The sequence below is a fragment of the Aythya ferina genome (assembly GCF_964211825.1).
Source record: "Aythya ferina genome assembly, chromosome: 3".
NCBI classification, from domain to species: Eukaryota; Metazoa; Chordata; class Aves; order Anseriformes; family Anatidae; genus Aythya; species Aythya ferina.
In genome coordinates this window covers 90,860,734-90,932,822 of record NC_140298.1, presented here as the reverse complement: position 1 = coordinate 90,932,822, position 72,089 = coordinate 90,860,734, and the positions used below count along the sequence as shown (strand labels likewise).

Below are 72,089 nucleotides of genomic sequence, written 5' to 3'. Positions count from 1 at the left end.
ATACAGCAGCTTTTGTAGCAGCTTCTGGGCTCTACTTTGAGATTTTCTTGCTCATCAGAGGATTCCTAGGAACTCTGAGGAGCTTCAGGATGCCTGCTGCTACTGGGGAAAAAAAGTTACAGAAGCGTTTTGCTGTTAGCAAGCTCTAACATCTTCTCAGGAGCTCTGTCAACACTTCCTAAATAAATGGGTGCTTTAAGCTTTTTGTTTCCAGCTGATTCCTGATTAGGGAGGGTCAAGCACTTATTCAGCAAGTGCTAAGAATAGGTCCATATAACTGAGCGGCTGACAACTGAGACTGAGGTGCTTCATTTGTTATTAGTAAGGCTAACTGTTCTCAGGATAGCTAGACCTCTGAGATGGAAGATGGTGACAAGGAGTGATATGAAGATTCTATAGTCCAGTGGTAAGCTGTAAGCAATCTATTACATCATTTGAACTTTCATAAATCTATGGGGCTAGATGGGATATGTCCAAGGGTACTGAGTGAGCTGGTGGAAGTGCTCATTAAGCCACTTTTAAAAATTTACCATCAGTTCTGGCTAACTGGGTAGATTTGCGAAGGTGACTCCAATTTACAAGAAGGACCAGAAGGAGGATCTAGGGATTTACATGCCTGTCAGTCTGATGTTGGTAGTAGGGAAGATTATGGAATATATTATCTTGAATGTCATTACATAGCACATAAGGAACAATGGAGTGATCAGAAGCATCCAGCATGAGTTTATGAAGGACAAATCCTGCCTGACTAACACAATCTTTTTCTGTGACAAAATGATGCACCCTAAGGCTGTGGATGTTCAGCTGGATTTTAGTAAAGTGTTTCATACTGCTTCCAACAGTATTCTCCTGGAGAAACTGGCTGCTCATGTAAAAAGAGCTTAAACATAAAAAGAAAGCATACAGAGGGTGGAAGTAGGGACATTTAACCTGTGAGGAATACAGAGACATGAAGATAAGCAGCTAGGAATGCCAAAGCCCAACCTGAATTTCATCTGACAAGGGATGTCAAAGGCAATAACAACAGCTTCTCTAAGTACAAATGTGGAAAAAGAAGACTAGGGAAAATGTGAGTGAACTACTTTATGAGGCAGGGCACATGGTGACACAGAACCCGGTGAAGGCCGAGGTACTTAATTCCTTCTTTGCCTCGGTCTTTACCAGCAAGACCAGCCTTCAGGAATCACAGGACTCAGGGACCAGGGGGGAAGGCCGGAGCAAGGAAGCTGTAACCTTGGTGGAAAAGAATCAGGTCAGGGAATATTTAAGCAAACTGGACATACAGAAGTCCATGGGCCCTGGTGGGATGTACCCATGAGTGCTGAGGAAGCTGGCAGATGTGACTGCAAGGCCAGTCATCTTTGATTACGTTGATTGGAAGGGTGCCTGAGGACTGGAGGAAAACAAGTATCATGCCTATCTTCAAGAAGGTCGGGAAGGAAGACCTCAGGAACTACAGGTTTGTCAGCTTCACTTTGATGCCTGGGAAGGTGTTGGAGCAGCTAATTCTGAAAAAAAAAAAAAAAATCTGTACTCACGAAGGGCAAGAAAATCATCAGGAAAATAATCAGAAGTAATAAACATGGATTTACCAAGGGGAAATCATGCTTGACCAACCTGAAAAGCTTGATGAAGTGACTGGCTTTATCACTGTGCAGAGTAGTGGATATTGTCTTTCTGGACTTCACTAAGGCCTTTGTCATAAGATTCGCATAGAGAAACAATTGAAGTATGGGCTGGATGACCAGGCAGTGAGGTGGATTGAAAATGAGATGAATGGCCCAGAGGGTGATGAACAGTGGTGCAAGGTCTAGTTGTAGTCCAGTAACTAGTGGAGAGCCACTGTAGTCACTACTGGTTTCAGTGCTGTTCAAAGCCACATCCCCATTAAGGATGACAATTAATTATGATTAACTGTCAGAAGTTCCTGACATTTGGAAGAAACCAAACACACACCACTACTCTCTTCAAGGAGGATTCAAAGAACCACAGGCTAATCAGCCTCCCCTTAGTCCCTGAGGAAATTCTCCTGTAAACCATTTCCAAACATATGACTCCTTTCAGTCATTGTCTTGTCACTCAATGTGGGTTTATAATGGGTAATTGTGCTTAACTATACCAATATCCCTCTGTGATGTGATGACTGACTTTCTGAATGAGGGGAGAACAGTGAATATTTTTTATCTTGACTTTAGCAAGGCTTTTGATACAGTGTCCTGTAACATGTCATATTAAAAGCAGACTAGAAAAGTGAACAGCTATGTGGATTGAAATCGTCTGAACTTCTCGACTTAAAATTGTGATCGTTATAGTCCAGCTTCTCACTTTTTTTTTTTTTTTTTTTTTTCCCTCTTCTATACTGCTTCAACCCTGAATGAAAAAGAAGCACGAGGAGTACTCTAAAACTGGTCTTGTTCTGTTTGTCATATCCTGAAAGGTACCGAAAGGGTATCCAATTATCTGGTTTTGCTGCATGCAGTCATATTAATGCTTTTGTAGTCTGAGGTTTTTCATCTAGCAAAACTCATTAAAGAATGTAAATGACTCCTTAAAACCAACATAATTTTGATTTTAATCCCTTATAGTTGATACATCTGACTTTACTGATACCCTCAGCTTATCTAATGGACAATCAGATATAGTTTGTCTTGTACTGGCAATGTCACTAGCTTATATGCATCAATTAAGTATTAGAGAAGGATGCAACACACGGTTTGTTCTTTGAGTGCTACAGTAACACTTTATTTCTAGTTGTAACTTTTATTAAGATGGAGTGTTTTCAATATTAATGGAAAATATTTTAATACATGAAAAGCAGCAATCACTATTTTTTTGACAGACTGCTAAACTGTACAAATATTTTCATAACATTTTCTAACAATAAGACCAGTCAAAGTGCAGCTGAGTAGCTTAATATAAGCTATTGATAGGTGCGCCTCAGAATTGCTAGGGAAAGTGAAAAAGCTTTAAAATTCAAGCTGATTCACTTTTTACAAGTGAGGTATCTCACTGAAGTAATGTGTGGAGTTATGTTGATGGCAATTCTTTGTGAGAATGCACGAACTGAGTTGATGACCTCTTAATATAACTGCTCTTATGAAAATATATTAATGTTCATGCTACCACTTGAATGATTTTGCTAGAAACAGAACTTCTAGATAGGAATACATACTAAAACATTTTAAAAATTCCTGGGAATGAAATTATCAGTCCATAGTGTTTATAGTTCACATCTGAATAAAGAGAATAAGTGAGTGTAATAAGCTACCAAAATTAGATTTTTCATATTCCTTTTCCAAAATGATAAAGTAAACAATAAAGTTTGGATGCAAAGTAAACATTTTAATATTTTAGCTCTGTTTCTAATGAATTATAAATGGATGAATCTAAATCTGAACTCAAGCTTTCAAGAATTTTAGTTTTATTTATTTATTTATTTATTTATTTATTCCTAGGGAATAACCTAGGAAGAAAAACCGATCCCTTTTTTTTTTTTTTTTTTCTTTTTTTTTTCTTTTAGGGACATCACTGCTTTTTGATAATACTTTGGCTACAGAACCAATTGGCTCAGGCTATTGTTCTATTTTTTTAACTCTCTAGTGGAAACCATTTATAGCTTTCACCCTTTTCCCTCTCCAGCCATTTATTCACATGTTCCTGTTGCAGTTTAATGCTTTCGTTGCAACTTGCTAGGAGACTTGTATAGGACTAGGGCTTTATTCCAGATTAGTGAAATGATTAAAAAAAAAAAAAGTGTCCAAATAAATTTCTCTTACAGAGGTCACCTGCCTCTCCACGCCCCCTCGCGAGGAAGTTGTAGACTGTGATGAGATCCCCCTTCAGCCTCCTCTTCTCCAGGCTGAACAGGCCCAGTGACCTCAGCCACTCCTCATACGTCTTCCCCTCCAGGACCTTCACCATCTTCTTCACCCTCTTCTGGACACTCTCCAACAGTTTAATGTCCTTTTTGTACCATGGTGCCCAAAACTGCACACAGTACTCGAGGTGAGGCTGCACTAGTGCAGAGTAGAGCAGGACAATCACCTCCCTTGACTGACCAGTAATGCTGTGCTTGATGCACCCCAGGATATGTTTGTCCCTGCTGGCTGCCAGGGCACACTGCTGCCTCATATTCAACTTGCTGTCAATCACAACCCCAAGATCCCTCTGTGCAGGGCTGCTCTCCAGCGTCTCGTTACCCAGTCTGTACGTTCAGCCAGGGTTGCCCCGTCCCAGGTGCAGGACCCGGCACTTTCTTTTGTTAAAATTCATGTGGTTGGTGATGTCAGAGCATTTGGCTACAGTACCAGAGAATGGTCCTAGTCTATTATCATTTCTGCAGGGACAAGCCAAAGAATCTCATAAATTCAAACAGCCAATTGTCTAATGGTGTAGGCACTCCCAAGCAACATTAGTTAGTCAATTCCAGAGAGGATGTTTCTGCCTTTTGGAGTAGAAATTCAAAACCTGGGATTGAGCTCCTTTGGCCTGGATGTTCACTGTTCTGATACACTATTTCATAGTAAATATGAGACAGGTAAGAGAGAAATGTGGTTCCATCAGCCAAGTCTCACTAAACAAACAATTTTTTGTTTTGCAAACAGGGTTTCACATAAACGCAATTGTATTGCCTCTGAGGACAATCAAGTATAGTTGCTCAGTGAGCATGACTTCACACTGACTCAACTGGGACATCTTCACAGAGTGGTTGTGCCTGGATTAAAGAAGTCTTTCCTTCAAAACAGTTTGCGAGTATCAAATTATTTCCATTAAGGAAAAAATGTTTGTGTGGAGTTTGCTTTTTTTGATGAAAAAAATTTCATTGCTATACTCATGATGAGCACTGTTGAACACTTCCTTCAGAAAGGAAGGAAATGGGTTGGCTGGTGAAATGGACACCTACTTAAAGAAAAAGAAATCTTGCCATTAGAATCAAATGGAGAGGAATCATAAAACAAAAACATGGAAACTTTCTGAGATGTGGATGAGATAGTTATAGATTCAGGGTTACATGATCAAATAACTCCAACAATAATAAATCACAGAAATTAGACTTGTTTTTACTCAGTTATGCTTTCCTGTTCCTCAAAATAATATTAATTCCCCATTGATTTAATTAGAATTGACCTCTATTTTGAAGATGAAGAAATTCAAATGAAGACTAAACATACTTGTTAAAATAGTTTTCCTAAGCTTCTCATACAGTACTGAAGGAATATTTAAATGGAGAATGAAGCTGTATTGCTAATGGTATTTTTGGATTAGAGTTGGAAAGTTTAAAGCCAAAACATCTTAAAAAAATATATAGTTAACTATACAAACTCAGAGAACAAGACTTATGCACATTGGCTGAAGATATTTTCTGAAGAAATCATACATCCTAAAATACTGATTACTTGCAAATACATGGTAAAATCAGTGTTCCTACAAAGAGGTTATTATTATTTCTTATTATTGAAAATGAGAATCGGAATACATGTAAAATGTATTAGAATTTATGCATGGGCTATTACCGCATCAAAGCAATTGGAATGGATTTGTAAAGTGAAAGAGTTGGTGCTTAGGATCAAGAATCTATGCTATACACTTTTCAGAAGTCCCTTTGGACCAGTTCTAGGTTGATTCATGGGCTGAATATTCAGTAGTAGAGCTCATAAGCTGCACTCCTGGAGGGTTTCTTACAGTTTTTTTTTTTTTTTAAATGCATTCCAAAAGCACTCTAGAATATGGACAAGAGTTGGAGATACAAGTAATTGGACATGATTAAGAGTAGTTTCAAAAGCACACTCAGATTTGATCCAAAATGCTAATATAGAAGTATCCATATAGAGCATGGAGCACAAGCAAAAGCTTAAAGTAGAATAATTTAGCCTCCAACTATCAGAGGCCAGAAGTAGAGGCCAAAACCTTAAGAGAAGCATTCTTCTGATGGAAAGTGTTAATGCTTATTTCATGGAAATTTCTTCCTGTCTTAGCATACATACTTTGAAGATTTGCTCTTTGCTTCTTATTAAATTCCATTTCAGTGACTTGTTGTAAGGAATATGTGCAACTGTTTGCAGGAACATCCTGCCGCACTTTCTCAAAACTCTCACAACTGTCTGTGTCAGCTGCATGAAGACGGTACAGCAATTTCCATTTCAATCACAGACTTTGGTTTTCTCTCTTTGGAAGCTAATGTATTAAAATTTGTTAGTATGTTCCCAAACTAGAGAAGTGCTGGACAGTCAGTGCTCTAAATGCATTGCTGTGGATTGACCGGGTTTGGTCTGTGGGGGTCGTCTCAGAACCCATGGCATGGACCTTATTGCTCTTTACAACTACCTAAAAGGAAGTCGTGGAGAGCTGGGGGTTGGCCTCTTCTCTCAAATAACCACTGATAGGACTAGAGAGAATGGTCTCAAGTTGTGCCAGGGGAGGTTTAAGTTAGAAATTAAGAGAAATTTCTTCTCAGAAAGAGCAGTCAGGCATTAGAATGGGTTGCCCAGGGAAGTGGTGGAGTCACTGTCCCTAGGTTGTTTAAGGAAAGGTTGGACATGGTCTCAGGGACATGGTCTAGTGGATGATAGTGGGATGGTTGGACCAGATGATCTTGTAGGTATTTTCAAGCCTTAATGATTCTATGGAGGGCAGCAGTACTGTTAAACTATTACTTTGGTTGTCTGCATTTCAGAGTAGTGAACTTTCTGTTGAGTTTAGGTGTATAAGTCAATAACTAAAATCCGTAAGGCTGGGGAAAGCATATGGTACATCTTTTTCAGCATCTTACTTTAGGAAGTTCAAATTTTGTATCCCTTTATTGTTTTGTTTTTCAGTAACTCTTTTAAACTGTTTTCCTTCCTTTTTTTTTTTTTTTGTTTTTTGTTTTTTGTTTTTTTGTTTTTTGTTTTCTTTTATTTTTGGAAGATTTTCTCATTGACCCTGAAGATTTCTTTATTGTTTTAAATACTCTCTAGTCTTTGGCATTTACTTTCACTTTATTTTTATGATTGTTAGGATAAGCTTTTACTTACAGCTTCTTTTATTCTTGATCAGTTTTTCTTCAGAGGAATAAATTCAGCAAATCAACATCTCACCTACCTTCTCTTAAAGGTTGTAAATTCACTGGTTAATTGTTGCTATAAACAATTATAGAATTAGCCTTGAAAATAGGGTAAGAATAGTATCATGCCTCACATTATTAATAATGATAAAACATTTTACATCTTCAAAGCATTCTGCAAGTAATTGCCAATTAATCCTCACAAGAATTCTGTGAATTCTTTTTACATTATTAATACATGTTTTTTAGCTAACACCCTGAGGACTAGAATCATAATAGGGATTTAGGCACTAAGAATCATTTCAGATACCAAAATGAGTCAATACCTCTATTCACAAAAGTCCCATCTAGCCTGGCAGTACATGAAGTCTCTAGCTGTCTATTATCTGTGTTGGTAATGTTTCCAGTTGTTGGCTTACCTTTGGCAGCAGAAGTAGTAGCAAGCAGTTGTTTGTTCCACTGCTCTGCTTGTTACCAAATTGAATGGATCATAGAATCACAGAATTTGAAGGGGTCATCAAGGATCATCAAGTCCAACTCCTGGGTCCACATAGGACCATCCAAAAATCAGACCATATGTCTGAGAGCACCGTCTAAACCCTGTGACCTTTTCCATGGGGAGCCTGTTCCAGTTCCTGACCACTCTCTGAGGGAAGAACTTTCTCCTAACATCCAGCTTTAACCTCCCCTGTTGCAGCTCCCTGCCATTCCCTCGGGTCCTGCCACTGGTCACCAGAGAGAAGAGATCAGTGCCTGTCCCTGTACTCCTCCTCATGTTTGCTTTCTTCACCCCTTGAAGTTTAAAAATTGATCTTAACTATCAACACCTTCAGTTTTAACTACTGTTCATTCTGGGTTGTAACTTAAAGGAATAACCACATGTTCTATTAATACAAATTTAATCAGTCACAGCAAAGAGTTCTTCATGAAGTTTTAGTAATGTACATGGTACAACTGCCTAAATCCTGGAGACAGTAAAATTTCTATATGTTTTGCTAATAGGAGTTAGCTACAATCTTTTACTTCAACAAACAGAATACAGCAGCTATTAAGGTCTTAGATTGAAACTGTTTACTTTCTGTGACACAATTAAAGAACAAATTAATGAAAAGCAAGAACACTGATCTCCTTCAATGCCCTAACTAGTGAAGGAGATAATTATTTTCACAATCAACACATTGCTCCATCTACTACTTACTACTTTCAAGAGTGACTTGGTGTATACTATTATGTTTTCTTAAGGCTTCTGAAAATTTGGTGTAACAAATGACCTTTGCAAAAACTAAGGCCTTCTCTGAGTATAGCTAAATGTAGAAAAATGATTACTTACCTCCTGAAATGAATTTACTTAATGTAAACATTTCTGGTATGTATCTGTGTGGTTCTGAGAAGAGAAAATTTGAATGACATATATTCAAATGTGGAGGACTGTATCAGAAGTCACTGATAAGCAGTGTTCCAGTGACTCCAAGAAAAACATTGGAAGATTTTTGGTGGTAATATTTAAAAATGTATTAGCTCATTTGGACATTGTGGTTACAAAATTTAGACTCCAGGTCACATGCTGTGATGTTCCTTTCAGCATTTATGGTCCTTTTTTCCTGACACCAGTTATCAATCACTCAGAAACAAGGTACACTGGTCACTGCATCACTGCAACGTGTATTATTGAATTCAGGCTACTGTAATATCACTATCTTTTTAAAAACATAATTTAATTCAGTTTTAAAACTTGAAAGAATAGTTTTTTTATTATCTCTTCAATACTTATTTGCTAATTTCTATAAATCTAGTAATTGCTGCTTTCTAAACTAAGTATATGAAAAATCACTGCATGCAATTCTTATGTACCATTTTATAAAAGCCAGGGAATTAGATCATGTTATATCAATTATATTAAATATTTTTTCTTTTTATATTAATTATATTTGTTATATTAGAGATAATGATATTGTTTCTCTCAATCTGTCAATTAATGGTAAATCAGTCAGTGTCTGTTCCTAATCTGTCAATGTAACATTTATGATCTATGTTTTTCTCCTTCCCCATAGAACAAGATAGGCGATTCATACTGTTACTGGGTTATGTAGCCCAATGTAAAATTAAGAGTTGGATCTATTTTTTATGATTATTATTATTAATAATATTAATATTAATAATGATAATATTTTTTAAAAAAAGATAGCCCAAAGTAGCCATTGCTTTTTAATTTATCATTTACTTTATCATTTTAACATTTTAAGTCAAGTAACAGATGTAAAGTAGTCCAGTAAATAATGGGCATTTAGTATGGACCTTTCAGAAGAAATACATTTTACAGTAGAAATCAAATAATTCTTAGGGCACTTATTACTTTGATTTTCCTTTTCAAAACTTTGTTCACAGGAAAGAAAGAAAAAAAAAAAAAAAAAAAACAAACCAATTTAAAATAAATCAGTAGTGAGATAAGTTTATTCATAGTGTCTTTCAATAAACTATATTAAAAAAATCTGTATTTAATAAATGTTTGTTATCTCTTTGGTAAATGTGTGTAAATAATTATGTTTACACTTTTAATCAATTCACAATATTAATGTCACACATTAGTACATTATCTAAGATGAAACTGGCAGTCATATATAATATACTATCTGCACACAATCTCACACCTTTTCCCAGCTATTTCCTTTAATTGCTTATGATTTATGTCAACTGTACTCAATGTATATCACATATTCATCAATAGCTGTGTTGGTCCATGTGTTGGTCTCTGTTGTGTTTGTTTTTTTTCCTCCCAAATATTGAACAAATCGCCGTGGTAATCTTATTTATTGACTCATCTCTTTGTGAAACAGGTGTAGGACAGTACAGCTTCATCTTTGTTTTCATTAGCAACCTCTTACTAGGCTTATTTTTAATGTAAAAGTAAATGCTTCTGCAGTATTTCTGATCTTGTTTCACCCCACTAGACCTGTTTCATTGCTCTCCTTAAGTTACCACATAGAAACCTATATTTTGGAGAGGATCTGTTGCTCTTTGATATATTTTTGGGTAAATTCTCAGAGACTCAGCATATTTTGTAAATAAACACTATGCTTTTTTAATTTTTTTTTTTCATGATTTATTTTTATAACGACTCAACTATTTGAGACATAGTGCACGCTGAAAGTGGGAGCAATTCTGGATTAAAATATATCACTGTGATCATGGAACTCTAGTATTACTTCGTCCAAAAAATCTTACTTCCCTTTTAGAATAGAAAACTCATTTTCTTTAATGTTTATGTGGATAGAAACCCAAGAGTATGAGTTTCTGATCCAGAGAAGATGCTTAACAGTTGAATAACTAACTTGTCAGTATCTGTTATCTTGAAGCACTTGTAATACAGAATTCATTTTATTGGTATATTTGGAACATGCAAGGACAAGAAAAGATATAAGAGCAGACTGACATGCTGAATAATAAATAGTCAAAATTACTTTAAAAGGAATGAATACAGAAGCATAGCACAGCACTTTACATTATGCTTGTGCACCTTCCTCATTCTTTTATGGAACACAAAGTGAAAGATAAAGTGTTATTCTCATATCTAATTGTTTAAGCAGTTCAATTAGTAAGAGTTCCACACACACTTTAGTGTGTGTGGAGTATAAATAATATGTTTGTGGTATAAATAATCTTATAAGTATAAATAAAGTCCAACTCCTCTACTCAAGCAGGACACCTAGATCAGGTTGCCCAAGACCATGTCCTGATGACTTTTGAAGTCATCGTCTCCAAGGGGGAAGACTTCACAGCCTTTCTGAGTCACCTATGATAGTGATTTATCACCCGCACAATAAACAAGTGCAGATGTTTTGATGTTCTCACATAAACTCTTGTATTCCAGTCTGTGCCTGCTGTCTTTTGTCCTGGCACTGGACACCCCTGAAAAGAACCTGGCTACATCTTCTTTGCTTCCTTCTTCACTTTTGTAGCACCTGTCTTCTTGCTTTTATTGTGCATTGCATGTATTGCACGTGATTTTAGCTCAGGTCTATAGTTTTCACTCCAATGGCTTTAAAAGAGAGGTTCTATATTATAACCCTTTGTAAACTTTATACAGCACTTTTCTAAATCCATCTCACAGTCTCTTCTGACACCATCTCCTAGAGAATAATTATTACATATTTTCATAATGCTGTTGTGTAATTTATGTTAAATAGTATATAAATAGTACGTAAAATTCTCAGTAGGAAATCCATACAATGTGGATTTAACTACTGCAATATCTGTATAATTGCATAATCTATACCAATATCTTAATACTAGAGTACAAAGCTTTCTGAAGGTTTTGGACAATAATATGGCTTATTTCAATATCCAAGAAATCTTGGAGACATTTTCATATTATAACCAGGAAAAAAAGAAAACTGAAAAACAAATACTCCAACAGTGCAAAACAAATTTAAAACTGTAGTGGGTTTACGTGGCAAGGTTTTGGTAGTAGGGGGCCATAGGGGTGGTTTCTCTGAGAAGGATCTAGAAGCTGCCCCATGTTTGGTAAGGGCCCCACTGTTTTCCAGAGCTGAGCCAATAAGCGATGTTGTTTTGTGCCTCTGTGAGAGCATATTTAAGACAGGGAAAAAAACGCTGCGCCACACAGCAGCTGGGAGAGTGAGAGGAGTGAGGAACAGCCTTGCAGGCGCCAAGGTCAGTGAAGAAGGAGGGGGAGAGGTGCTCCAGGCACTGGAGCAGAAGTCCCCTGCGGCCTGTGGTGAGGACCATGGTGAAGCAGGCTGTCCCCCTGCAGCCCATGGAGTACCACAGTGGAGCAGGGTTCCATGCTGCAGCCCGTGGAGGAGACCACGGTGGAGCAGGTGGCCCTGCACCAACGGAGGCTGCCACCTGTGGAAGACCCCTGCCAGAGCAGATTCCGGGCTGGACCTGTAGCCCGTGGAGAGGAGACCACACAGGAGCAGGTGACCTGGCAGGAGCTGCTGCCCATGGGGGAGCCAGGTTGGAGCAGTTGAGGGATGGACCCCGTGGTACGGACCCATATCTGGAGCAGTTCTGGAAGAGCTGCTGCCTGTGGGAAGCCCACGCTGGATCAGTTCATCAAGGACTGCATCCCGTGGGTGGGACCCCACAGCACAGGGGACGAGAGTGACCAAGAAGGAGCGGCAGAGAAGAAGCGCTGTAGACTAACCATAACCCCCATTCCCCCATTCCCCTGCGCCGCTCGGGGGGGAGGAGGTGGGAGAGGGTGGATGGGGGGGAAGGTGCTTTTGGTTTCTTTCCTTTGTTTCTCACTTCTCTAGCTTGTTAGTAATGAGCAATAAATCTTACTGTCTCCCTATGCCGAGTCTGTTTCGCCTGTTACAATAATTACTGTGTGATCTCCTTGTCCTTATCTCAATCTTTGAGTCCTTTACATTGTATTTTCTCCCCGTTCCTCTTTGAGGAGGGGGAGTGAGAGAGCAGTTGTGGTGGAGCTCGGCTGGCCACTCGAGTGGAACCACAACAGAAACACAGGATGCAAATTATCCTTGATGAATATTCTTGTATGTATTCAGACATTAGTCATGGAAAACTGAACAAAGATACTATGCCATTCATAATGGTATAGTAACTTTATTTAAAAAAAAAAAAAAAGTTGCTAAATTTGCAGAACATAAATAGTTGAAAGGACCAGGCTTAAAAGAGAAAACATGGTAGTGTTCTTTTTTGTTTGTTTGTTTGTTTTGTTTTTGTTTTTTTTTTCCCAATAAAATTGCCATCCTAAATAATTTAGCTTTCTCTCTGGCTAGTGTAAAATTGTTCTTTTGATATAACACTTGTTTCTTTACTGAGATTTCATGTGTTACATTTATTACCTGAAAATGCTCAATTCTCAAGATTTATTCAGAGAATTTATCTTTTTTTTTTCTTTTTTATTATTATTAGTTTCTTTTTATTACAACACCATGGCAAAAATAGGCAACTTGTCCTGACTTCTATTTTCAATTTCCCATGAAATCCTATATTAATTGTTTAAAGTTATGACATATAATATTAGTCATTTTAACAACCTGCATGCTCATTTTTACATTATTTGTTTGATCTTTAGTAACATGTCTTCTTCTGTCTGGGTTGCTAGTTGTTACTAAAAGAAAAAGTTATTAAGTTTGACTATGAGTCAGGATATGACAAAACCTGATAACTGATCTGTGACAGCTGAAGGCTCTGTTCTACATGGTGTTCTGCAGCCTTAATATATTCTTGATATTGTAGCTTGCTGCTGTGTTGTGTTTTAATCACATCTTTGCAATGTTGTGATTTCTATACTAAAACAGTGGTTTAGTATCTATCAGTCAGAGAATGTAGGCAGTCCTGTATTCATGCAAATTTTTATGTCTACAGTTACACAAAACCTTCTGCAAGATCAGGGTAATAAATGTATCTGCAGAAGTTTTCTACACAGCACAAGCATGCAGCATCTTGGAAAATAAAATGAAAAAAAAAAAAGTAAAAATAAAATAAATATAATAAAACAAAATAATAAAATAAAAGGGTCAGTGAGACTTCAACAAAATACCTTTGAAGGCATACAAATAAGTTCAGTGGAAAAAGAAGAAAATGAAATGAAAAAAAAATGTAGAAAAAGAAATAATGGTAAGGAAGGACCAGAGGAGAATCAGACCAAAAGGAAGTGGAAGACAGCTGGCTGCTTGAGTTGTTCATTGAGGTGCTGAACATGCCATCATTTCATTGCTTCATGGTTTAGAGGGCAAAGCTAGCTAAAGAATACAGTATGTATTTATGTATGCAGAACTGTGGTATCAAAAAAAAAAAAAAAAAAAAAAAAAAGAGGTTAGATGGAGTTTAGAGTAAACTGATCTAGTGGAAGGTGTCCCTGCCCATGGCAGAAGGTGTGGACTGAATGATCTTTAAGCTTCCTTCCAACTCAAACCATTCCATGATTCTATGATTATGATTTCACTAATTGTTATCATTATTTTTTAATATATATCATTGTTTTTTTTTTTAATTGAATAAATTTAAATTGAATTGGGTGGCAGAAATTTTCTGAGCATATGTCTTGGTTTTCGTGTATATTCTAGTCTTTTTTCTTTTCAGTAGATATGCCTTACTCATCATCTGCAGTTCAACTAAAGATCAAAATCCTTTTTCACTCATTTATGTGTTAATTATTTACATCAGAAAACTCATTTAATATTATCCAGCAACAGATCCATTACAAAATCTGCTCACTCCTTGCTCTTTACTTTTACCAAAGAGAATATTAAAACCAGTTATTGGTGGATTTTAATTGTTAATGTCTTTTGAATGAAGTTCCTGAATAATTCACAGACCTAAATAGATTCTGAAATGCAAGGTTCTAACTGATCATCATGGACATGAAAGCATGACATAGCAACAAAGACCTGAATATGGACCCGAAATGAGCTACAAAGGAAGTCCTTTCACCACTCCTAAGGGAGTTCAATAGCTGTCAGAGGAATGTTCTCCTTCTCTGTACGCTATTGTAACGTCCTGTAGTCCACAACAGATGTGGAAATGTGAAAGATCCAGTAAGCAGCCTAATGTTAACAGTGGTGGGACTGAAGGTCTACCAGCTTTTCAGGGACTATTCTTCTGGGTTACTCTGAATCACCACGGTGAAGAGCTTTGGCTGATTATAGGCAAATCCCAAGGAAAAAGAAGTTGCCTAGAGCTGTGTTAGCACAGACTGGTGATGTGTCACATGGGAACAAAATATTTGTGGATATTTAAATCCACTAAATTTGTAAAAAGATCATCGATGGTTCTATGAGTTAGAAAGTCTGCTCTCATTACCACATTCCTTTTGAGAAGTGAAAAACAAATTGTTAAGATTTCAGACCTTAAAAATTTCAGGTTTTTGATAAATGCTGTGTCCAAAAGTGCCTGCCATCTTTATCTATTTGACATCCTTATTGCCATTAGTCATCCCTATGACTTTTTTTTTTTCTTAACTACTTCCCAATTATGAAATTTTGAGTGTGTGTGAACCAAATTAGTAAGATTGAAATTTCTAAACCCCATAACACTCTATATACTTTCAGATGATAGTATAAGAACAGTAAAATTGCCCACATGCTCTTTTCCGCAATTTCTATATCAGATAGCACCCAGTACAATAGAAGCATCACCTGGAACTCTAACATTTCCTTTAACTTTCTTATTGATTCTCTCTTTCCCTTCTGATTTCATGAACAATGTTCATGAAGATCAGCCATCTTCCAAATCAATGAGGATACCATATCCACAACTTGCCTCTTTTCTACTTTGTAGATACTCTGTTATATGCAGATATTCCTCCTCAAATTCCCTTCATAGGATGTGTGAATACTTTTCAACTAATGCTCTTCCCTAATGAAGTCCATGAATTGTCAGTCTGAGGAATATGAAATTCATGGTATGTTTACCTTCTTCTACAGTCAACACTGCAGAGCTGCAAATAAGGTGTTCATAACTACTTAGATTACTTGTATTTTAAGGGTACTAATGTATTAACAGGGTATTAACATGTTACCATACAAATAATCAAAGAAAGTTCAGCACTGACTTTTAATTCATTAATGCACCTCCAAACTTCAGATGGTGTTTTCAACATTTTAAGCAAGAAAATCATGGCAGAGGATTTGTTAAGTCTGTTTTGAACAAATGTCAGATTCTTCCTTGATGCCTCTGCTTCCACATCATCTCCCATATTATAGACACACAGTTCTCTTGTACCTATACCACCAAAGTCTAAAGAGCCATGAGTTAAAAGCTAGTTTCCTTCTTCATAAGATGCACTGCAGGTGTTGTCCCTTCTTAACAGAAATCCGTTCTACAAATACATCCAGCCTTTGCTCAGTCTGTTGCTCATATAACTTAAATGAAATAGGAGAATTTGTAATGACAATGGTTAAACTGATGATAGTGTCAGACTGCTGCAAAGTTGTCCATTTGACATCAACAATCAGTTTACCTTTTCACCTCAAGACTTTACCAGACAAGTACAGTCAGAATCTTGCCACAAGAGGAATTAGTTGTTTGGGTAAAAAATAAAATAAATAAATAAATAAATACTGCACTTATTCTCCTTCCTGTCTTTCCTAAAATGTGGAAAAGATAACTTGGTCTGTTATCAAGCAGTCTAGAAAGAATGAGAAGTGGGTGAGTTCTGCTTGTTTTTCTTCTGCTTTTAATTAGGAAGAACTTAAAAGACTAACATTTAATTTTAAGGCCAACATCTGTATTTTTTTCAATAATTTCTGCAATTTACAAGAATATGTATACTTGCACATGCACAAGCACATTTTACAGGTATACAAGTATGCTAGTTCCAATTTCTTATTTAGAGTTAAGTGAAGTAATACAAACAGGTTCAGATCAAAGTCAAAGAGAGTCTCTTCAGAGTATAAAAGTGGGTATGACCAAACAAGTTGTTTGGCAAGGTTTATAACTAAGTGGTATAAATGAATAGAATTATCGAGAATTCTACTATTCAGTAGAGAAATCCTGTTTCTCACAGTCACTTTTTTTTTTTTTTTTTTTATAGTAATTTCATGTCCTTGTGGAAGGAGTTGTGTCTATGCTCTATATCCAGTAGAGAAATAGTTCTACTTAACACTGGAGGGGGACTGTACCATATAAACAATACCGCATATAGTGGACCTTCCTCCTTCAAACAATATTGCTTTTCAGACTTTTTTGTAATTATCTTTCCAGTTTATTTTAAATATCTGACTAGGAATGTGAGAGAGAATGCAGTGTGAATATACTGTTAAAATTACATAAAGAAATCATGACATCCCTGTAGCCTAAATAACCCATTTTTGGGGGGAAAAAAAAAAAAAAAAAGTGAATCTTATTCATGTTCATTAAATTTACATGTAAAAATCCCTAACAATGTTTTTGTTTTGCTTTGTTTTTTTGTTTTTTTTTTTTTTTTTTTTTTTTTTTAATTGGAAAATATAATGCAGACACTAAAGAGATTAAACTGTTGAACTCATCAGTTCTCAAACACACTGCCAAGAGGAAAATTCTGTATATCTCATGGGAGAAAGGTACACTTTGCCTCAATTTCTAAAACATGCATTTCTAATATGCTGCTGAAGGGTAAAATATGTCTCCCAGTAGAACATGACATGATTCTCCTCACTTTATTTTATGCTTCCAATCTACTGCTTCATAGACTGTTCAGGATGGAGCCATGTTGAAATTTATGGTTTCATGCACTTTTAATTTTAATAAACTAGCTAGGTGAAGAGATTTATCCAAGCATGAATAAATATGAAATATAGGATAATCTTTGTAAGAAATAAATTATATAAACATATGCTTTTTAACTTCACAATATTATGGTAATATACCCATTATAAATGTATTGGCTGTTCTATAAAAGCACCATAATATTGGCATAATTTGGCTTTTCTTTTCCTTCCTCTCCTCTCCTCTCCTCTCCTCTCCTCTCCTCTCCTCTCCTCTCCTCTCCTCTCCTCTCCTCTCCTCTCCTCTCCTCTCCTCTCCTCTCCTCTCCTCTCCTCTCCTCTCCTCTCCTCTCCTCTCCTCTCCTCTCCTCTCCTCTCCTCTCCTCTCCTCTCCTCTCCTCTCCTCTTGTTTCCATAGGATGAAAATGTTCACAGCTCAGTGCTATATTTCCATCTTCTTATGAATGACCTTAAGAGGTCATTAATAAGGCATCTATTGTGGATTAATATTTTTGTAGGAAATAACTGTCAAGGATAAATTTTGTCAAGAACAAAACAACTTGTTGTTTCTGGACTTCTGATTAGTGAAACATAATCATGCTGCTGAGATTCATAGAAACACAAGTGAAATAAAGCATTATGAAAACAGGCTCTAGAGTTTAAGATATACTTTTTGTCTGTGTTGATTCTTGATTTCATTAGAGAGAAAATGCACCCAGTTAAAATTGAATTGCATATTAACAGCTTGATAAACCAACAAGACAGAAATGCTGTCATCTCATAATAATAATAATAATGCATATTAAAAACAAGAAAAAAAATGCTCAAAAAAAATGATGTCAGGTTGAATGTCAGGTAGTGGTAAGGACAGCACAGGAAGAATGCTTACCTCTGTAATAGTAGTCTCTTCCTGACTACTGGTGAATTATATTGCCTATTCAGGTGACATTTATTTATCATAAGACACTTATTAACTGCTAAATCAAATAAGGATTTCTGTAGTTAAATCTGTAAACACACATGGTAATGTTATTCAACATCTACACTCTATTGCTATAATTTGTCTGGAATGCATGGATAGAATTAAGGATTCTGTTCTGGTAGTAGAGTTTTTCATGGTGAAGTAGTAAAATTTGTCAGCCTAACTAACACAACTGAAAAAAAAAAAAAAAGGATGAAAAAAAATATAGAAAAAATAGGTAGCTAAACCCTTGGCAATATAAGTTTGAAATGGAATCAGTAACCTTCAAAACTAAGCATGAATTAAAAGGAGTTGTTCCAAGCTGAACCACAGATTCATCAGCGTTATCACTATTATTAACATTCTCAAAATGTTCATTAATTAAGGTCTAGTTGAGTCTACTGAGTTGAGTCTATACAGAGAACTAAATCACTGTTTGACTTCTTCCAGAACTTAAACAGACTTTGCTGGAGATAGCTCTCTAACACTACATTAAGATCTAAATATTTTGGCATCTATGCAAGTTTTGAGTTTGCCTTAGAACTGAAATCTTTTCTCTTGTTAAAAATTTTTCTTTAAGGTGCTTCCCATGACAAAAAACTTTGGCTCAAGAGCCCTGATTTATATTCACTATTATGTTTAATGCTAGGAATGTCAAATATGGTTGGAGATAAGATATTTGTGCTGAATAAAGAAAACAAAGATCATATGTCAACAAAGCCTCTTCCTGCAGTAATAAGTGTTCATAAGTCAAGAAGAGATTGTTTGCTTTGACTACTAGAGAAGGTTTCCATAAAACATTCTAGTAATTTCTGTCTTTAAATGTTTTAACGTGACTCTTCGGTGAAACCCCCTTCATTATTATTTTTTTTTAATTCACTCATCCTATTTAGAACTATTTTATGTATGACAGAAACACGTTTATTTTGTTTCTTAATACTCTCCTCTTACGTACTTTTTCCAGGATTGCTAGTAGTAATAAATGCTAAAAGAGAAAGAGATAAAGCCATTCCAAGACACTCAAGGCCCATTGTATATTGTCAGTTTATTTTCTGTTTAGAAAGAACTACTTGTGAAGTAGTCTTAAGTTTAAAGTAGTCTTTTTCTAAAATTACATGTATTAAGCAATGAAAAAGAAGACTGTTTTCAGTAACTTCCTTAATAAAGAAAAAGGAGTCTAATGGTGGTTCCGATTCATGAGGAATAATTAGTAAGTATAGTGATAAGAAGTTCAGTTATTCCAAAATTTCTCAGCAATTGTTAATCCTATATTGCCAGCAGGAAAACAGCTTGTTTCTTAAAAAAGCGTCCCTGATATAGCTAGAAAAATATAGATATGTATACACTGGAGCATCTTCAAAATAAAGTACTTAAATACTCTGTGAAACTTAAGTCTTACCCTCCTCCCCAAAAAATCCTTAGAAAAGGAAACAAAGTACTGTGCTATTGAAGTAACCTGGAAACACGGCTATAAACAAAGACTTATGTCAGTTTGAAAGCAATGAAGATATTACCTTAGGAAAAAAAATAATAATAAAAAAATAACAGAAACTGATATAAAAATAACCTACTTGAGTCTGGAAGATGTAATAGATACCTGAAGAATTGTTATCTCTGTGAAAACACAGCTTTTTTATTGTTGCCTGGTCATCATTAGTGTGAGGTAGCGGTACCATAAAAGCCAGTTGAGTATACTAAGACTGTTCAAAACTGATCTATGTTTTGGACTTTTAAAGAACTGTATTTGTTGTATATAAAAATTGCTGTTTGAACAGTCTGAGTCCATTGTACCTAATCATTAAACTTGTCTTGATGTTGTTGTCTGAGTCTGTAATTTCATTGGGATGTCAAATGTTAGGTAACTTGGTTAAGTTTACTTAGTGTATGAACCAGCACCTTAAAAAAAAATAAATAAATAAAAAATTGAACAAAATCTACTATAAAAATGTTTTGCTCCTAGAGATACAGAGTGTTAAAGAGAAGCAGTTTTTCAGTTCATGAGGTCAACAGTAACTTGTATTTATTCTTTACTGCAACATAGTCCCATTAACAATTATTAACATTTGCCTCATATAGTTGTTTGAACGGCAAGAATTATACAATTTATATAATTTATTGGATTAATTAATACATGTCATAAAGGATAAATTGTACCTTTCTGCTGCATGTGTGCACAGTGTGTATAAATGCAGAAGAAAGTCTCCTCTGAACATCCAGAGTAGCTGTAGCTCTCAAGTGCAGGTTATGTCTAATGAGCAGGCAGAAGACAGGAACTAGTTCAGCACTTCTGAGCTGACTGTTCTTCTAAGTGTTCATTTATGCAGCCCTATTAATTCGGCTAAGGATCCCAAAATTTCTTTTATACATACAAATATTGATGTTGCTTTGTCACCAAGGCTAGAAGGAAGCTATAAGCATTGATCAGCACTGTATCTATATCAATAATGATTCATTTCATTATCTATTAATGTATATTTTCAAATTCTATAGTGTTTTGACACAGAGGCTATGCACATTCTCTTAAATAAATGGGTCTTGGTCACTGCAGTCGACTGGCACATCTTAGCTTGTGTTTACACACATAACCTCTCTTCCCATCCACAATAGTGTAGATGTATATAAATTGCCTTAGGGAGTGATACCAGGCCTGTGCTTATTCCTGAACCCTGTCTGGGCTTTGGCTGGGAGACTGCTATAGTTTACAGGGCAAAAACAAGTGTGGAACATGCTAACAACTGACCGTTTTTCTGTGATGGGAACCCATTCTGGGTATATAGACATATATAGACATACCCAGAAATTAATTCCCACTACATTTATGATACTCCAGTGACAATCTGTGAATCTTGTCTTAGCACAAAGAATTAAGAATGTGAGGTAAAGAAAGATACTTGCAATCATAAAAAAAAAAAGACTGTTTCTTCCTAGGTCTTGAGATCATGAGAATTTTCTGGCTAAATTTATAGCTTCAGAGATTCTCTGTAGTAAGGTACTCTACCTCTTTAAGATGTCAAAGGGTGCTAAGTACATCTTTTTAAACAGGCATTCATCTGGGTTTAAGTTCCTTACAGAGATAAGAACAACTCCTCAAATGTTGGCACTGATTTTTTTTATGTAAAAGATATCATTAAATTGGTGAGGCAATAGAAACATACACAAAGCCAGTCAGAGCAGAGTAAGGTAGGTTTTACATTTCTATACATTCTGAAATAGATACTTTTTACCATGAGTAACTGTGAAGAACTATTAATTTTTAGGATCAAATCCAGAGGGCAAACTGCTTGTCATTAAATGCTAGAGTTGTCCTACTTACAGCGCAGATGTATGAATACTGTTTACAGAGAAGTGAACAGTACTCAGGAAAGTTGGGTAAGAGCAAGAAAAAATAGTTAAGTGAAAAGAGAGATTGTGAATGGCCATGAGAATGAATTGGAACCATCCTTGAAAATGTACTGTGTGCTCAGATTTGGAAATTTTCAGGCTACAGCAGTTGCTAGGTGATCAGATTTTCTTCTGAGGCAGTTTATTATGGCACTAGCGTACTTCCATAAGGAACTAATAAGGTCATTCTCTGTATGAATCTTCTTGCCATTCAAGATGAAGGATTTTATACAGTTTCATATAGTTTATGCTCACCCATCAGCACCTAATGTGGTCTGAGATGCCATCTTATGGGTCTTTAGATGCCTCTTTAAAAAGGCACAGGTCTCCCATACATCTCTTTTCAGCCTTGTGTTGTTGTCTTGAATACCTTTATTTTTTAAAATATTAACTGAACTAAATAGTTAATGTAAATGGATGAATTAGATTCACTGGGAAAGACTGGACTTTTTATACTTTATAGAAGTCACTTCTAATTTGTAATATTCTTCATGTTGTTTGCTTTGCTACCTTCAACATTCATTTAAATAACTAGCTATAGGTATGACCTATATTTCATGGCTGATCATATTACTAAGATTTAGAACCAGTATCTACGATCCATATACTTTTACTGGGACATGTGAGTGTCTTGTTAAGTATTTCATAGAGTCTGACAGAGAGGTAACTTTTACAATGATGCAGATTGTTCTTTTTCCTTTCAAACACTTAATAGAAATCTTGCTTATAGGCTTTCATATCTGCTGGCAGAGGCAAATCATATTAATTCATTTTTATATTTTCACATGGGCAATTCCAGTCATCCATGGCTAAAGAGGGAATGTTCTTGTGAGTTTCCAGGGACTATTAAATGTGCAGGACCCCATTCAGGGCAGAACTTCAGTTCTTGTCCCATCTGTCATCTTTTCTGACCACTGTTGGGTGGTCGTGTCTGACCAACCAGCGCACAGACAAGCTGGATGGGAGCCAGGGGGAGAAGCTAGAGGGAGAAGTTAGGAATGTAAGGGTTATTTTTTTGCAAGTAAAAGGCAGAGAAATGTGTTTGAATAGACAGTGCTCCAGTGAAGCTATCTCCTGGCAAGCTGCCATGCTCACTTACAAAGACTGTGTTTAACACTGTGTCTGCCTGAATGAGCAATGCTTTCTCATTTTCAGACTACCTATCATTATACAGAGAGGGGAAAAGAAAACAGACGTGGACTCCTTTTCATAGCAGATGTATTGTAAATTAATAGAGATAATGCAATGTAAGCTGATAATCCATAAGAATTCTCCAGATTTATGAAAAATATCTGTTCAATAATTTTAAAGCAACTTCTCTATAGCTATTACTAGATGAATACACAAGAAACAGTGTGCCACTCCCATAGAAAAGCTGCAGATGTTTAATAATATCGACCAGGAAATTTCTCATGTGAAATTGTGGTCAGGCCCAAATCTGAAAAGGCAAAATGACTGATTATAGAATTAAATTTACAAACTTAAGAGACCTTCAAATAAAAGGTCTCTGTGACAGGGAGAGCAGAAGATAAAACAGTAAAGCATAAGTAAAGAATTGGTCACAAAGATACAAGTCCAGGTAAACAGTTTCTTAAAATAAACATTTCCAAAGGACAAAAATAGATTACATTTTATAACTAGTGAATTAAAACTTTTTGTGAACATAAAAGAATTGTCCAAATGGATTATTTGTACAGTTAATCACACACAAAATAAATAAATAAATAAATAAATAAATAAATAAATAAATAAATAAAAAGTGTGACTTTAGACAAACTTTTTTATATAGAATTATCTTTAACATTTTATTTAAAATGTAATGCTTTACAACTCCATTTTTTAGTGTTGTCATACCAACAAACTCCTTCCGTGATTCTCTGTCATTAGTAGAATGCAGTTAAGCAATATTCATCAAGGCACAACCTTTTTCCATTTCATCTACAGATTTATTATTATTGTTTTTTTGTTTTTTTCATTTGCTAACAGCTACACTGCTACTTTTGGATGATGGTTAGGATCTAAAATAAGGAGTCATCATGATCATGCAAAATTTATAAATGCTTTGTGCCATACTGAATAATGATTTATTCACAATTCTGAGGCTACATGCATACAAGGAAAAGTTTTATGCTCCTAACTTTAAGAGTGAAAATGTTGCTAAAATGTTAGACTAACTATTTTCTATAACAAGCTGTAAAAACATCAAGGAATCTAGTCAAGGAGGTATTGCCCAAACAGACTGTCACATCTCTGAAATCTCCAATACCATGACAATCAGAAAAATAATGAGTACTATTGTTTTTCTGTTGAATTAAAAGCCCTGGGAATAAGGGGTTTGATTGTTTCTCCTGTCTTCAGGAAATTAAATTCTAATATATTTCTTCATTTTTTATGTAAAACTTCAAAAACGTTCTGTAACAATCTTTTAAAAACATTATCTTCAATATAAATTTAGTACATTTTGGAAAGATCTACTAGCAACCAATAGTTAAAATTTTCAATTCATTCTCAGTCCTCATATGCTCTTCTCTGAATTTTATCAGCAAATGTTTAATAATGTTTAATAATCATTACTTTTCCAAGTATTCTGTCAGCTTTTTTTTTTTTTTATTGCCTGAATGATTGGAGAGTTGATCAATGGATTTGTTGTCGTTGTCGTTGTCGTTGTCATTGTCGTCGTTGTCGTTGTCGTTGTCGTTGTCGTTGTTGTTGTTGTTGTTGTTGTTGTTGTTGTTGTTGTTCTTCTTCTTCTTCTTCTTCTTCTTCTTCTTCTTCTTCTTCTTCTTCTTCTTCTTTCTTATGTAGAAGGCTTCCACTGAATCATTAATGGAACTTCTATCTACTGCTTGTACTTAATGTCCTTCAGGGGCTAAGTCTGCCACACCACTTATTTTTGTATCCCTCATTTCTTGCTTTCCTTTTTGTTAATGCATGAAACTGAATTTTATGTGGAACATAAATTCCCCACTTTGTCATTTCCTCAGCCACAGGAGTCCAGAGCACATTGCTTGTCAAAATTTTGGAGTCAGTCATATTCAGGTTGCCTGTGCATTTAATAGACTCTGTCTTTTAACACTTTTAATACAGTGCTAGGATAAAGGTTGGAACAGGTGATCTTAGAGGTCTTTTCCAGCCTAAATGATTCCGTGTTTCTAACATTATAAATATTTTGTAGTGCAAAGAGCACCTTTCTTTACTCTCCAGAATACTTGAAAAAACAGATGGCACTTGATTTTGAAAGCAGAAACTACGTGTGAAAGTATTCAGACTTTTTATTAAACACCTATTATTTTAAAATATGAGTAGTTTTTCCATATAATTCAGATTATTTACTTCCATATTTATTAAATATCCACATAATTGTCTTGTTAGTAACAAGACAAATACGGGAGATTGGTCCTTCCTTGCCAATTGTTTAAAGATCCCTGGTGTATTCATGCTCTTGAAAGATTATTTTTTTACACATAATGCAAGCAACACATTATCTAAAAATGACTGAGAATTAATTTTCTCTATGTATATTTTCCGCTAGCTCTTTTTCCTTGATATTCCATTACAAATTCATCATATGCATCAGTAAAATGATTTGGAGCTCATCACGTGAAGTAGATTTTCTAATGATTTTATATTTTACTATCCATCCAGAAGACGTTTTGATAGTTAGCCTTATTCTTCATTTCCCTGTGAGCAAAAAGATTATTAATTAATTAATTAATTTACCTTGTCTTTTTTAATTGTGTTTTTCCATTTAATACATTAATATACTTGCAGCCACAATGGCCATATTTTGTCTCCTATTGTCTATTCTCAGCACTCCAACCTATTGCATCCTAATTATAGTGTCTTTGAGAATTCCCTGGCTAGGGCACTAGTTCAATACTAACTCAGCTAGAAGAGTGTCTCCCACTGAGTCAGTAACACTAAAGAACTTGCTATGGTACTAAAGTGTTCCTTGGAGGTCTCCAACTGTATTATTAATTCAACCTGAATCTGTTTAGCTTGTTAAATCTGTCAGGATTCCAATCCATTGTGATATCACTGCCAGAATTTACAGAAAACTAGGACATCTGTTAGCATTTTTAAAGAGAATAATCTTCTATTGGATGAATGGAAGATTGGTCAGTCTAACAGTGGTGAACTGAAAATGTCTGTAACAAATAAATTAGGGCATAAAAATGTTTACAGCAATCTTTTAGTTTTAGCTGTGGAATGATATTAAAATATCTGTTAAAACATACTGCATGTGTAAATATAAACACAGTTGAAACTTTATAAGAAAAATGGTTTATTAATATCTTATACTGTGCATACTTACATTTATAGGTTTCAGATGACAAAGAATATAGATTTTTGAAAACAGCAAATTCATATTACACATATAAAGATACAAATATTATTTTTAAAAGTTTTAATGTTTATTAATACACATAAATTAAGCAGACATAGTTTCAAAAATAGTAAGAACAGCTATAAATTTGGTGTGAATAATCTTGATATCCTCTCTCTAAATTTGAGCAGGCTAAAATATATTTTCCTTGTCATTTTACTAATACAAATACTCAAAGCACTCCTGCACAATATGGAGTCTTAGTGATTCCTGTACAATGAAAGACCATTGATAAAATGTTGCATAAAACCTTAATAGTGATGAATATAATTATATAATAATTATAGTATATTAAATTATATATACTATATATAATAATATAGTGTTATATATATAATTTAATATAGCATATTAAATTATAGTGTAATAATATGTGAAGCAAAAGAAAAAGTAATAGTAGCAGGTCTTGCTGGAACAGGAAAGGTAACTTCCTGACACCTTGTAAAATAAGCTGTGACAATTTTATTTAGTAATGTCTGTAATAGTTAATAATTATGTGAACATCAAGGGGCCACAGTTTTGAAGAATGACTACAGTCTGCTAATCCTGATATAATCAGAATTATTTGGTATTTTGTACAACTCATTCCCTGAAATCATGTTGCTTCTGAGATTCATAGTAACTTTTCTCAAATATATGACAAACTATTTTAGCTAGCTTTGGAGCTCTGGTTATCATTGTGAATACAACATATGAATTCATATACCTTACAAAACCTTAAAATCCAGTGATCTTTCTCATCTTTAGTTGTAAAGTTCTAATACTTAACTCTTATAACTGCACTTTTTGTCAGAAATTCTCAAGGTGTATAAGAAAGGAAGCAAGTATTATTTCATTAAATAATTATAGGAAATATATTCCTGAATTTCTGACAAATGAAAACTGCTTTTATGTTCACTTTTTCTCTCACAGTAGGAGTAATAGTCACTGCCTTGCAACACTGGCACATTGGTTATAGGTTCTGTACTGTCTTTTTATATACACACACACACACACACACACATATATATATATATATATATTTTTTTTTTTTCTTTTTGGGAGCTTGAATCTTGCTCTATCTGGAGCAAGGAACTCCAGATAATGCCACTCAATTGATGAAAAGGCTCTTTCACTAGCTACTCTGACTGTAGCTGCTTTCTAGCAATGAGCAACTGTAAACCTTATTTATCTGGTATTATAGGGTTCTCGTAGTCCTTGATTTTACTGTAATGAATAAAGGTACCATACCCCCAGGGCTTTCAAGCCATTATTTCTGATATAAAAGAGAATATGTAATTATCCCAGTTTCATTTCTGTTTTGTACATAGTTAATGTATGAAGGATTTAAGCACCAAGAGTACCACATGAAATGAGACAAGAACTATAAGAGGAGCTTTCTTCTATACATAGCTATAATGCTTTTTTTTTTTTTTTTTTTTTAACTGCTTATCAATTTTTTTTAAAATTCTTGTAGTAAATTTTACTTCTTTAAAAAGCAAAAATAATTGCATGTCTAACAAAACCACTATTTAAAAGGTTTTATTCCATGTTTACTCAAGTTTCATATTATGTATTTTTGTCTAGATATACATTTTTTTAAGGTTTCTCATGGTTTGCTCTCCTTATCTCTGCATTTTAAAAATGTGTGTGGTGGTGCTATAGCATAAACAAAGCTGTAGAGTTAAAGATAAAAGTTACAGGGTCATTTTTGATGTCTTGTACAGATATATATGTCCTGTCCTCTTTTAGAAAAAAAAAAAAATTACTCTGATAATGCTCTTCTAGGTTGCCTGAAATGAAAAGGTTTAAAAGTTTTTTCCTGAATATTGTTCTGTTGTATCACTGTTTTGCTGACTAGGGTCCAGGAGACGAGGGGAAGGTTTAAGGAAAATAAATATGTTTTAGAATGTGTAAACATCATGTAAAGCAAAAGTTTTGTCAAACGATGCATAATAATATATTTTTTGAGAACCTCTTTCAGTTATATTCTCATACGCAAACATTCTCATATAAAATTATAAATATACAAAATACTTAAAGAATAGGGTAAGACCTATTTTATTTAAAAGTGTGTGTGCTAGAACTAACATCCAATTTATCCCCCATCCACCACGCAGGTCACCTGGTCATAGAAGGAGATGAGGTTGATCAGGCATGGCTTGCCTTTCATGAATCCATGCTGACTGGACCTAATCCTCCAGTGGTCCTGCATACATTGTGTGATTGCATTCAAGATGACCTGTTCCATCACTTTACCTGTCACTAAGATCAGGCTGACAGCCCTGTAGTTTCCTGGATGCTCCTTATGACCCTTCTTATATATGGGCACCATATTAGCATGTCTCCAGTCATCCAGGACCTATCTGGATGACCATGACTGCTGATAGATGATGGCCCAGCAATCCCACCTGCCAACTCCCTCAGCACCCTCATGGCCCCATGGACTTATCCAGGTGGAGCATCAGGTCTCTAACTGTTTCCATCTGAACTGTAGGGATTTCTTCTGCTTCCTGTCTCAAACTTTCAGGTTGGGAGGCTGGGTGCCGTGGGAAATAGGTGGTCTAGCTAGTAAAGACAGATGCAAAGAAGGCTTTAAGAACCCCAGACTTTTTCTTATCCTCTGTAGGCATGTTTCCCTCCCGCATCCAGTGAAGAATTGAGATTCTCTTTGGCCCTCCTCTTGCCATTAATATATTTATAAAAACATTTTTTTTTTTTTTTTGTTATTCTTAACTATAGTGGCCAGGTTGTGCTTGTGTTAGTCTTTGGCCTTCCTGATTTTTTCTCTGCATATCCTGGCAACTTCCTTGTACTCTTCCCAAGTTGCCTGACCCTTCTTCCACTGGACATAAACTCTCTTTTTCTCCCAGACACACAGAAAAAGCTTCCTGTTCAGACACGCCGGTCTTCTTCCCCACCACCTCATCTCATGGCACATGGGGACAGCCTGCTCCTGCACCTTTAAGACTTCCTTCTTGAAGAGTGTCCGGCCTTTCTGGACCCCTCTGCCCTTCAGGACTGACTCCCAGGGGAACCTCCCTACCAGTGTCCTGAACAATTCAAAGTCTGCCCTCTGGAAGTCCAAGGTAACAGTTTTACTGATCCCCCTCCTGACTTTGCCAAGAATAGAGAACCACAGTGACCACATGTCATGGTCACTCTGCCCAAGACAACTCCCTACCACCACATCTCCCACCAGTCCTTCTTTGTTTGTGAACAACAGGTCTAGTGGGACACCTGCTCTGGTAAGCTCACTAGCCAGCTGAGTGAGGAAGCTGTCTTCCACGCATTCCAGGAACTTTCTAGATGGTTTCCTCAGGGCTGTATTGTATTTCCAGTATATGTCTGGGAAGTTAAAGACCCCCGTGAAAACAAGCGCTGGCCACTGTACAGCAGGAAATAGCAGCAGTCTGTTTGCTTACTGCAAATAGTCAATGTGAACATTGTTTGAAGAATCTAGCCTTTTTAACAAATACCAATGAAACAAACAAAATTAAAATGATATCAATATTAAAAACTTATAACACTCGTTAGTGTAACATACCTTTACAATCTAGCAGAACAGGGATCAACAGTCTTACCAGACTGCCTCTTCTATATCTCCAAATGAAATTTAAATACATAAATAGGTTCAGTCTGGCTTCTGACTTCATAGCTCTGAAGCAGGGCCAGAAACCATTCTTACTTTATTTTGTTAATACTATCTCCACCATTAACACTGCAAATCACACAGGGAATGTTGCAAGTAACTATCTGTTGAGTGCCATCTCAACGGAGAAGAAGCTACAGCATGAAATGAGCACTTCTTTATAAAAAGGTATGGTGGCATTAGAGGTTCCATAGAACCTCTAATAGAGGTTCTATGAGAACATAGAGGTTCTATGAGAACATAGAGGTTCATTAGAACAGGACTGCAGCCGAGCAGCAAATGATAATGTAAGCTGCTCACTTAGCCAATAAGAATTGCTGAATTAATCACTTATGTTATCTGTTTTGGAAAGTATATCAAAATCTAAGGGATACCGCTGTTTAAGACTCAAAACCATGAACAATTCTTTTGACTTAGACTTCGCTAAAACAAGGTAGGGAAGCTAGTTGCAAATTACTTTTTTTTTTTTTTTTTTCTTGTAATAGGATTTTTCACCTCTTTTTATATAGTCGTGCAATGGCTGTAGAACTGAGAGAAAGGGGAAAAAAAAAAAAAAAAAAAAAAAAAGGAGCAAAATATATTATCTGCTTTGCAAATTTCCAAAGGTTTTTGCTTATTAAGAAATGTCTTTTGAAGAATCCTGTTATCTCTAGAGTCTAGTATGCCATTTTCTAACACTGGAAATACATACTGGCACAATCCAAGTAGGCGGATTTTAGTGAAAACAGAGAAGTGCTAGAAAAATTACCAAATGTATTTTCTTTTAAATACATTTTCTTTTGGCATTAAATTTTACTGAGCAGATAGGTCCTTGCCTCTGATAAGAAAAAATCATTTAGTGTTAACAAAAAATTCTTCAGAAAAATAATGGTTTCTGTGAATATGAATCAGTCTCAATGATTAATGAAAACTGTTTTCTAGAAGTATATTTTGAATTAATGTGGTCTTTCAGTTGTGATCATATCCCAAAAAAGATACCTATCAAGCTAAAACAAAACAAAATGACTAAATCCCTCAAGAATCCCATCTTCCTCCCTCCCTCCCCTCCCCCCCCCCCAATTACTTTTAGGTACTTCCTTCAGCCTTGATACTTTTCTCCTCTTAAATCTTGAGAATGATAACATTTGTACACAAATGGAACTATTTTTTAGTGTCTAAGAAAGTATAAACAAATGTAAAAGAAAACATTAAGTATGAAATAGAAATGTGCATTAGCTGCATGTCTATGTGAGACAAGATGTAAATATAGCTGGTGTGTTGATAGGTACAGTGTGGCAATGTTAATATGCTAGTCTGACTGACAACTACAGTGTGGTTAAGCTGAAACTTATGTATGTCCACAGGAAAAAAAAAAACTGTCAACCACAGGAAACAGCAGATATCAAAGGAAGAGAGAGCACTGGACAAATCACCAAGCCAAAATGTCTCTGTGGTGCATGTACACCAAGACAAGTGAAGGTATGATTTCCACGGAATGGTGTAAGGATATAAGAAATATGTCCAGAAAATAAAACTGTGAGTATGCTTAGGCTGATGAACATGCCTGTTGGGAAACAAATTTGGAGAACAAAGGTTGCTGAAAACCAGTAAAAACTGGATCTAATTTGTGGCAAGTATTGGTACATACCATAATGTATGGTGCAGATTGTGTGGCTTTCATCTTCCACTAGATTAATTCTACAGTCCATAATCTACAATTATTTTTTCACAAATGGCCCTTCCAATTTTTCTGTTTTATTAACTACTTCTACAGTGTAGACCTTGGGTAACATATTCTTATTGAAAACACTGGTCATGTTGATGATACTTTGTTAGTTATAACAGTTAGTGCATAATTTCATTGACACTCTCAATCATTAAACACCTGTGACTTTTTAAATATGCCCTTTTTTCTTTGACCTTGCCAAGGTGGTTTAGGGTATTTACTAGAACATGACCTCTACAGGTTCTTAGGCTGTTTTAAGACCTAAGTATGACTGGATACATAACACTGCAAACATACTGCACTATAGCTGATTATATGTGTAATTTATAGTGGATATTTTGCTACCTCAATGACTGCCTTTATACCAGTTCTTCATAAGAGTTAATCTAGCACAATTAAAAGCAAACCAGCCTCTGATTTCACCATTGGTGTTCAAAAACTTAAAAGATAATTCTAAAGCTTTTAAAAGTTTGTTTTCCTACAGTGGCTGTCTCTGAAGAGAATCATTTCCTATGGAATGTCTCTGCTATGTTCTATGTAATACTGAGGGATATTCAAACAAAATCACTAATTACCTGAAGAAACTAGACTCAATGTCAAATTCACATGCAAATACCTCTGATGAGGTACTTTTAGATATTCCATATGAGAAAAAGTTTAATGTTTTACTATCAAATTTACTTATTTGAAGATATTTTATATTACATAGGATTTTGATTAATTAGAGAAAAACAATAATGTAATAACAATAAAACAATAATGAAAAACAAAAAATCACAACACAAGCACAATATAACAATTGCAATGTATGGTTGTGTCACTATACAAACACGATTCCCATTACTGGTCTCTATATGATTACCATCACAATGCATCCCCATGGGCATTGGATGCATCATAATGCATCCAGTGGGCATCCCCAGTCACTGGGAAAGATACATGGGTTGAAGCCAGCTGAAGCCTGTTCTCTTCAAAATTAATTCTGTTGGTTGTTCAGATTTTATGCTCTGTGTTGGGCTCGGCCACATATTAATTTTCTCCACTCTGGTATGTCTTGCTCAGGAAGATTTTAGTATTGTTGTTAGCTCAGGGAAAGTTGTTTACATGGCCAGTTGATTCACTCTACTGATATTGACTTTTATCAAAACTGTACTGATACAGATCTTCATCAAAAGCAAAGGCCACCCTCTGGTTACCTCTATGTTAAGTTCAGCTTCCTTTGCAACAGCTCTGACCACTCTTGGTGTTCTTTCCTGAATAAAGCACATGTTCATGAGCACATCATCTATGCCCATCTCCTCTCAACCTTCTTTCATTGTAGGGTTCCACTGGTGGATCACACGCATTCCTACAAATGAAACATGAAATACCTAGGGGCCTGGGAGTCACTTTCAGGCTACAGCTTGCAGCACAGGAGAAGAAAGGAGACTGTGAGAGGAAAATAATAATAATAAAAAAAAAAAAATCAAGAAAAATTAAACCAAAACCAAAACAACAACAACAAAAGATTGGGAGTGGGCCCAAACTTGGGGGAAGACCCCACTACAGAAGTACGTGCTTGTAAACACACCTCCCCCTCTCCTTCCCCTACTTCTTGAGGAGATTCAGGTTAACACAGAGACAAGTGGTCATCCTGAGAGACTAGAAAGCATTTTCTTGTATAACATTTAAAACTATATTATTAATAAGGCTTTTTTTTCAGAATTATCCAGATAACTTAGACTATTATATCGTTAAAATTGTAACTGGGCTAATAATAATTTTTAGCTCTGTATATACGGGTTTTTCTTTTTTTTTTTTTTTCCCCATAGTAAGATTTTCAGTGTAACATTCCTGTAGATTTTTATCCTTTGAGGCCATTAGTGTGTTAACTGGTAGGGCACTGCATTCAGTTTAATAGCAATCATAAAAGTAGAAATTCTGCAAATTAATTTTTTCAATCCAAAAATTAAATGAAGCAAAGCATGTGCAAAAGTGAATAGTCTGAATGTTAAATTTTCACACTGCCTTTCTAATGAAGTGGTATGTAGGAGGAATTAAAGTAAACTATTTACTTTATATTTACTTCTTTATATTTTTTTCTTTATATTTACTTCTAGATGTAATATTATGAAATGTGTCTAGAGGACTAGTTCTGCAAACAATTTCTTTGCCATCTTGTGAAGTGATGCATTATTAGCTGTTGATCAAATAAAGTATATGTTAATCTTTATTATTTTGCAACAAGACATGTTGTCTATATTTAATAAGTTGTTTCTGGGTATTCATAGTACATCTTTCATTGATGTATGACTCAATGACAAAAATGAAAAAAGTTCAAAAAATAACAATTAAGGCCTTTCGAATTCAATGTATATTCTGAAAAAGTATTTTGTCTTTTCTGAGTCAGAAACTTATGCGTCTGTAGATAGTTATAAAACAAATTACCTTGCATAATAATAGCAGGCAATTATGCCTCTATATTAGGGATAAGAACCCAATTTTCAACAAGGCATGATATTAATATCTCTAAGCTGGGTTATGTGAAATTCAAAGCAGTTCTCCATACAATACATTTTTTCCCCGTTTTATAAAGTTTACATAAGGTAAACACTGATGTAGATATTAATCACAAAATCATAGAATCATAGAACATCTTGAGTTGGAAGGGACCTACAAGAGACCCCTGTTCCTGGGGGTGTTTAAGGAAAGTTTGGATGTGGTATTTAGGGCCAAGGTTTAGTGAGTGATATTGGTGGTAGGGGAATGGTAGGAACAGATGATCTTGGAGGTATTTTCCAACCTTAACAATTCTATGATTCTATAATTATATGATTTTACTTAAAATGTGATCAGCACTGATGGACCTCAATGCCATTTCCCAGGGGACTTTACTAACTAATTCCCTGAGCAGTCTGAACCCTCTTTCATGTTGAAGTTTTGCTGGCAGCTTTCCATCTACCACCAATGGTTTTAAATTAGACTATTTCATGATAACTATGGCCAAGAGAGCTACCAATCGCCACTTCACACATGAGAACTGTTTACAAGCAACAGATCTAGGAGGGTGCCTTTTCTAGCTGGCTCCCTTAGTACTTATACCAAAATGGTATCATCAAGGTGTTTTAGGAAGCTCCTGGACCTGTTTGCACCAGCTGTGTGATATTCCCAGTTAATGACTGGCAAGTTGAAGTCCCTCATAAGCACAAGGGCAGCTGATCCAGGGGTAGAGACGTACATGTAATTCATTGGTGTTTTCGTCCTGGTTGGGTGGTCTGTAGTAGACACCCACAACATCCCCTTTATTTACTTTTCTTTTTTTTCTTACCCAGGAACTCTCAACTGGCATCACAAGCTGCAAATTCTGTACAGTCCAGCCTTTCCACCACATACGTGTATAGCCCTATCCCCTGTCCATCCGTCCATCCCTGTCCCCCCCCCCCCATCCCTCTAAAATGCCTATAACCATCCATCTTACACCACTCACAGGATTCTTCCTTCCAGGTTTTGCTTATACCAATGTTGCTGTAGCTCTGGGTCTGAGCCAAGGCTTCTAGCTCCTTTTGCTTGTTCCTCTTGCTCCATTCATTGGTGTAGAAGCATTTCAAATGTGCTTCAGTGTAACGAACCTCACCGAGAAGACTGAAGGATCTCACTAGCATGCAGTCCTTTAGATTTTGGCGTGTTGTTTCATTCCTTATCACCATTGAACCTGGTATTATTCCTTTCCCCCTTTAAGTCTAGTTTAAATCCCTGTTTAAATCCCTGTTCATCAGCCCTGCCAACTCTTGTGCAAAAATCCTTTTCCCTCTCTGAGAAAGATGCATTCCATCAGGTGCCAGCAAGGCCTGGTGTCATGTTGACCATCCAGTGATCAAGAAACCTAAAATTCTGCCAGTGACACCAGCCTCACAACCATGTACTGATCAGCTGTGTCTGCCTGCTACTTTCAATACTGTTCCCTGGTGCTGGAGGAATAAAGGAATAATTTGGAAGTGTTCTGTTTATCAGCATAGCATAAGACTGTGCATAGCCTGCTCCATCACAGCTCTCTTGAAGACAAAGAAGTTAAAATATTTTATACTACCTCCTATTGATTTATTGTTCATGTTTTTCTTTATTGGAAGAAAAGGAATTTAATGTATATTCCTGAAATCAACTTTCAGCAAGATTCCATAACAAGATAGTGTAGTCAGCAAGAATCCTGAACTTCTAACGTGTTCCTTTGCTTTTCTTCCACCAATGTAACTCTATCCAGTAATTCAATGTGTCAAAACTGCAAAACAGCATATATCTGTTTCTTGTGTGACTAGGAAGCTATGTTGTCATTTTTCTCTGTAATAATTTATTAATTAGTTGGAGAAACAAGTAGATGAAAATAAATATACTAAGGTTCTCTGCAACAACAACAACAACAAAAAAAACACAGATGGTGATTTCTCTCTTCTTCCTTCATTTTGGAACCAACTTTGTAGAAAAGTGCAGGCATTCAGGAAAAAAAAAAAAGAAAAAAAAAAAAAAAAAAAAAGAAGCAGCTCTGTGTAACTATTCCACAACAAACAGTGAAGGCTTTATTAGCCTCTGAAGCAAGTAACTTCAGGATCTTTGATGAGTATAGAAATGACAGCTTTGACAATTTATGCCTGCTATCTTGGATTTGATGACCATTTTCTAACTTTAGTTGTAGAATTTCATATTAATGCAAAGAAGGAAAATAAGAAAAGACACCTTCTAATGAGTTCTACCATACAAATGCAGAAATGTCTGGGATCCTAAAAAAGCACCAAGGATATTCCAGATACTTTTGAGAGGTAGGTGAATAAAGACAGTATCAATTTGACTTATGACAGTCATGAAATGAAAGATCCAAAGCAGCTTTACTATATTTATCTGATCTAAATCAACTAAGATAACAGTACTAAGGATTTTTTTTTCTATGTTTCTATGATTCTATGACTTTCCTCCAGATTCCAATATGATTTGGATTACATATGGTGCATAGTTCAAAGGGTCAAATTATGATGTTATATAAAAAGTAGCTTAATTAGTCAATAGAGATACCCACACCTTTTTGATTTAACACAAATATAATCTGTCCAGTCCTGTGCAGAGGTAAATAGAAGATTAACTACTGAGAACACACAGACATATTCTAATCAATAACATTTTTTTTTTCAAAGTACAGTAGCTAATTAAACTGCATAATAAGAATAAAATGAGTTATTTTATTATTTTGGAAAAATCAAACACTGTGTTCACATGCAGTCTTAAAATAAAGACAATTCCTTCTATGGCCTAAATCTTTGGAAACCAGTCAGTGTATGAGAGAGTTAAAGCAGTTTATATTCAGCAACAAGAACCTTGTCGGTGCTAATGGGTTGCTATGACATTTACTTAGTGTAGAAATAAGACAAATAAGTATTTGCTTTTCTCAGTAGCCCAGAAAGCAGGCAGAACATGAAGTGAGAACAGCTGTGATGCTGACAGTAGGATGCAGTCCTGATTTTTTCTTTCTTCACACTGAATTGTTGGCTCCGGCTCAATAAGACTACTTGCATACTAGTCACAGTGAGCAAGACTAATGATGCTATATACTGAACTGAATATTAATATGCTACAAATGACTGCTACAATAACATGGCCATCCTTCTTACACCGTCTTGTGTTCACTTCTATGTCCACAGTAACTCAGAACTTCACAAGCAGATACCTCTTCTAAATACCTAATTTTACTAATATTCCTTTAATATTTTATAATATAAATTATGATATTTCTAAACTTCAACATGCTAAACTTCAACATGCAGGAAATTAATCAGCCTAGAATTTTGAGTTGGAAGTGACTGCACCTTCTTCGTCTAATTACCATAGTAGAAACATCTTAAAGGAAGCAGTCTGCATCCTGCTGTGCCAGAAAGGGATAGGAGATTTTCCCTTCCAAAGTTTCATATTATAGGTAGGTGATGACTATATAACACTTCTCATAGCCTGGTTATCCTACTCATTATATATATATATTTTTTTTCTCTTTTCACTAAGTGTTATCAAGCAAATATGCTGGGAGACAGTTTTAAACATGAGGATGTATTTTTGGTTATAGGGAGCAAGGCGTTTACCTGCTCTGTGCAGAAATGAATGTAATATTCATAGAGGGCATTGAAAAATCCAATAGTATATCTCTTATGTCAGCTGGTTAAGGCATTCACTTGAGACTGAAAAGGTCTGGGTTGCTCCATGAACTACTTATACATGTTATCCAATGTCTACCTCATGTAAAATGTATACTCCTTGGAGCACAGAACAGAATCCGTGTCTCTTTTCTCAAGTGAGATTTTGAACTGATAGGCTACTGAGTCATCGTTATGCTTGCTCTCTTTCCGATCCTATAAATTTTTAATTCTTTTCTACACAGTGAAACAACTTCAAAAAGAAGAAGGAAGAGTATTCTTAACCTCAGTACAATCTGCAGCCCAGGTATCAAGTTGAGAGGCTTGGGTGTGAGATTGAACTTTCTCCTTACTGATTATTATCACAGTCAGTATGTGTAAGTAAGAACATATTTTTGGTAAGTACATTTGTATGTGACATTTTTCCTCCAGCTGATGCATTTTATAAGAAGTCTACTCCTATGGATGTATATGTATACATAGAATAACATAGAATATATAGAATAACAACAATGGAATCTTAATTGGAGAAACGCCCAATTTTTCCATCCTGATTGTAGATAGGTATTACATATCATGAGTTCTTAAACTTTATCAAGATTATGTGTGTGCAAAAATGTCACTGAATAAAATTGAGACATATATTGTATTTAACATGTTGATTGGGTAGCATTTTGCATGACAAATGGGCAAAATTGTAACTACAGCTTACTGAAGTCCCTTGTGTCTTATACATCTCAGATGAAAATGTTAAGAGTGATTAGCTGCTACATCTAAAAGAGTTTCTTTCCTTCTTATAACTTTTTTTTTTTTTTAAATAGCTATAATGTTAATAGAAACCTGATAATCTCGATACAATTTTATCAGATTTCTTCTAATATATATGGATGCACCATTTCCACTGTCATATAGAAATGTACAAGTAAAAATATAAATATGTTCTTTTAAACTATCCAAAGAAATTTACATTCACACGAGGGAAAAAAATATATTTCACTCAAAGTAACAAAGTTCCATAGAACTACCTGGGCACATGGATTTTCTGACCAGTTCCAATATGTGTCTTAATGTTTTTGAGTCTGTCTCCTCAGCAGGACATTTGTTTAATTACAGTGTCAAAGAAGAAAAGACAGAACTCACAAAAGACCACAGAAGAGAGAATAAGTGTGTCTGCTTTAGGACTCTTTCACTGCTTACACTTCTTGTTGTCATTCATTAGGTTGCAGAGCAGAGGGAATTGAAAATCTCAGGTTGAAATCATTCAGTACTGCATTGCCAATTACAATACTGCACTGGACTCAATGGAACACCTTTTTCATGATACTAGTTGTTTAACAAAAATTAGTGGTAAGTGTAAAGTAGTTGAAAAATAAGGCAATTTTTCACAAATCAATCTGTAAAACAGGAAGTGATTAGTGGACACAATATAAACGACATAAAAAAAAAAAAGAAATAAAGGATAGCTCAAGTTGGAAGGAACCTCAGGAGGTTGCTTCTCCAAGGTCCTGCTCAAACCAAGGTCAGCTATGGGATCAGACCAGGTTGCTCAGTGCTTTATCTAGTTGAGCCATTTTCTGAATGCCAGTTTCTTTCAGTAAACATTAGAAAATTCTAAAGAAAACCTACAATGTTCTATTAACTACCCCTTGTGAATTTTATCCTGATAATTTGTCATTATGACACTGTACGTGTTACATTAAGAGGCTCAGGGCACGATTAAGTTGAAAATTCAGAATGCGATATTCAATAAACTATCATTTTTTTTGTCTGCTCAGTTGAATATCTGTTTGAAGCTGATGTCCCTAAAATTTACTTCTTAGTCCATCCAGGAATTTATAGTTTAGGTGTGCAATTTGTTTATTTGGTTCATTTATTCTTCTATTATTCTGTTTATTAAACGAAAGTGTTAAATATTAGGTATAAAAGTAATGGTGATATTGTAGAGAATGACCTTAAGGACATATAAAGATTTGCAGAAGCTGTAGCAATGTTCTTGGCACTTCTTGGTGCTTGTTGCTTCATGTGATTACTGAATAAATCAGACTGCATTGGCTGAGCTGATCAGATGGAGAATCTGAAAAAATCTATGATGTTTCTTTTAATATATTTTGAGTATACACATAGTTCTAATTCATCTTCTGTACCACATAAAGGACCAAGCATCAACTCTTTAATCCACCCTGTCACTGGGATTTTAAATACTGGAAGTTCCAAAGTCTTTTCAAATATTTATGTCCCGTATGGCAGTACTGAAAACTGCTGCCATGCCAACCGGCCTGCTAATATCTATTTTCAACAGGCAGAATGCATATCTCCCCTGCTGATTTTGCCCAAAGCCTTTTTCATTCTTTTGACTTTCTACCTGTGTAAGTTGACAATTAGAAAACAAGATAGCAATGATTAACTTTTTAACAATAAAAATGTATTAAAATATTATATTTTTCCTTTTTACACTAATATTTATAATTTCAGTCATTCTAGTATTTTGTAATTATTCCTGTGAGGGGCATTGTACAAGCTGTTTACATGAGATGAATGGAAGCATGAAAAGTACATGCTCCATTACACTCATAGTGTATTGCTTCTTAATTTACATCTTGCTTTGGGCAATGCAAGGGGGATTATTCTCGCAATTTCTGTATGGGTATTTCAAATTCTGTAGATTTATCTCCCAAGGCTGTTTTTACTTCTGATTTGAAAACTATTTGGTAGGCAGAAATTTCACCATGCATTTGTCAGATAAATTTCCTAGTTATCTTATTTTGCTTATAGCAACGTGGTGGTTTAAGGGAGGAGAGAATCATAATGACCATGACTTACTCTAATGGGACAGGAAAATGTAGGGCTTGAATACAATGAACATAATTACAATTTTATGAGCAATCATATAAATATATTATTAAAATACTTCTCTCAAACAGCATATTCAAAATGAGAAAAAAGTCAGTAAAATCAGCCTGAATAGATCTTCAATATACTTTCTTCTGTCTAATCTAAACCCACTGCCATTGGAAATCATTAGTTAAATGAACCTTAATCATATTAAGAAAATACTTTTACAAAGTACATTTTTCTCAGCATGTACCATTGATATATGTGAAAAGCAGTTTTGACAAGAAATAGCAATCTGACACAGAAAATTGGGGTATTCTTAAGATTAACTTTCTCCATTTTAGTCAGAATATGTCATATACCTCTAGCATTCAAATAATCGGGTTTTGATAAGAGGAATTCTGCTAACATACTGGATATTCATTCCTCTGCCCACTGACAAATCTGGTTAGAATGAAAAATCCCTGCTCTCCATGCTCAGCATCACAATTCAATAGCTCTTCTGTGAATATGAAAAATCAAGGAAGAATATGTGGTGAAACCATGATTACATTATGAAGACCAATCCCTCAATATGACTATGATTAATGCAGATGTCACTTTTTTCATAGTTTACATAAAGAAAGAAACAAACAAACATAATACCTACAGTTACCTTCCAATTCAAAAATGGTGTTTTGGTAATAAATTTGAACTAACTTAAGATATCCAAGTAAAATGCCTAAATTAGGAGCTTACCTAAACTGAGTTTGTTTCTGGAGAAGCTTGTCACAAGCCATCAGCTACAGTAAGACAGCAACAATGTCAGATGGAATGAAACTGGCCTTTTAAAAAAACCCACAGCATTAATGTAGCTGAAATAGATGTAGATAATAAAATCTGATAAAATATTTTCAAATAATTACAAAAAATGAGAAGGCTTGTTAGTATTTATTCACAGTATTTCTAAATATACAGCCCAGAAAGTTTAAACAGCTTCATATTTCAAAATCCCAAATGCAATATTTACTGTTTTGCCTTCACATTTCCCAAGACACCATCCTCATGAGGAGCAAAAGAGAGTAGTTTATGATAGTACAAAGAATAAGTTTAGAAGAAGGATAACACTGGATTCAGAATACAGAAATTTAGGCCTAAAATTCAAGAAAAAGTCTGTGCTGGTGCTCTTAAAATAAATTTGTCAAATCCTGAAATATTTATTATTGAACGATAACCCAAAGTTGCATTTATGGGTCATTTGAATAATATCTTTCTGCTGTTCTCTCGCTCTCTTCTGTGACATCTTAGCTACTACATGCAGTTATATGTATATTCTCTCCCCATCTGAGGAAGCAATCTCAGCATATTCCAGTGTGCTGTAGGGAAAAGTTGCCTTTTATCTGGTTCTTATGCTATGTGTAGCTCATAAACAGTTTGGAGTACAACTTGCATATACTGCCTAATGTCCTGGGACCAGACATGGGATTTTAGTGGACATGTTCTGTATTGGACTGTATTACTGAATTATTATTATTATATTATATTATATTATATTATATTATATTATATTATATTATATTATATTATATTATACTACTACTACTACTACTACTACTACTACTACTACTACTACTACTACTACTACTGTATTATTGAATACACGGACTGTATTCATCTGGGGGCAGGAGACAAGTATGAGAGACTGTCAGTGCCAGCATCCACAGGTAGTTTCTGAACTGAAGTGCTTGCTTGCTCCATTTCTCAAAGATAAAAAAAAATAAAATACTTAAAATACATAAAGTATGGACAAGGTTTGTCCATACTTTATATCCATACACAAGTTATGGGAAATGTGTTTAATGGCTTTCAAGATTTTAGAATCAGATTTAGAGTATCAGAAAAGCTAGTCATCATTTTCCTAGATAAAATATCTAGTGACAGTTTTTGATAGCTCATATTAAAAACACCTTGAATATTGCACAAAATGGATAATTTACATTCTTATTAGAAATATTAACAGCTCCAAAATAAGCATGTTATATAACCTCGGCTTCTATTTTATTGTCAAATTATTGTTCTTAATTCAGAAGTGAATGAGCTGGCATAGACATAAATGAAAGAAAAATCACTATAATGGAGATTTTTCAAATAAAGATTCAAACAACTATGAGGATTTAGCCTAAATGAAAGAGAAAAAAAATAAGAACCTACTTGCATTATAAAACCTTGTCAAACGTGAGTACTATCCTAAATCAAAATAAATAAAAAAGAATATATAAAGTAATATGCATATATCTGGATTCTCTATCATATAATGGCAGTCATGATAGCAATTTATCAGTATTCTAGGAAGGTTTATGTTTGTGTAAATGTCAAGATATTCTGCAGCTGGAGCTGTGAAAACAAATAAACGCAAGCACATTTTGCATAATTTTTCCAAGTAACTTGATTTTAATAATCCTAGACTGTTTTATGAATTTGGTTCAAATATGTTAAATACTTCCATTTGGAAAATAAAATAAAATAAAACCATAATAAAACACTATTAAAACAAACATAGTAGATGGTATTAGCTTAATGACAAGAGTTGACAAGAGTTTGTTTGTTTGTTTGTTTGTTTGTTTTAATACGACAGTGTTTTGCTTTTTCCTAGCATATTTAAAGTTTTAAGTTACAATATGTTCAAACCACTCACATAAAGACATTGTACAGAAACTAAGAATAATTGTGTCTCTTCATAAGCAAGCAAGGCTTCACATTCCTTTTTCTTCCAATAGTATTCCTCAAGGCACCTGTTACTGTGAGGAAGACATAAACTCAGCTCTGCCAAGAAAATGTAAATTGGAGATGGGATTATTTTTTGATTTAACTATATTTGGATTCCTAGACTTCTTAAAGAATATTTTTAATTTAAACTTTAATATCTCAATTCTTCAGTATTTGTAATAGCTCTTGTTTTCCTTTCAACTTTAACTTTGTCTGAAGACAGAAATTGCACATTAGTCTTGTATTTAGGCTTAGAAGTTAACCGCATGATTTACAAGTGTTAACTGTGTTGCATAGAAATAACACTTAAAATTGCTCCTCAATTATAATTCAATTCTTACACGACTCCTGTATGTTTATTTTTTTTCCAAATGCCAGTGTAATATATACAGTAGAATATAAAATTTCTCCAAGAAGTCACCATTTAAGCATTAAGAAATTTTACAGTAAGAAAATACGTTTAAGAAATAAAGTCTTGAAATAGTGCTTTGGTGACTGACACACCTAGCCCAAGCTCATGTCAGCATTAAATGAAATTGTGCCAATGGCATGCAAGTGATTTAATTTTGAAAGAGGAGGACAAGCATCCGTTTCATTTACAGCACTCTATTGTGGATATACAGGCATACTGAACATTAAAAGTGTATCGTACTTAAGCATAATGATATACCTAATTGTTGGAGCCCTCCTGGAAGGCTGCACAACAGAAGCAGAAAGAAAAAGAAACTTGTGCATTTATTTGTAGGCTACTTGATAGTAAAATGCCATGAGAAGGGTTTCTGTTTCCATTACAGAAATCAAACACATCTCTGGGTTCAAATACACATGCTGGAGCCAAAAGTACAAAGAGTCCAATGTTCAGATGAAAAGCAGCTACCAGAAATCATAATAACAACTCTTAAAGAAGAAAGTTGTGGGATGTGGTGAATTTTATTTTGCAGCCCAACTATAGTTTCTAGTGCTCAAAATAAGACAAATTTTCTAATCAAAATTTATGTGTACTTGTAACTTCCTTACTGACAGTACTTTTGTGCAGTAGCAGCAATAAAAATAATAAAAATAAAAAAGTATTTTCTAGCATATCCAGCTGGCTAGAAGATTCTGGCATATGATGATCTTATTTATTCACATTTTCATCAGTCTCTTGGCTAGATTACAGAAATGTGATATACCTCGGCAAGAAGCCTAGAGTGTTTAGGAAACTTCAACTAAATACAGAAGTACAGACCACCAAAACCATATAAAAGCTGTTTTGTGCTTTCTATACTAGTTACCACAAAAATTTATTCATGACACACTGTGGCTTGGTTTCAAGATATCTAAATGACCTCTGGAAGTTCCAAGTTGAAGATTGACAGATTGGCTTTTCTAACAGAACAGACCTTTTTACAACAAGCATATATTCATCATCCTTTAAGAATCAGGTTTTTCTTTCTTTCTTAGCCTATGGAATAAATTCTAGAGACAGGAGACTACCACAGAATTATTAGTTGTACATCACAGCTATCGCATTCTTAGATATTTTATGGACTACACATAATATTCTCCCCAGGTCAATGCTGTACTCTTTGCACTGGTAGAAAAATTTTCCACAGATCTGTTGCAATTCCCTTATCTGCTATTTCTGCTTATTACTTCTCATAACACTGTATTCAACTTTATAGATATGTCTTCATATTAGAAGTCTCTTGTACTACCTCTTCCTCTTTTTTTTTTTTTTTCTCTTCTCTAGTCTCTTCCCTCCCACTCCCCTACTCTTCTTGCTTTCAACTTCTTCTCATAGATCATGTATATCATACTTCTGATCATTTTTATTCTTTGTTTCACTCTTTAAAATTTGTTCACACCCTTCTTAAGCTGTAATACGCAAATCTGAACACTGTAACCCTCCCGCTGTAGCTTGAGCTGTAATTTCTCCCCCATTGTGTTAAGCTTCCTTGTACAGGGATCAGTTTTGATAAGTCCTAGCTATGTAACCTTGATTCAGACTGCTGAGAAAGAGCTGTGAGACCATCTGTATAGAGATAAGAAAGCTTAAAATTAGAGAGTAGAACTGCTGATCCATGATTCTTAGGAAATCAAGGATTCAAGAGAGAAAACATCAAAATGAAAAGCTAAAATCTTGAAGAAAAGAAATGCAGAGACTGCAACTGCAGGCTAGTCTAGTCAGGGTCAGTCAGGAACTGCTGGGTTGGGGTTAAGTCCTCAGGGCTGTCAGCATTGGTAGGGCACAAGGGAGGTGGCAGCTCTGCACCTTTGAAAATGGCTCACAGGACCTGAAGCCATTGACTCCCCTCTTCACTGGCACCTGCTCAAATGCTGAGGCCTCTTCAGGTGCTCTGCTGGAGTGTGGGCACAATAGTGCTCAACAGTGCTAAAAAATATTTGTCTTCTATGTGCATTGACCAACCAATTATTACTTTATACTTATGAATTACCCATATTCTGTTTGTAGTCTTTTCATGCTGTTAATGATGCCTAAACAAACTGACCAAAGCAGGTTATAACAAGTGTCATCAAATGGAAATCTTACAGGTCTTGACTAGAGCTGACTAATTAGAGAACACTGTTTCTTTCAGACAAATGCCTTTGACTTAGTCTACATAACAAATATTTGAAAAGATGAAAGTGAAACTGAACTAAAGAAAAACAAACCCACTTCAAAAACATGGACCCAATGTCAGACTGATACATGTTAGTCATGCTGCTCAATAAACTCTTCATAGAAAAAAAAAAGTATAAACACTAAAATAGAATAAAATGCACTAGAATAGAACTATTTAAGATGAAGAGATTAATTTCACTTTGTGAGAAAATAAATAGTAAGAATGAACAGGAATCCTATTTCATGGGTTTTGAAATGGATAACTGGTTTTAGATCCTTACCTTCGATTACTGTAAATACAGGCTTTTGTTTTGTTTTGTTTTGTTGTGTTTTGTTTTTGTTTTTGTTTTTTTCCTTTCTTCTAAGTCTCAGTATTAAGTACAACAGATTTTTCTTTCCATCACAATATGTCAGAGAAGTTCCTAATATTTAAGGAGACATTGCTTTTTGTGAGGGCAGTTTCTTCTAATACTATTAAAAACAGTGATGGAATATTTTGGCCATTTTGATAAAGGACACTTCTAAGAGCTACTGCCAGCTTTTTTCACCTCATTGCCTTGAGAACAATAGACATTTGAAAAGGGTATTCTTGAGAGAATTAATAGTATTTCAGTTGTAACACTGTTAAAGAAAAAAAAATACAATGACAAAAAGAAATGATAATTCTTCCTAAGAACAAAAATAATAATAACAACAATAATAAAAAGAGTAATGATTAAAGACTTGCAAGTATTTGTTATTGTACACATATTACTTTATGTCAACATTTAGGGACCTCCCATCCTTTATTACAAAATACCATACAGATTGAATTTCCTACTGTTGGGATAAATATTTCTGTTCAAATAGAGGGCTTAACCAAAGCTGGTGTTGCATCCACATGGTGTTTTCAATGGACAGTTTTCAAAAATTAGAACCTGAAGGTAAATAAATTGTGAGCATTTTTGTAGGTAAACGTTAGAACTGTGGCTGTGGTTGTCTGACAGAAATCCCTGTTGATTCCTTTAAGGAATCAACATTTCTCTAATGCCTTGTTTCTGCTGCTAAAGACATGTTGACATATATATGTCTGCTCTGCAAAAACTACAGATTTGTCTAAGTTTGTTTTGGGATGATACATAAACTTCTGTAGCAAGACTAGAGACCTATTTTGAACCCATTTGTTATTCAAGACTTCTTTGGGGAAAACATTTACTAGAAATATATTGTTCTGATGCTTTAGCAGTGTTTTGGCAAGTTTATCTTTGCTCTTAGCAGCAACCTGTCAAAAACATAGTTTACCTTTATTATTTTTATGGTGCCATAGTAAATAACCCATATTATAGATTTTATCATCCAAATCCAACACTGATATCTTGTTCTGAAAAATAAATAAATAAATAAATAGCTATCATTTGTTTTCTTTTCCCTTTTCTGTGCCAAGTGACAGCTTAGACAATTGCTATATTAGCCTTCTATGCCTTCGTTCTCTTTTGAAATAACATTGCAAAAATAATCATGAAAAGATCTTAGTGCTGTCAACTTATACTAGGGCAAAATTACCATCCTGAAAAACTGCATTGAGGATTAAATGACACTGCCATAGAAAGCACTTGTGGACACAAGAACTACTTGCAAGTACCTCCACAAAACATGTCACTTTTGTCAGATGGTTTTGAGTAGTCTTACAGGAAACACAATAACTCAAATAGAACAAACAGAATGGTTTCTGATACTGGTTGTTAAACTGATCCTTGATATTTGAAGTCTGAAATACTAATTTGTTCTAAATCTTCAGGTATATCCTGAAATAAGTAATATTGTATGCTCTGGACTATTTTATTTATCAGAGGGTATGTTCACCTCACATATTTACTTCAGACTTATTAGAAATGTATTATACTTGCAAGAAGGATTCTTATTTAAGGCAAAAGTTCTGTAATAGAATTTCATTCTCCCTGTGACTAAATTACTGTAACAGTATCTGTTGCTGTCATCCTTTTATTTTCTGTCAGACAACCACAGCCACAGTTCTAACGTTTACCTACAAAAATGCTCACAATTTATTTACCTTCAGGTTCTAATTTTTGAAAACTGTCCATTGAAAACACCATGTGGATGCAACACCAGCTTTGGTTAAGCCCTCTATTTGAACAGAAATATTTATCCCAACAGTAGGAAATTCAATCTGTATGGTATTTTGTAATTCTGCAACCTTCACCAGATGTGTTTTCTGATATTCTCTTTCACTCCAATTATACACTGTGTTATTTTTTTCTTTGACACTAACTAGCTATTAGCATTGTTGTAAATTCACATCTGTACAATGTTATTTCCATGTAGGGAAAATATGAAAAGAAAGTAGGAGTCTTCTAAATATCCATGATCATTCCTTTTACAGATAAGCAGTTGAGAAAGACCTTTTACAGTGGGTCCAGAGAAGGGTGATAAAAATGATCAGAGGACTGGAGCACCTCTCTTGTGAAGTAAGACAGAGAGAGCTGGGCTTGTTTAGCCTGGAGAAGAGAAGGCTCCAGAGATACCTTACTGCAGCTTTCCAGTACTTAAAAAGGGCTTTATAAGAAAGATGGAGATGCTATTTACAGGGGCATGTAGTCATCAGATAAGGAGCAGTGCTTCTGAACTGAAAGAGGGTAGATTTAGATTAGATATTTGGAATAAATTCTTTACTCAGAGGGTGGTGAGGCACTGGAACAAGTTTCCCAGATAAGCTGTTGATACCTCCTCCCTGGAAGTATTCAAGGCCAGGTTGGATGGTTTGGACAGCTTGATCTAGTGGAAGGTGTCCCTGCCCATGGCAGGAGATTGAACTAGATGCTCTCAAACGGTCCCTTCCAATAAAAGGAGTCCCTTCCACTCAGTCCAAAGACAATAATTTTGTTTGTCAGCTGTTCATGAATGTATCTTAAATATAGAAGGCTATGAAACCAAGCATTGGTAGAGAATGTGCTGATTTGCAATGAAAAGTGGCAACAAAATGGCATGTGTCTATGGAAAAGAGGACCACTTTAGTCAAAGATGTGTTATATAAAGTGAAGCCAGTTTTGCTGTAAGTCAAATCAAAAGCAAGTCAATCATGGACTAAAATAGAAAGTTTGAGGAAACAAGCTCGGGATGCTAGATGTGACAGAGTAATACAACCTTAGGGCAGAAAATATTTGATGATAACAATGATAAAAGCTAAATAACTCAGGATTTATTAGTTTATGATTGTGAGTTTGTTCTATGTGTTGACTAAAAAATAGTTTTAGACTTATGCTAAGCCTGCATGTGCTACGTATCACAACCGTTTTGTGGAGCTCAATTGCAAACACAGAGTACCCTCACAGATACGTTTCAAGGAAAGAATGTGCACAGTGTTTTGATAAGGCCTTATTGTAGAAGAATGGGCATATAGGGTCCAAGGCCTCATTTCTTCACTGTGTGTCCAGGGGCTATGGTAAAGTAACCAAGAAAAGGAACATAATTTAAAAGAATCTTAAAAGCATATGTCTGATGACTTGTACACTGCACTGAGAATAAGAAGTGGGAGTAATAGCTATTTTCTTAAATCACTGTGCTCTTTCAGATGAAAAACCCTGATCCAAAAATTATAATTGGTACACTGTGAATTTGTGAAGGAGAGACAACTGAATAATATATCAACCTAGTGAAAACAACAATATATGCAGTTTATACTAGAGGCTGTCACGTGTATTTTCTTTGATCAATGAAATTCACATTCTACAGCTCTGACTCGGATATATATTATTTTTAGCATTTGGTGCCATTTTTCTTTTATTCTTTCATACAGATCTTTCATACAGATACATTACCAAACCTTGTGATGTACTTTCCAATGCAAATTATATGATTCTGTGATGATACATGACTAAATCCTATTTAAACTGGCTTTTGGCCATTGCAATTCTGTTAAGAAAAATTAATGGGTTATCAAATCTATCACACTGTAAGTACATACGGAGGATTCAGATGCCCCTTAAATAAATATGACCATTTCATATTACTGTGTTCTTTCTCTCTCTTATTAATTAATTAATTAATTTATTTATTTATTTTCCCAGACTGTCCCTAGGATAAAATTAAGACTTACAAAGCTGTTATTTTTAAACATTGTTTTGCAGTCCTTGAGGTACAAGAGGAGATTTTGTCCTTAAGGTACAAGAGGAAATTTTGGTGCCATATGGCAGTAGGGGTTGCTATGGGAATTATTCATTGTAACAGAATTGTAGGGTGATTACTCAAAGCAAATTCCAGTGAACAGCCTTAATTCATGTGCTCCTTTTTCGTTAAGAATTAATCTGATTTTTTTTTAAATACATATGCTATAACCACAAACACATGAGAGTATAAAATATATAAATATTTTATATATATATAATATATATATATATTTACTGTGTAGTTCTGCTTGCTTCTCTATTTGCTTACTTTTTGTTTGTGCAATATGATTTCAGAATTAAAATAACAAAGGCAGGGAAGATGTCCAAATTCATCTACAGCATGGTGTTGATAAATGACAATGCTATAGTTTCCATGAGCTTTGACAACTAGGGGAAATGTGATACAGACTAGCACTTTAAAGACACAAAGATTCTGTAGTTCCAGAATTGCCCTAGAGGAAATTTCCCTTTTAGGACAGTGTATAATTCTACTCAATACTTAAAGAGGCAGTGATATTTAAAGTTCTCCACAGTAAATACAGTATATTTGAATTATTTTTCTTTTCAACTAGGTAAGTAATTTGGTCCCTTTTAAAAATTATCTCCACACATTGATAAACTTTCTTTTGTATATGGCAGCCAACTGTGAAAACAAACCAAAACAAACCAAAAACAACAACAAAAAATAACCTGTAGAAAAGTTTGTTTGTTTGTTTTTTTCACTGTGAAATTTTTTTGTCTAATTTCAATTTGCATTTTGTGCCTGATACTGTTGAGAAAATGATATTTGAAAACCAAATGAGAATAAATACTCTTGGGTGTCAAGTTGACTTGCTTAACTACAGGACCCTAGGTGTCTCATGATCAGAGGTGCACCTGTTGGTTTGAGGAGTATGATTCACTGTCTAGCTTACACAGCAAAGGCATAGTTTTCTATCATAACATTGAAAAATAAAATAGACATGCACTGAACATAAGAATTACACTATATAGCATTTCTTTGACTACCTATATGGCATAAAATACCAATTTACAATCATACCTTTAGTTTCTAATTTACAAATATACTGACTCTGTATAATCTACCTAGACTAATGTAATCTGAATTAGACTAATCTAATCAAAATTCCAGAATGGAACAAAGTCTGCATATATTCACATATATTATACATATATACAAATATATACACATATATATCTGACCTTTACCACCAGGTATTTGTGTTCATTTGTGTTAATAAGAATTAATTTTCAAATTGGTGTCAGGAAAGATTTCTAAATTTCACAATGGATGTCATGGTTATGAATGCAGAGGACGAGACTTGTCATTCAAATTAAACCATCTTTCATTATGTGCACTTTTTCCAATTCAGGAAATTTATATTTTTGGGTAAACTAGCTGAAATGGGTTCTGCTTCTGGTTGTTTCAGGCTTACTTGCATCCTTTTTCCAAGATATTTCTGTGACATGCTATGTTTCTTGACAGTGCATATCTTTCACATTCCTGCTGAGCTTTTCCCTAGTTATTCATCTGCAGACACCTCTGTAGCTTTTACTTCACTGGGCAAAAGCACAAGATGCGTAGTTCTTGTAAGTCCTAAACTTGAAGTATTTAGATATATATTACACACCAGCTGAAGAAAGACAGAGTGACAGATTTGTCTCTGATAAAGCATACACTTTATTTTCTCTGTTGATGATTCCCTGTTATATTCTTTCTGAATTGCTCCCTTAACTTTTTTTTTTTCTTTTTTCTTCCCCCTCCAAAAAAACAATCAATCAAACAACAACAACAACAACAACAAACTTCAAGGTCTTCATCACCTTTTATTTAAAAACGTAAAAAAGACTTTAAGAATTACCTTTTTTTTTAGTAATTACAAAGTGAAAGGTGGGTATCTTGCCTTGGGTTATTATTCAATGATCCTCCTGCAATGTGCTAAAATGGTGGAAATGAATTAAGGGATACAAACCTTGTATTCCTGCATGAATTTAAAGAACTCTGCTAAATATCATTTTTGCCTGTGTGCATGACTGATTTTAAAGTTTGATCAAGTAGATTGTTCTAGCTTTAGAACTGACAGTGATAGCATAAAGAGGAAAGAAGTGAAATGATTATGGAAGTTTATAATCAATAAATAATTAATAGCAATTATTTATTGGACAGTAAATCAATGAAAGAAACTTGTGCCCATTTTCATGTTGTCACAAACATAATAGATAACTAGGCATAATCGATACAAAGCTAATTTCTAGACACACTAAGAAATGACTGATTTTATGAATATTTATATGCTCAATACATCAAAGTGGCATGAACTCTTTCTGAGCAATTTAAAATTTTGTAAATTGTTCATGTCTATTTTTATTTCAATCATATTCCCTGCATGATAAAAATAAATACATGTGACTTTTAATGAATAGAAATTCTACAATATCTTCTACTTTCTTCTCAGTTAGAATGCACTTAAAGGACAATATATCATAATATTTTACTAACAAAGGCTCAATTTCCAGTTAAGCCTAGGGTTTTGCTTTTGTCCACAAGTTCTTTTGTGAAGAGAAGTTCCTACTAATATAAAAGTCTGACATATACCTTTAATCAGGTATTCAACAATTCTTTTGGGAAACTTTTATTAATAATTTGGTAACTGTGAGGATGTGAATTAAAGCAAGTCACAAGATATTTATGTAAATATCAACGAGTAAGTGTGCTAAATGACCTTTTAAGGTAGTCGGGAATGATAATTTAAATTAGCTTGCCTTTTCTGCCTGTCACATTTGATATGAAAAGTCAAATAGAACTTGTTATCTTAAAAAATACAGAAAGAAGACATTTCTTCTCCAATTTTCCTTTTTTCTTTTTTTTTTTTTTTTTTTTCTTTTAATTTAGAAACTTATAGAGGATATTACACTACAAGAAATGCAATTGCATAACATTATTTTATTGAGAATCACAATATTGCCCTGATCCTACCGTTTCATGTTGATATTACCATGTATATTTCCTTATGTTGTCAAAAGTTTATTTTCTTAGATATTGTGTGGATTTGATTATGTCAATACATTTTCCAGCTGTGATATGGACATGGTGATGTGACGTTGTGGTCCTGTATCATCTGATGACTGCACACAGGATTTGCTCACATTTCTGAAAGTAGGACATATGAGAAAAAATATGACTGTAGTACTTGCTAAACTTTGTCTGAAGAAGTACTTTCATACTTTCTTTTTTTTTTTTTCAAAAAAAGTAATTTCATACTTTTTTCACTGGTTGATAATTACTGCCAAATAGGAAAAGTGTGTGTGTGTTGATTATATGCTTAATTCTGCAAGCTGAAAAAAATAATATATATATATAATCATAAGGCTGATCCACAAAAGGAGAAAAAGGTCATTGAGACAGATTGCCAGACTATGCTTTGCCTTAATATAATTGAGAAAATACAGTGCAGTATTTCAAACTGGTTAGAGACATAATATGATTTGTATATCATGCCTATGTCACTCCTTCAAATTATTAGAATGTTTTAGGCAGTAGGTTATACCTAAATTGTAATGACTCACTTTGCATTAGCATCTATCTAGCTCAGTAGCTAGGAGTCATCACTATTGCATTTCAAGTGGTGATTAAGAGAAGAACATTTTTATGTGTAAGCAGTAATATAGCTTTGCAATAAAAAAGTAGAATGAGAATTATCCATAACACATTTTCCACTTGCCACATGTAAAAGTTCAAATTTGTCAATGACTTGTTGTAGATATTATGTGTGTGACAAGGCAGAGTCTTAATATCAGCAGCAAGAATTTGCCTGTTAATTTACCTGAAACTAACTCCAAAGTGAAGCCCTACTATTGCTAGCGCTACTTCTCTCTCCAAATATACTAAAAATTCAAATTCTCTTTACATGTGCCTGATGGGCAGGACACCACGAGGATGTTCCATCATCTGGACAGGACAAAACAAATACAATATTTGGGTATCTTCAAATGAAGTGGATGTGATTTTCTGTTGCTATAATTCCTTATTGAGTTGGGCAAGCAGAGAGAAAATAGTTTTTGTCTAAAACCAAAGCCCTTCTAGTAATTTCATATGCTTTCATTTTATACCACAAGTTTTAATTGTAATCTGGATCTTGATAATGATTTGTATTAAGACAATAACAATGAATAAAACATACAGTGTTTTTTGTTGTTTTGTTGTTGCTGCTGTTTCTTTTCTTTTCTTTCTTTTATTTTTTTTTTTTTTCATATAATCATAGAATCATTAAAGTTGGAAAAGACCTCCAAGATCATCTGTTCCTACCATCCCCCTACAACCAATATCTTCTGTTCACAGTCCCTGAAGATCTTTAATCTTTCTGCCTTCTCCCTGAGCTCTGCTACCAGGCTGATCAGATCCTCCACCTGCTCGCTCACACCTCACACATGTGGGATCTCTATTTCATTAGAGAAGATATTTATGTAGTTATATTGTAAAACATGATGGTATGATTTAAAACCCAACCTGATCTTATTCACTGTTGTTGATAACAAAACATGTTGCAAGACAGCTTACTCTGACCTAGGATTTACAGGGCTTTTCTGTTACATCATAAACCAATAATAATGCCCCATTATCCACCAAAACCAAACCAAAACAAACCAAACTAAAAACAAAACAAAACAAAACAAAATAACCAACAGAGAATGTTGTTTACAAAGAACGAATAGACAGATTCATGGGAAAAAAAAATAAAAAAGAATTTGTTTTTATCTTCTAAAAAAAAAAGGGGGGGGGGGGGAAGGGGATGTAAATAGTAGTCTAAGTAAATTTTATGGATTGTCCTCAAGTTTCCATCTGACTGGACTTCTCTAGTCGAATGAAGAACCGAAGCAGCAAATTACAACTGTAGAGTGGTCTTATTCTGCATAATGATAGTGCTGAATAATCTCACTGCTAAACTCCTTTGCTTCCCATGACATCAATGTATTTAATAAGATTTGTATTATCTTTATTGTCTAAACTATCAGTTCCTGATAGTTTAAAAGACATTCCTCTTAAATTTCAGGAAATATATGTCTTAATAGTGCAAGTCTGAAGACATTTCCAAACTCTGCTGAAAGTGAAAGAGCTGTTAGCGTCTGCCTTTTTTGAGTTTATCCAGGGAATTTCTTGGATAAGCTTGTACACTTGTACATTCAATATATATATTATATATATATATATATATATATATATATATATATATATTGAATGTACATATATTATATGTATATATGTATTATATTATATGTATATATGTATATATGTAATATATATATTCAATATATATATTGAATGTACATTTACATACATGTATATATAATATGCATATATATGTATATAATATATATATTGCAATATAGAATAGTGGAGGATAGCATAGGATGCTTGAGAATTTTCTCTCAATGCCTACTTGTTATAACTTCTATATGTCATATTCTTCTCTGTACAGAATGTGAATATTAACACTTGTTCCTTCTGTCATAAGGGTAGTAAATGAGTATAAATGAGTATAAATAGAAGGTACTTGGAAGGTATTTTAAATATCTAATATATTCAGGGTTCAGTTGACAACAAAAGAACACATTATACAATTTATATTGTATATAAATATTTTGTGTATATATATAAATGTATATATATATAAATGTATATTGTGTATATATATAGTATATGTATATTGTATGTATACTGTTTATATATTCTGTATATATATATTCTGTTAATTTACTCTTAATCTGACTAATGTTTTCACTATAAAGTAGTCCGAAACATGTTTCAGTAAAAAATGATTGAAATTCTTATCTGAGAAACTCACTCATATCTTTTCCCCTTTCTTTTTGTGTCATACTCCCCATTTCAATGTCATTCTTGGTCCCAGTTGCAGCCTCTCTTGAACACAAAGGGTTATGCCATGTTCTAAGAAACTTGTTGCCTTCTTCAGGAGGAGTATGGTATTGATGCTCCTATTCTGCAAGGCACCTGCAAGGCTGTTTCTCACACTCCTCTCTCACTATCCCAGCTTCTGTGTAGCAGCTTTTTTTTATTCTTTTATTATTATTATTTATTTTATTTTATTTTATTTTATTTTATTTTATTTTATTTTATTTTATTTTATTTTATTTTATTTTATTTTATTCCTTTTTTAAATATGCTCTCACAGAGACGCAATCAACATTGCTTATTGGCTCAGCTGTGGTCAAGCTTTTACCTTACATGGGGCAGTTTCTAGATTCTTCTCATAGAAGCCACCCCTATGGTCCCCTGCTACAAAAACCTTGCCACATAAACACACTACAGCTCTCTCTCTCAAGCCAATTTATATTATTTTCTATCTTTTAGGTGAAGCTTGAGTGACTCTAGTTATGCATATCTTGGTTACAATTAGTGCAAAATGTTCTCACTTTTGTTTAAAGGTATAGGCTCCAAAAAATTCAGAGGCCATGCTCAGTGAGGGGTGATTGCACCTTGGAGGTTCAATCCAAGGCTTTTGCGATGGAGTTGTGTTTTGATATTATAATGATATTAAAATGAGCAATTTTCAGCAAAGTGTAGCATTTTCTAAAAAAACATGACAGGCCATTGGCTCAGGCTAGCAAATGTGCAGCTTTTGCTTTTGGTGTGCACAAGAACAATCAAGTTTACATCTTATCACAGAGCCTAACCTCAGTGTCTTCACTCTACTCCATACTCCATACAGTTCCTCACAGAGTCAGCACACCAAGTTCCCCTGGTGCGATTAACAGGAGGCCTAGGGAACTTCTATGTAATGCAGCTACACTCCACCGTGGAAGCTTCTTCAATGCTGTACCTTTTCTTTAAAATGTGTGTGAATATCAGTGTAACTTCCAAGTCACCTCAGGCAATTATTCCACAACTACATATCAGCAAATAGACAATGCATGACTTAGCTGGTGTAATTGATATTGCTTCACCTTTGATTTGCCTTTTGGTTTCCTCCTTCCTCTTATGAACATATTTTTTTAAGGAAATATAATACTGTAAATGAGAAGTAAGAGAAATTACAACATAATTTTTCAAAATTTTATTTATATTCTTTTATCACATATAAAAGTAACATTTGTGTTACTTGTGTTGTGTCATACAACAGAATGATTTAATCTTCTATGTAGATGGAAAATAAAGTGTCTGCTATGGTTGCTTTTCTGTGGATTTTTTTCTAGAAAGTGTGTGGGAGATCTAAAATAGGTGAGGACTAAACTATGTGAAAAGTTTAATTTAGAATACTTTTTAAAAGAAACTTAGTCATTCTTTAAAACACACACACACAATTTGCTTTTCATTTTTATGGTTAATTCTTGTTGCAGGAAGCACGGCCGAAAGCACAACAGACACCAGTATTGTCAGATCATGCTCCATTTTATTGCCCGAATAGCCTAGCTTTTATAGTGAACTAAACAGAGGTGGATAGTGTCTCACACAAGATTATTGGTCAAAAGCACTCAGACAAACAACCACAAGAAAACAACCCCACCTGCAAGAAAACAACCCCCTTGTGATTAGCAGTCACAGAGACCTTGTCCTTGAAGCCAGCTGCTGGTAACAATATTTTTCTAAATTCCTCAATTGGATGATGTGGGAACGCTGTCATGGGAACTTCTCATAGTTGCCTTGGTAGCTTGGTTTGCTCAGCTGCAGCAAGCCATGGGATCTTTACTGTTTCAAAAAATCCCTCAACAAATTCTGTATCTTAAATTGCCATTTGTTGTAGATGTGGAATTTGAGAAGCTTTCTTTCTCATAGACTTCCCCCTCCTGCTGTTTGATCACACAAAGGGGTCATAATTCTTTGTTTATGATCATGCAATCTGTTCCTTTTAGTGTCTCTAATATCAAAAATAAAGTATTATATGTGTGACTTATCAGTATCAACAAGTAGCAAACAGATGACATGGCATGGACAACAATATTGAATATCAGAGTTGAATAATTCCCAAATCTATAAAAGTAGAAGAAGTAAAAGTAAATTTAGTAGGTTCATTTAAAAATGAACAAACAAACAAACAAACAAAAACCAAACCTGACATCATGCCTCAGGGGAAAGAAAAAAAAAAAAAGATTATTTTATGTTTCATATTTTAGAATTACATGGAATAACATAAAAAATGGGAATGTCAGTAGTTACAAATACACTTTTCATCTTGGAATGAAAGGTAAACTAAGATATTACAGACATGAAAAATAATTTCTTATGACCAAATTCTTGCAGACTATTTGGAAATATTAGTAAACTGGTCCATAGAATGCCTATCTATTTCACTGGAGTTTCACATAGTTGTGAGGGTTTGGCTTGTAAGAAAGGTGTTACAAGATTAGGATTCATCTTAGTAAAGGAACACTAGGTATGGAATGGAAGCATCTATAGGGCAAAACAATGGTAAATCATTGCAGTCTATCCTCATTTATTGTATTTCTCCTTCATTAGAAGAGTAAATTGAAAATCGTCATTAGATACTCTACCAAATGAAACTAATTCTCATTGTTAATGTAAGTAAAATCCCAGCTGACAAAACCACAGAAACATAAATAAAATTAAAATTAAAAAAAAAAAAAAGAAGGTATAATTACAATTACTCCTATAAAAAAAATGAAAATAAAAAGATACTGTTGACTCTGTTTGTTCACCTCTGTCAGAAGGTCCAATCATTTTACACTAATCTACGTCTACAATACCACAGAATTTCTTTTTTATTCCAGTTCAAGCCTGTTGCTGAAGTCAACCATACTTGTTATCATTTCTCTAGTACAAATATTCCCTCAGCACTGACATCTGCTGGTGATCAATTCTGTTCTCAGTGCTGTAGCATACTGCAGCCCAACACACTGCCGGTTCTGCCAAGGGAAAGAACATTTGGTAAGTTAATGATCATATGATTTCTGCACATAATTTTGTATCTCTATGCCATGCAACAGCGATCCATCAGTAATTATAAGCACAAGTAGACTTTTCAGTTGTAGCAGTAACATAGGTAGAAAGTACAATTTCATTAATACTATAAAATATCAAATAATTAATCACGCACACACACAAAGTGCTGGAGGAAACTCCAGCACTGAAATTTAGTTATTTCTCAGGTAATCAGTTTCTTCTCGACAGACTGTAGGGGAATCTCTAGTCTGGCTCCTGGAATATCTCTTTGTCCTCCTTCATCAATCTTGGCGTCTTCAGGGCTGATTCTCTGACATTGCTTTCACTCCTCACTCTTACAGCTTCTGTGGAGTGTTTTTTTACCCTTTCTGTCACAGAACCACTACCAACTAGGCTGATAGGCAGATGCTCAGCTTTAGCCAGCATCTGGAGATAGCTTGAACCAGCTGTGTCCTACAAGGGGGCAGCACCTGGTCTCTTCTCACAAATGCCACCCCTGCAGCCTTCCCTTATCTTGTAAACACAATACAGTTGTAGTGACAGATATAACTTAATATCTAGACATTTATTTTGAGAAATTCAAATTCTGTATTTGAGTTGGTTTGGAATTTCAAATAACAGAGCTCTGGAATTCTGAATTTCCATAGTAAAACTACAGTCTTTCAATATGGAAAGTCTAACTTCTGAAAGAGAAGCTGTTACTGATAGAGAGACTAAGAATTTGAAGGATATTTATGAGAAAATGACTGGAGAGATCTAGCAGAAGAGTTGGAAAGAGATTAATTTCTAGATCAAACACACTTGAGAGATTTCGTATAGATAAGATCTATACACTGCTTTTAAAAGAATATACGAACTTGGCATGTCTTCTTTGCATAACAGGTCATTAGTACTAGCATGATACTTGAAATAAAACATTTTCTTTCTAATATTTACATTCTTATTGTTTTGTTGTTGTTGTTGTTGTTGTTTTAGCTTGTAACTCATGACATTAAATATAAAGAAGAGAAGGGGTAAGGACAGCAGGAGAGAAGAGAAAGGGAGAGGAGCCAAAAAGCTGCATGTTCTGCGTCAAAAGATTCTCAAGAAGATGTCTCAGTGGAATATTCATTAAGCTTAGATTTTTCATTATCCAGTTTTGCTATTGAGGTATGCTTTTTAGTGATCCTATAGAATAGGACATATTGTCATTTTCTATTGAAAAATATGTTTAATATATGGACTTAGTATTTTTGATGTCTAGCATTTTGATGTCAATGTTCCAGTAATGTTTATGCTAAATCTCATGTTCTGACTGTGTTTTGAAGCAGGTAGAATTTATGCATTTGGCTCCATCCCAGATATAACCATTTATATGACAAGAACTGTCCACATATGCAAGAGATTCCAAGAATTATGATGAGTACCCTGCAAGTGTAATGCTGTATAATGCTATATATAGCATTATAAAATGCCATCTTTGGTAACTGGAGAATAATGCTATATTATTCCACCGCTTATTTTGAATTCTCTCTAACTTTCAGGAAGCAAGACTTCCCTCATGCTTTAATCCCTTGTTTTATATTTCATAATGAAAAGGCTAAATATTAAGGTTTTATATAACACCTTTGCATCTGAGTAACACACAGAACATTTTGTTTTTAAAGACTTGATATTGCTCACGTAAGCTTTTCAGAACAGAAATTTAGTCAGCAAGAAGAAAAAGCTCTGTTATTGAGTGAATTTACTTCATGGATGATAGACAGTCCAGTTTTATGATATTTTAAAAGAACTAATAATGAGAAGTTGAGAGGGGCTAACCAGACCACCGGTGGACATGTGTTCATTCAAGTTCTTTTCCATAATGACTTTTTTTTTTTTTTTTTCCATGCTTTATCAGGAATTATTAATATGGGGAGCATTTAATATGCTCCCCCAAGCTGGATATGAAAATAAAAGTATTGACATATGATATATTGATATATTGATATATTTAATATGGATATGAAAATAAAAGTAAATAATTAACATGTTAAAAACATATATATATATATTAATTAAAATTACTTTCCAAGTGTCCTTCACAGATTAGCAGATTTAATTACCTCTGACTGATGATACTAGTAAACAACTTTGGAGTCAAAGTGGAAAATGACAACTTTAATGTGTGCTTTGGAAAGCCTGCTCCAGTGTTCAAGTTAATTACTCTGCCTTAATTCCTAGATTGTGTTATTTAATTCAGTTTACACAGCTGCTGAGGTTCCTATGAGGTAATATGGTTCAAATAAATGACCAGACTTATCCCTAATGTAATTCAACCTATGATGCTAGAACTCATATAAAGGATGTCAAACATTAAATCAAACTAACTCTATAACTAGTGTCCAGTGGATGTAACTTTTCCCCTAAATATAAATAATGCTTATTAAAGTATAAACAAGTGCAATTGCATTTACTACATTTATTTTAGTGGATAACAAATTATCCGCTAACAAAATAGTTCTGAACTATATGTAATGTAAGCCTACTCTTGTCTGTGAGTTATCAGAGTATGCATACCACATTGTTGCCTGTTGTAGTTTTTAAAAAGACACTATTTGCTGTCATTAATTTATTTTGTCTTCAATTCTGGGAAAACGATACAAAATTTTATTCTTGGAATAAATATAAATTTATTTTGGAATGCTCTTAATAGCTCAGTGGCATTCCAGACATCACAGACCATTAGTCTGATTGCAACAATGATAGATTAATTCTACTTGGATCACCATTACTGATGACTGGCAGAAATCACTAGGTCTAGAAATTCATTATTTGAAATGACACAATGACATGAATTATTAAGTAGTATTTATTCTCTTCAATTAGACAGCAAATACAGTCAGGGAGGGTTTTTGTATATGTGTTGGGAGTAGAAACAAAGGAAATTAAAAGGTCAAACACATACGTAATCAAAAAACTTGCATTTCATTGCAGGGCAAAAAGAAATTGTTACCAGTTTCTTGAATGTTCTTGGTATCATAGCTGGTGTTATTAACTAGAAACAGCTCTGCATAGTTTTATTTCATAAACTATTTTTATAAATGTCTTTCTTGCAGCAGATATTTTCAATGTGTATTCTTCCACAAGGGTGAGATTTATTTTTTTTTCTAAAAAAGTCTTCCTACTCTTACCAGTTAGATAAACATATATTTTTATGTCCAATTATTATTTTTTTCCTTCTCATATGTAAAGAAATATCTCTAAAGTCATTAAAATGAATAAAGATTTAATCCAATATCATGAAACGCAGACAGAAGTTTTTCTTAGGTAAAAGCTAAAATCATTATAATACTTTCCCACTAGTGATACTCCTTGAAATAAACAAGACTTCTGCAAATAGATTTTTAATTTTTAATTTTAAAAAATTAAATTTTTTAAATTTAAAATTAAATTTTAAATTTAAATTTAAAATAAATTAAAATTAAAATTAAAATTAAAAATTAAATTTTTAATTAAAAAAAAAAAAGTAATCACCTGTGGCTATCTGTGCATTCAATTACTCTCATAAAGCACTGAATGTGATGATGATGATGCTAATGATAATTTCATTTTGTAAAGCTAACAAGGATCTTTTTCTGTATGCTTATGATCTTAGAAGGTAAATATATTCAATAATGCAAATAAGACTTAAATCAAGACACCAATAAATGGAAAAAAGTAACACTTTCCTCAGAAAAGTAGAGGAGCCCATTCAGGATGTATATCTTGTATACATTACATATCTAAACTGATTAACAAGTCCCATACCATGATGATGTCAAATCATAGCATATGTTAAACAAATTGATTTCAGTTATTTAGATTACATATTCTTACATATTCTACATTTTGAAATTAGCACATTTGTTTTAACATTTTTACACATATTATTTTTTCTATTCAGCCATGTGGTGGGTTGACCCCAGCTGACAGGTGGACTGTCACTGTTGTGGTTTAACACTGGCAGAATTTTCAATTTTAATTATCTTAGCAGATATTTTTGCCAGCTTTTGATGTGCCAGCTGAAGATGTCATTTTTCCAAGCAAAGAACTCACATAGCCTAAACAAACTGTTTCTCTAGCAGACAATTAGTTGTAAAGGTTTCCAAATAGCCACTTAAATGTGATATAGATATTAGTAGTATGCCTTGATTATCTTGCTTCTTCTAGTTTTAATTAACTTTCTACAGTTCTGAAATACATATTCTTTGTTTTCACAATGCTTGTGCAGTCCAAATCTAAAAACCATTGCACTTATGAGGGCATAGTTATTCTGAGAAAGAGCTGTTTAAACTCTGATTAACTATACAATAACAAGCAAATAGATACTGCTACATAATTAATTTTCAAAATGTGATTTTAAAGGCTAACATAAAACTCTATGAATCCACTGTTTGTCTCTGACAGGGCTCAGGAATTAGATGGAGCTGGGGAAAATGCAACTGGAAGAAAACGGACATATAAGAACATTTCAGATTAACTCTTGTTTTCTATGGCCTGGAAAATCAGTTGGTATGTAGCTCCACTTCCACATGACAAGGGGTGTCCATCTGTTTCGCTTCTATAAAAAGGACAGCAAACAATCACCACTGCCAGAAATAATTCAGTCTAAATGGCTTGGACTACTGAAGTCTGTCAAAGAAAAGAAGGGTCGGAAGTTTAGCAGAGAGGAAGACTTCTGACCTTCATCAAAAGACCACCAGAGTACACTGGACAATGAACCAAGGACTCTAGCACTCATGTGAATAGGCATGGGAACCTATGTTAATGATTCTTCAGAGACCTAATGAATATGCAAGAGACTTACGAGAAATGAAATGAATATGTATATATCACATTAATATAAAAACACTGCCAGTAACCCTTGGTGTGCGTATCTCTGGAGATATCTAAGGCCTGTTTGGACGCCTACCTGGGCAGCCTGCTCTAAGGAACCTGCTTTGTCAGGGGGGTTGGACCCGATGAGGGAATAGGTCATCTGCCTCTCCCCCTCATGAGGAAGTTGTAGACCGCAATGAGGTCCCCCCTTAGCATCCTCTTCTCCAGGCTGAACAGGCCCAGTGACCTCAGCCACTCCTCATACATCTTCCCCTCTAGGGGAAGGGCCACCATCTTCTTCACCCTCCTCTGGACACTCTCCAACAGTTTAATGTCCTTTTTGTACCGTGGTGCCCGGAACTGCACACAGTACGCGAGGTGAGGCCACACCAGTGCAGAGTAGAGCAGGACAATCACCTCCCTCGACCACCTAGCAATGCCGTGCTTGATGCACCCCAGGATATGGTTGGCCCTGCTGGCTGCCAGGGCACACTGCTAGCTCATATTCAACTTGCTGTCAAGCAGAACCCCCAGATCCTTCTCTGTGGGGCTGCTCTCCAGTGTCTCATTGCCCAGTTTGTACATACAGCCAGGGTTGCCCCTTCCCAGGGGCAAGACCCGGCACTTTCTTTTGTTAAACTTCATGCGGCTGTTGATCTCCCAGCTCTCCAATCTGTCCAGGTCTCTCTGCAAGGCCTTTCCACATTCATCCGTGTCCACAACTCCTCCAAGTTTGGTGTCTTCGGCAAATTTGCTCAAAACATCTTCTAGTCCTACATCCAAATCGTTTATAAAAACATTGAAGAGGATTAGCCCTAAAATGGAGCCTTGAGGGACCCCGCTAGTGACCATCTGCCAGCCAGATGTGGCCCCATTTACCACAACCGTTTGTGCCCTGCCCTTCAGCCAATCGCTCACCCATCATATGATGTATTTGTTAAGTTGTATGCTGGACATTTTGTCCAGTAGGATCCTATGGGAAACCGTGTCAAAAGCCTTGCTGAAGTCCAAAAAGCAGAATAATCACATAGTTTCCCTTGGTCAACTTTTATGATCTTATCATAAAAGGAAATCAAATTTGTTAGGCAGGACCTTCCCTTCATGAACCCATGTTAGACCATCCAGAAGGCTATAGGATGAAATCAGGATGGAAAGACAGGCCTTCAGACTTTCATAAGACATGGTAATAGCTTTTGTCGTTTTACTTATTTTGCTCCTTGACTGGAATAATTAATATGTTCAGCAAAAACAACTGAAATAGGAAAAAAAAAATGCTTATAATCCTATAGCAATGAAGGGCAGATTTAAAAAGATAACAGAAATATATATATACATGTGCTTCGTTCCTTTTTGGTCAGCTGTCCAAGTCAGAAATATATAATATTTTAAAATATATCTGAAATATTATGCACTGTTATGTCATATTTCAGTCAAACTTTAAAAAGCTAAGATACGTTCTGTGAGAGAGAGACAGCTTTGCCTGCTTTACAGTTGGTTTAAGTCAAGCATTCTTCCATGAAATGTATTATGCTACACACCTCTTCCCAGTGCAGCAGTGGATTATGTTTCACCTGTGGAGATAAGAGTTGTCAGTGGGATTCTACAAGGAGTGATTGCTGATTCATGCTGTTCTTTTGTGCTTAATATTCTTTGAATGTATCCTGTAAATAGCTGGTAGCCAACTGTCTGCTGAAGACATGATACAAGAGTATAGGATAAGAAAAACGGTGTTGCTTAGTATATGATGCTCTTCCCATTCCTATTCACCGATCTTCTTAATGTGAATATTACCATAGCACAAGACTGAGTTAGATATAGCAGTTGTGGTACAAATGAGATTCTGACCTTTAACAGGTAAAAAAGGGTACAGTGTGTGCTTCTTTAGATGCTGAAATGCTTTGGAATATCTTGAGGACAAAAATAATGTTTCTTGTCATCCAAACACAGCAAGAACATGCTCATGTATTTTTCTACAACTTTTCTCATTGATGACTAGATTCTTCATTTAGCAAATATACATTGTAATTGTAGGAATATAAAGAACTATAACAAGATTCAAATACACAAAAACATGATGTTAGTAACTGTCAGTGCTAATTATGCTCACAGTTCCAGGAAAGCCATATAGAGATGTCTTTTAACATCAGTCATACATTTCAAGATGTGGCAATAGAATTTCAAGATATACATGTAATTTCATTTCAAGAGTTGGAATATAATAGAAATTGGACCAGGAAATTTGTTTTCATCCTGAAAAGCAGTAATAGCAACAGGCAATTAGACTAAGTCTAATTAAGAATGAGGAATTTTACAGGAATCAAGATTTTATTTATAAAAACCTTTTCATTAAATAGTGACAAAATGTTTATCGGCAATGTGATTATTTATTTATTTATTTATTTTTATTTTTTTCATATCATTCAAAGATGACTATGTAAAATATAACATCATATTACCTAATAATATTAGGATTAAACTAAATGCTACAAAGTGATTAGGTCAAAAGAAGTCAAAAATAAAAGCAGAAAAATATTCTGAAAATGACCAATATATATTTCAGGACTACCGAAATTGTTTGGATTTGACGATCTTTAAGATCTTTTCCAGTCTAGATGATTCTATGCATCTATGAAATTAAATTAGAAATCTAATAGTGTTCAACATGTGCTAATCAGAGATTTTCCTTTAGATGAAAGCATGCCTACCGAAGAATAAGTGTTCAATAGTTTATCTATTTTTTCACTAGTTTTGTATGTAGTGTGCTAGATACTTTGCTGAATGCAAGATATGGGAAATATCTACAGCTTCTGAAGAAAAGGACAATTTCAATATGCAAAAGCCTAGTGTCAGATAATAACCTCTTGAAGAAATCATACTGAATTAGCTTCTGGAAAGATTGGCAATACAGCTGTTATATGCAACAACAACATCAGTAGCAGAAGGAGAAGACAAAGGAAAGAAAGTAGAAGATAATAGTGCCCCACAGGGTTACCTGAAATAGACAGATGCAAGAACTAACGGGACCTCCTGATTGCTTTGTGTGTTTCCCTTAGAGATACTGAAGACAATTGTAGCTCTTAAAATAGTACACTTTTATTTTCTTTTAAGAGTGAAATAGAGGCAGAGGTAAGAGAAAGCAAACATTTTAGGTGTTAGCATTTAAAAGCAGAGCATCTGGCATCTTTGAGAATAAAATATGTCAAAATTCTGGTTCAACAGTTTTAGGTTTTTCTGTATAAACACTGTCTTCAGGGGAAAGGAAAACAAACAAACAAACAAACAAAACCACAGTGCCCACAGTGGACCTACTTTTAACTCCAGCAAAATCTATTAGCTAAGTTTTCTGGAGTTTGATGTTCATTAATAAGTAGATGTTTCCTCTTTAGCACTTCCCATTAAAAGGAAAGGAAATCAGAGATAGTGTCAATATTCACTGAGTTTTGTGTACTGTGGATTGTTGGATCTATTGTGTTAATTCCTTAACTTTTGTTGTTGTTGTTTTGTTTTTACATGTAACTATAAAACCAGAGACAAGAGACCAGACATAGCTCAAGGTTCATGTCTTATTAGGTTTGAGTAGTTCAGCTGTCTGTTTTTCTTTGTAATGATTCATCAAGAAATGATATTTTATCAACATTGAAATATCATCTGTTAGGGAAATGCCTATCCCCTGATCAAATTAATTGTTTACATTTCCACCAAAACCGTAAAATCTTTTACTTTGGTTTGTATCAGGGCTAACTCCTGTAGCATTTTTGTATAAGGTCTGATATGAGTGATTTGAAATCAGTTCAGCCTCAGTCTCTGTCACCTAGGTTGAAAGGTTTACTTGAATAATTTATTTCATTTGTGACTCAGCATTAAGTAGTGTATTGTAACGCCATTCAGCACAGCCCTTCAGGTTAACTACTGAAATATGTGTGCCAGATCTTTTAATTTTGCTTCAGTAGTTTTGAAAAAGCTCCCCCAACCCACCCAATACACTGATTAGGCAGACCTTTCTGTTTTATTGGAATGAATTACCGAAACTCCATTAAACAAACAACTCTTTTCTAAAAGCAAACCATTAAAATATATAAATCTTACCAATATTTGGCTTTGCATGATTTATTAATGTATCAGTGTTTTATTTTTGTTGGTTTTTTTTTTTTTTTTTTTTTTTAACTTAGAAAATTCTATAAAAATAGTAAAAATTCTATCTTATGTTTCACCTTGGCTGCCTAAATGTAGCTCTTCAAGTTAACTAGTGCTTTGTTTTTACTCTGTGGTGACATTTCCATTCACAAGCAGACTTCTGGGTTATCATTTAGAGATATTTTTTTTTCAAATTTTATAGTATATTGATTTTGAAGACATACATATTATTTGTATTTAAAATAGGAAATGAAAATATATGTTTGTCATATTGTTAGGTGATACCATTCATGTGATCATTAATTTTAATTTATTAAACATTGGTATTTCCAAGAATTGCAGGCAAGTTTATAATACATCAAATAAAAAAGTAACAATTTTGCACAAAATCCCTCGTGAAAATGATAGTTTTCCATTTATTTCTTCATTATTTTTGTTGCTTGTTATTCTAATCTAAAATACTACACCTATCTTAGGGCAACATTTCTCATTCTTACAGTGTTTGCAAGGGAACCAGCTCCAGTCTCCAGAAAAAAAAAAGGGGGGGGGGGGGGAGGGGTAAATACATAAATAAAATATGGTTAATCTTTCAGCCTACTAGAGTCTCTTCAGGGCTACAATTGTTCACAAGAGTTTTCCAGGCTCCACTACAGCTGGAGCCACAGTTCTGAATCTTGCTGCCCCACTCCAGCATGTCCTTCATCCTCAAAGTGGCAGGCAGAATACCATTTGGCAACAGCTGTATTAATGTCACTAAATAACCACTAAATACTGCTGAAGATGAGAAACATTTTGAAATCCAAAGGATCTTTGGCCATGAGTAATCTTCTGACTCCTGCAGAGGAGGATGAGATGTATGTGAGAGGTGCAGATCATTCATTATTGCATAGATCATAAAAATGCATAGATTTAATGTTTTGTGAAGTGATGATTTATTTGGACTACTGAGGCACATTCAGACAATCAGGAAAGAAAGTCAATTATAATTACAATTATAATTATAATAGAACAGGATTATAATGGATTCAGTTATAATAGGACAGTATTGAGCTTTTAAAAATATGTGATGATAAGTGTTCAGATCCTGGGGGAAAAAAAAAAAGCAATTTACTCTTCTGGAGTTTACTCTATACATTCATGTTAAAAAGCTGATTCTCATTTTTAGTGATATATTTCAACATGGTAAGAAAATCTAATTTCTTGCCCAGACAACATATTTGCTCTTGGGTAGGATTCATCTGCCTAAAAAATACCTATTTTCATTTGCCCTGTCCCTCAGTCTCTGACTTATCCTGATAGATGTAACACAGGATTGAAAAGAGATGCATGTCCTTCTGAAGTATTAATCTGGAGCCAGAAGGGATACCCCAGGGCACCTCAACTAGCCATACTTGCCTATCAAATCAGATTGATTGAGTTTTCCTTTGCCTGTGAATGTTTCAATGTAAACATGACTTATTTTAATGTTTGTTAGCTTCATATGTCCAAGTAATCTTCTGATTTTGTTAAATTTTACAATTTTAATATCTGATATAAAGAACACTGTTATTCTAAACAGGTTATACAGAAATGCTAGGTATTTATCTTAGACTGCATAAAATCACTACAGTACAGTGAAAATAATAGGAAAGACAATTCTAACTTCACATGTGAAACGATGAACTCTGTGATAACCATCATCATTCAGAAATGAGAATATGAGGAATGATACATAATTCATGGTGTCAACTTACTGTGTATTTGCAATTAAAAGCAATGCAAATATTGAGGTAGTAACAGGGAAAAGAAAAAAAAAAAAAGAACAACAACAACAACAAAAACCGTTGTTGTGCTTCTGTAAAAGTTCTTACTTTCCTTACTCTATAAATACTTTGTACCATAGTTTTTTTTCCATCTCAGGAAGGATACAGTTGAACAACAAATGGTTCAGTAAACTTGACAAAAATGATCAAAGACATTTAATGGTTTTAGATTAAGGAATGGCTAAATAACCTAGGACTGTTTGCTGTTTGGTATAGAAAAGAGATAGCTGATGGGAAATAGCAACAACAAAATAATCAGGAGTGTCATGGGAAGATGATAGAGGTGACAGAGATAATTGTTTTCTGTATTTTCCAATATAAACACTATGAGACAACAAAGAAAGCAGCTGAGAGAAGTTAAAAAAGGAAGTTGTTCATTCCACTTGAAATGAACATGTGATACTTCTTACCTTTGAATATAATGGATTTTAATAGTTTACATAGCTTAAAAGGAGATTAAAAGAGTCCATGCAAATTCACTTGTTGTTCTGAAATATGTATCTCTAACCTCTGGTGCAGGATGTCCTTGAAGTCTTGAGCTTTAATTGGCTGCATGCTGGCAGAGGATGCTGGGCAGTACCACATATTCATGTTCAGTCCTTAAACACTCTTAAATACCTTGTTGTGGTAACCATTTTTGAAGGTTTTATTCTCCTTTAAGGGTTTTCAATCAAATGAGCACTTGTTTATTCATGATAATTATTATTCTCTTTTTCCCAGAAGGAATGGAGTTGGAGTGAGGAAAAATCTAAAACACAAAATCTAATAATTGCAGGAGCAGTGAATGGGAGAAAAAAAAAAAAAAAAAAAAAAAAAAAAAAAGTTAAATCAAATGTTAAAGCAACTGGAAATAGGTAGGTGTCAATACAGTGCACTCGCCTGTACTGGCCCTGACCAGACCCAAAGGCCTACCAGGTTATGTCTGATCCTAGTTTCTATCCCCTGGGATGATCCTAATTCCATCTGTGGCCCCATGTCCCTTCTTGGCTTCAGCCCAATCCCATCCAAGGGTTGGTGCCTAGTGCCTAGGAATGTCATGGTCCTGGTCCCACAGCTGCACTGCTCCTGGCTGGGACAGGCCCTGGTTTCCCTGCTGCTACCACTACCACTACCAATACAGAGCATCCAGGGTAGACACAAGTGAAAGGATAAAAGAACGAGTGCAGCCAGGAGCTCATCAAGAGTGCTGAAAAGAGATACATTGCACCCAGACTATCAGTATACATTATGACTATGAGATATATGTTTCATTACAGAACTCTGAATCAGAAGTGCCTGGGAACTATGCTACAGACAATGCTGTGGTTACCTCTTTCTCATGGATTTTCCTGTATTATCCTCTGGTGTTGACACACAAGGGCAGTGATGCACAATAAATGAAAGGAGAGTAAGAAAGACGGACACATTTTCACCTATGGTGTATGGCGTTGGTCTGTGAAGTTCATCTCTTTGTTTTCTTTCTTATAAATTAAATGTTTACATTTTCAGAAGGCAAGGTATCTTTTCCCTCTTGCATCATTTGATATAGAGTCAAGGTCTACTTTGCTTTCTACTTTTATGAATGAATGTCTTGCATTTCTCACTATCCAAGAACCCTCCTCCTGGTTACTACTAATGCAGAACAGTTCTAGGGCACTTAACATGACCCATCAGAGATCCTTTTATATTTTTGTATCTCAACATCTTGCTTTGCCTTCATGCTGTTTCTTAGGATACTTGATGAAAAATAATTTAATTTCAAATTAATATGGAAAAATCAAAGATCACACACTTGCCAAGAGCTTCTTACAGTTTTATATAACAGAAATTTCAGGACAAAGCAAAATATAACGAATTCTTCCCAACATCCATCTGCTTTATTCCTGTTTTCTTCTTTCTTCCTTCTTTTACCCTCTCTTATGAAGTGCAAAATATAAATACTAATTTTATTTTTCAGGATATATTTTCAGTTTCATTCTGAAAACAAAATAATCAGACATATATTTCCAATTGGATTTTGGTATGATTTATTTCAATAAATTATTTGTTTTGGAGTCCTTTTTAGGTAGTTGTTAGTAGAATTCGGGGAAGCTTTCAACTTCATTTTCAACTTTATTTTCAGTATTGCTTTAGGAGAAAAACAGTAAAAATATACTTAAGTGTTGTTAAGTCTATGTTACCAAGAAAGTAAGATTTCATTTCTAGTTCAGTTTATTTGCCTGAAAGAATAGGCAAATTATTTGCTTTTTATTTTTTATTTGCTTTTTTATTTGCTTTTAAGAAATTTTTGAGATTATTTGCTTTTGAGAAATCCCGTAATTTAGACAGAAAACATATTAAAGCGAGTCTTACTACTTTTCTCAGCAGGCACAATAATGAAAGGAAACACTAAGTTTGAAAACTTTTGCTAGCCTCTGGCAAGAATATGGTCTTCCCAAAACTGCTGAACAGCAACTTCGGAAGACAGGACTCAGAAGCATTGTTCTTTGGTTTGTGGGAACCAATATATGATGTTACAATCTGCTTTTCCCAAGTCATTGAAACTATCATCCCTTCAAGAGAATCCCAAACTCTTCAGAAGGTTACTACTTTATCTGAAAGGATGGAGAAAAAACAGGTGATAAAGAAAGGGTCACTTTTTTGTTTGTTTGTTTATTTGTTTG

General features: G+C 34.6%; 1 long non-coding RNA gene across 1 annotated transcript; it reads left to right on the top strand.

Annotated features, from left to right (window-relative positions):
* Positions 1-28,925: 28,925 nt before the first annotated feature.
* Positions 28,926-53,975, top strand: LOC311433942. The gene is made up of 6 exons (XR_014691098.1): positions 28,926-29,020; positions 30,927-31,041; positions 37,075-37,223; positions 37,680-37,811; positions 38,654-38,781; positions 52,855-53,975. It is a non-coding gene; the product is annotated as an uncharacterized lncRNA (long non-coding RNA).
* The last annotated feature ends 18,114 nt before the right edge of the window (positions 53,976-72,089 follow it).